This window comes from Sturnira hondurensis, unplaced genomic scaffold (assembly GCF_014824575.4).
Source record: "Sturnira hondurensis isolate 20B ecotype Veracruz unplaced genomic scaffold, ASM1482457v3 Scaffold0004136, whole genome shotgun sequence".
Classification (NCBI taxonomy): Eukaryota; Metazoa; Chordata; class Mammalia; order Chiroptera; family Phyllostomidae; genus Sturnira; species Sturnira hondurensis.
In genome coordinates, this window is record NW_028076767.1 from 42,186,234 (window position 1) to 42,258,322 (window position 72,089).

A 72,089-nucleotide genomic window follows, 5' to 3' on the forward strand; every position below is an offset into this window, starting at 1 on the left:
AGGCCCCACTCTGGGTGTCATGAGGACAATAGATTTTGGTCAACTCCATTTTGCTCCATTGCAGACTGTTTACTTGTGCAAATACCAGTAGTCAGTGGTCATAGCAAAGCAACCAGGGAAAAGGAACAGAAGGGGGGGAAGGCATGTTAACACATCAGATGTCTCTTGAAGCCATTGACAACATGGGTCAGAGAACTGACATTGTCATTTAAGATATCTGCAGGCACTTCTGTGGTTCAAGCAGCTCACCTTCTTAAAATAAACAAGCCTTGTCAGTTGTGCCAGTTAAGGTTTTCTCAGCACTTCTTGATTTAGCCACCTTATGTGTTTTTAAGGCAACCTCCCTCCCACCCCCACCCCACCATTTCTCACGTCATCTTATCACAGTTGCTCTCTGTGAGACGCAAATAGCGCACTAATGTTTCCCTTTGTTAGGGAGAGTTGTCAATCTCTTCAGAAAGGGAACAACTGCAGACAGCTTGCTTTTGATCATCTTCCTGACACTTGCTTGAGCCCCAGCTGATCCATCGCAAAAAGCCTGGCTCCCTGGAGAGGTGCATGCATGCCCACAGTCAGTCCGTGTGGATGGCACTCGGTGTCCTTCAAGAAAATATGGAATGTGGATGAACTATGGCGTATTCTGTTCTAGTAAGTAGCCTCATTTCCCCCTAAACCTTGTCTGTCTCCACAGGCTGACAGCACCAACACAGCACACAGCATGTGCCCTCTGACAGGCAAGTCTGAAAGCTGTCCTCTCTGTGCAGTTTTCCGCTTATCCACGCACTCCATCGTTTCCGACGACAACCGAGGGGGAGCACAAATGGGAAGATTCAAAATGCCGCGCACTGGGCTCACAAGCACCTCGTTGGAACTGGGAATCCTGGGTTTGGTGTGACATTGCTGCAAAGCTACATCAGCAACCACAACCCGCCCCGCCCCCCGCCACTGGGGGTCTTCTCATAGGCAACCGCCATTGCTCCCCAAATGTGGACCAATCCAGAGAACTTGTAGGAGAAAATAAGAAGTATGAGGCCAGAAAAACATAGCACAGTCATCTCTCCAAACGAATTTTGTGTACACCAGCCTCAGGCAAGTCCAAAACTTTGCCTTGAAACTTCTTTTTTCCCCATCCAATGACATAGGAGAAAGGAGTTGGGGGAGCCGGATGGAGAAGGAGGAAGCACAGGGGCTTGGGCCCAAGAATGAAAAAATAGCAGGTGGCCTGAAAGCCAAGATAAGACCTGGTGGCCAGAAGATGTTGAAACCATGTTCCACATGCACAGCTGATCAAGGTCTGGCCACTGTATGACCTTGCTGGGGGTGGAGGTGATGAGCAACACCTCCACCTCGACCCCACAGAGAAGGCCTGGAGGTAGTCGGCAAGCATCGCTACAGAAGAAGGATGCGACACCACCTTGAAATGGAAAAATTTCCCTCCCCAAACTCTTCAGAAGCCCCACTTTTTGCAAGAACACTTTGTCTGCAGCTTGTGAAAGCGGCCAGGCAGAGCCAGCCCCAAGCCCATTCAAAGGACCTGCCTTTCCTCTGTGCTGCCTCCCTTGTGCCCAAACATGAACTTCATAAAATCTGTCTGGAAGTTTCTCTGGCGTTTCCCCTCAGTTTCTGTCTTGAGGAACCCAAGAACCCTCATACCGGTAACAAGAAGAGGTTTTATATGTTGTGTGTCCTAGGTAGGCAGGCCAATCGTTGGCTGTGGATTGTCCCACTCCTTCTTTTCTGGGAATAGAAATGGGTAAAAACGACCGCCAACCAATTGTGACTGTCCCCAGCCTGGCTAGGATCTGTGTCTAGAATTTTAACTGGACCCATGAGATACTTAGATTCAATGAATAGGCTTTTAAATAGAAAAATCTGTAGCAAACCTAGGTGTCCATTGACAGAAAATTATTTTTAAAATTATAGAAATTTGTACTGTGGAAACTTCTGCTGCTATTCAAGAATGAAGCAGGTGTCTGCGTTCTGCCACAGAGTAGTCGTATAGAGGGTAGTGTGGAGTGAAAGTTTAAGTTAAGAAAAACATTCATATTATTATTCAATGCATATTATTCAATTCAATTCATATTATTATTGCTAAGTTTAAGTTAAGAAAAACATTCATATTATTATTCAGTGAAATGGCTTTCGGTGCTCTAGTAGGGATAATGCAATCCCATCTTTTATTTCTAAAGCATGACACAAACATCAGCTATTAACAATGATTAGCCCTGGCTGGGGTTGCTCAGTGGCTTGAGTGCTGGCCTGCAAACCAAAGGGTTGGTTCAATTCCCAGTCAGGGCACATGCCTGGGTTATGGGCCAGGTTCCCGGTAGGGGGCATGTGACAGGCAACCATATATTGGTGTTTCTCTCCCTTTCTCCCCTCCTTCCCATCTCTCTAAAAATAATTAAAATCTTTTAAAACTGATTTTAAAAATAATGATTAACCCTGAGGTAAGGAGACCATAGGAAGCAAACTTTTACTTTTTAATTTTTACTTGAAAAGATGTTTGTTTGAAATTTTTTAAAAGAAATTTATTTGCCGCCCTGGCTGGTGTAGCTCAGTGGATTGAGCGCGGGCCTGCGAACCATACGATCACGGTTCGACTCCCAGTCAGGGCACATGCCTGGGTTGCAGGCCAGTTCCCAACAAGGGTCACACGAGAGGCAACCATACATTGATATTTCTCTCCTTCTCTCCTTCCTTTCCCCTCTAAAGATAAATAAATAAAATCCTTAAAAAAAAAAGAAATTTATTTACTTGCTCTTTCCTTTATGCCAGTAAGAAATATCTTCTTTCTTTCACACACATCATTTCCAGGCCAGGAGGGGTTTTAGGAAAGAAACTTAATGTGCCTCATCTGCTTTGGAGAAGACGGTGTCTTTTTTTTTTCTGGACACACACTCACAAAAATTTTTAAAATTCTTAAAAAAAAATCCACGTGTAACAACCTCCCAGGCAGATTTTGCTCTCCTTGGCTGAGAAAGCTAAGATTTTGGTGTGCTCTGCCAAGGCGGGTGGATTGAACTGAACTTGCTTCAACGGAAGAGAAACCGGTTCTCTCGGGCCTCCCGCTTGGGCTTCCTGCAAAGACCTAGGGGGCCCCCTGACAAAGAGCTAATAACCCCTGTGGCTTCCAGACTGAAAAGGATTCTGTGGAGTTGTAAACAAACATCCTAATAAAAACCCCTTTTACTTTAAATACATACCTCTAAGAATAATTTTTACTTGTCTCTTTGACTGAATAAGAAAGATATCTTTAAAAAATAAATTAAATAACTGACCAGGAAAATGAAACGCTGATTTGAAAATTCAGCAGCCATGCCAGCCCACAGCACTGGAGTTTCAAACAAGAGAATGTAACTCCTACTAAAATCGTGCAGTATTGCGCAAAAAGCCTGGGGTGGGGGCTGAGAACAAGGGACAGTGATAGTCATGGATGAGAAGGGACAGAAATGCACGGTGCGCATTCATGAAGGTGCTTTCCAGTCGAGTGGAAGGGGTGGCATTACTACAATTTGCAAGTGTCAGAGGATTTGAGCCAGCTCAGGATTTTTGTTTGTTTGTTTGTTTGTTTGTTTTGCCCCTGTGAATTGAAAGAATAGAATAAATCTGTGAAGAGACGAAATGAAACCTGATGAAAAGTTTTAAATGACTTTTAAAGCCTCATGACATGGTGCGTGGACCCAAACATACTTTCTGTCTCCTGCTCCAAGGCCGGGCTGCACGGGGGACGGCCAGCAGAACGGTGACAGTGCCACCCACCCTGTCCTGCAGCCTGTGGCGGGAGAGCAGTGCCTGCTAGACACGGAGCAATGCAAAAAAAATAGATGGACAACACAAAAATGCAGTTAAGAATACTCACCTTAATAACAATTAAATTAGGATTATAAAATTTGGGGAGTGGATTTGCTCAGAGATGTTGCCCTAATGGCATTTCTTAAATACAATCACGAGGGAACAGTGCTACATCCCCATCACAGGAGGTAGTTTACGAACTTGCCACCTGTGATAGTGGCCTGCAGCCATCACAAATGATGACGCAGTTTTATACCTACTGACATTAAAATACTGTATAAAGTAATAATTATATAATGACACACTTGTGTGTAATACAAGTGTGAGGTTTTATTGATGTTATATAAAGTGATATTATATAAATATTTGTTATATAAATATTACACTAAAATTCACATTTTATTATATCATGTAAAGTGGGATTCGATTGCAATATTCTATGAAGAGTTCAATCCATTTCGGCAAAAATGTATGACATACATAAAACACAATGTGAAAGGTATAATACAGAGAAAACAAAGTATGGAACTCTGATACGTATATTTCGTGTGTCAGGGGAGAGACCTCCGGGAGGGCAGTGACCAGAGGGGACACGCCGGTTTGCTGTGGTATGAGAAACTTTTGACCAAGGGGGTGGTGACATGAATATATCGTATCTTTAAAATGTTTTAAAATCCTTACCTGTGTCCTTATGACCTGTGCACCTTTCTATATGTATTTTATACTTCAACATTAAAAAAGAGCATAGGACCAAGATAGGAATGATACTCTACTTAGAAAATGTGGTTGATTTGTATTTTGCTTAGTCTTTCTCTATTAGGTGTTTTATATCAATGACATCTGGAAAAAACCTATAAAGTGGTTACTTAGAAAACAAATAAAGCTGTAAAGACTAGGATCGTAGTGATTTTTCAGAATCAAGATTTTCTCGATTTGTGGGAGATATATATTATCCAAATCATGTTTTCCACGCATTGTACAAACTTCCTCCAATCCCAACTAAATCAACTGTTTTTCCTTCATGGTGGAAGGCGTAGGGAACATGGAGACCTAATCCTCCTGCCTCATTAGGAAAATATCCAACCAAAAGAGGTCGTAAACCAGAGCAGTGTCCAGCCCGGGAGGGAAGTGAATGAGAGCGGAGATGAAGGAAACCCTGTCTCAGCTTCCTGCAGCTCCGGCCTCCAAGTTGAAGGGCTCCGTTGAGGTATGTTGCTGTGTACGTGCCAGGTTATGTTTATTTCATGTTCTGAATGATTCCTTTTTAACCTACCAAGTATTTATAGCCCATAGAAACTCAGAGATGAAAGTTTTTCCAACGTGCAAAAGCCACAAATGACAAAATCTTGTTAGAGTGGCCGAAGCCAGGAGGGCTCTCAAGCTCATGTGTGTGTCTGTCCGTCTGAAGCCCCGTTCATTACGACTGAGCTTTTCTGGGCTGGTCCTCAGTGGAGAATGGGTGACCCTAGGAAACCATTGCAACCACTGTGTTGTGAGCTGAAGGAGAGCCATTGAACACAACAAAAAGAATGCTTCAAGGACACATTGCAACACAATCAGAACCATGCCACGGGCTCTGATGGCTAGGAGGTGACAGCAGGAGTGACACAATTAGGGACAGGAGTGGTTCAATTTAGGGGGGAAAACCAATAGAAGTGTGCTGTTTGTGGGACAAAGAGGCTGAGTTCTAACGTACCCCCAATAAGCAGCGTCGACAAAGAGCTGACCACGAGCATGTAGCTCTCTGCAGATGGCTCTTTCAGCCGCACTCAGACCTGGCACTCTGAAAAAGAGTTCAGGGGCAGCAGGCTTGCAGGCAAGGGAGAGTGGAGCTGCGTGAGAATGTGCGTGTGCCCTCGCGTGCCACAGACAGTCTGGGCCAAACAAAGCCACACCTGGCAGGACTGGTGAGTCTCCAGCCTGCTTCTGCTCTCCTCCTGCTTCTTCCCATCCTCCCCTCCCAGAACTCCCTGGTTTATGCATTTGGAAGTGATGAGCCAGTTTAGAATCCCCACATCCCATTTGTTCAGCCATTTTGGTTACAAATCTCAGTCAGCCCATCAGTGAATGCTTTTTCCTTAGACAAAAATTTGTAGAAAATAAAACCTTTATCATCTTCTGGTAGGACAGGTTGGAAAAAGCTGCACCTTACCAAGCATGGATACTAATGATGTAAATGGTACCCTCAATGACAGTGACTAAATATCACGAATAACTAGGGGGACAATATCAATGAAAAAGACAAGCGGAAGCCCTGCCTGGGTAGCTCAGTTGGTTAGAGCACCATCGCCATACTCCCAGGTGGCAGGTTGGATGCCCAGTCAGGACACATACCAAAATCAACCAATGAATGCATAAATAAGTGGAACAACAAATCTCTCTCTATCTCCCCCATCCTTCCTCTCCCTTTCTCCATTAAAAAAAAAAAGACAAATGGAATAAAATATGAGTGTAACCAAATTGTTCCCCTGGAATACCAGGCCCAGGCTAATCTTATAAATGTGTCCACAACCCACCTGCTCCAAATGAATCTGCCCAGCGTTTCCTGTTCTGTGGGGAAGGGGTGACGTGGAAACTCTTTAGCACTTGATCCTAGCACACGGCTCCTGAGTTTGGGGTGGCAAAGAGCCAACTCTACATACTCTAAACATCGATATCTTTGACTTCGGCGGGGGGCTCCGGGTGCAGTTTTTTAACTTCTCTTGCAATTCTACTGGAAAAATTTCCCTCTTCAAATATGCATGCAGTTTACAATAACACTAGAGAAATGCACATGCATCTTTTAGATAAGTTAATCCCTGTAAGTCCTATCAATTTCAGGACGCAGACTTTCTATACTAGTAGGCGAGGAGTAGTCTCCCTGAGGAAAAAGACGGACTTCAAATTTACCACTTGGTCGGCATTCAAAGAACAGGATATGGGACTCGAGGCTTCGCAGTGCGGTCGCGCAGTTTGTGTTCAGAACTAATAAAGCACAAAGTGGAGGCTGACCTGCCATATTCGGAGGTGCTGCTAGGTGTAGACAGAGCAGATGAATGTTCACTCTGGGACATTGTTCATCCTGAATCAGGCCTAGTATCTGCTCTTCTGGTCTCTTCTGCATCGTAACTCGGGTATAATGGCAGTGCCCTGCCTTCACTTTGTCCATCCGAGGGCCCTAAAGTCCATCTAGCGGAGGACGAGCCCTGGGCGTCTTCACATTGCCACACAGCAATAAGCTCACCAGCTGCCCTGGGCGATGGTAATGATATTCCCCATGCACCGCATTTCCAGGATCTGCACGACATGTCCAGGCCTGCACAGATGTTGCTACTTGGTCCCTCACAACTCAGAGAGACAGACTGACCCAGTTTCAAATTCAGGTCTGTCTGTCCCCGAGGTCACATTCTTTTACACGGTGACTGTGGGGCCACTGCTTCCCTTCAGGCCCTTTGAGCTCCATCAGTTTTCACCGGCTCTAAGCGCTCTCCCACCCAGGAATGCAGCTTCCTGTGCATCAAATGCTCCCCTGCCCTCCCCCACCTTCCTCTCATCACTTCCATCCTCTTTCCTACCCTTTGATTTTCAGCTTCGATATCACTTCTCCAAATTAGTTCGGTTTCTCCCTCCCAGGCACTTACCCCAGATGCTGGGTGTTAGTTTGCATCTGTATTTACTCACCGTCTACACCACTGCTCTCACACTGGACCCTGGGGCCTGGAAGGTGCCTGGCACACACTAAGGCTTATTAACATCTGATGAATGAATGAATGAATGAATGGCCAAGGAAGACTTAAGCAAGGCAGACCCTGAAAACAACACTGCAGCTTCAATTGAGTCCTCTTCAGATTGCTTCTAGTTTAGCCACATGTGATTTTAATTGTGAAGAAAACTCAATTATCATTTATTCCTTTCTTCAAAAACCGTTTTCTGAGCATGGAGCAGTGCTTCGATCAGCCTCCCTGGGGAACTCCTGCCTCCCTTCTGCTCTGGCCTCCGCAGCAAAGCGCTCTGCTCGCCAGCCTCGCCACTGCAGCACCAGCCTCTCCAGAGAGGGCTCTTGACCTTCCCCGGATGATGAAATTCCAGTCTCACATCCCACAGGGTAGCCATCTTTCCTGGGCTCTCCTGGTAAAATGCAAGGCTGCTCACGATTTTTACCGTTCATGTGACTCAGTCCCACCACCACGTACAATATTACTCATTAGTTCCGTGTACAATGATCATATTATAGTGGTATAATACACTGTGACAACCTTGATACTTTAGTCTGACAAGCCAACAAACCTGACAATCTCATTTTAAGGCATCTGCAATTTAAAGAAAAACGTACACTCTAATGTCTTCGCACCCTCCCCACAAGAGGAGGGGTCGAACCCACTTGGAGTACAACGTTCTGAGGTGCTGTCAGAATTCTTAAAGTTAAACAAAAATCCTCCTGCTGTTACAAGTGAGGAGACAATAGCAGCCACTACCTGAATAGATAGCTGTCACTTCAGACGACAGGTTGCCTGCTATTCAGACACGTTGCTTTCTGAGGGGACGCTGCGCTGAGGCTTGGCGGGGGTTTCTGCGGGTGACCGGACTCCAGCGCTGGTGGGTGGGAGGCCCTCACCTCCTCGCCCAGCCGGCCAGCTGTGGTTCTGCCTGGGAAACAAAGGCTCCCTTGTGCCCTGACGGTGTAGCCCTGTTGTGGGGTGAGGCTGTTATCCCCCATCAATACTAATGCAGAAAACTGTAGTATGAAGCGGTGTTGAATCATATCTTGTCAAGGTTTAATGTTACCACTTAACTCCATGAATGTATTTTTTAAAAACTCTGCCTGCCCTCAGATCAGTATATTCTGACTTTTTACATACAGGCTCTCAATCAAAATTAATTATAATAGCCTAGCTCCATGCTATAAATAGAAGAGTGAAAAATCTAGCCTTCAGCAGAGGAAGAAACCAACCCCCCCAGGAGCTTGGAAAAACTATCGGCTGAGCTTGCGTTAGAGCAGGCACCGAGCTCAGCGGCTGGCGTTCAAATGTGAGCAGAACCCGCACCTCCGTGGTCAGAGTGGAGCCCCCAGACTGGAAGGGCGGTGTGTGTCTGGAATCATTCCCCAGCCTTAATAAGAAGCTCTGTCCTTCCCCGGCATCGGATTAGTGTTCCTCTGTGACCCCAGCACGCAGGCAACTCCAAGGTGCTATGATGCTCACCTTTGGGGAAAAGAATGCTTGCTCTAATCTTGATCCTGTTCCAAGAATGCCACCCTGGTCGCCTGTCCTTGGTCTTGTTTCCTAGTTTGCTTTTGTGGTCTGGGTACACTGATCCTTCCCTGCCTGGGTGAGAGAGCTGTGCGGGGCCTGTGGGGCTCCCTCCCTCGCCGCCTCATCTGGGTAGCAGGCTTTCTCAACCCCCAGTCCTTCTTCACAGGTAGGAAGCACATCACAACTCATTAGTAATTTACTGCTACAGTAATTTTTATAATTACTGCCAGGAGGCCTCATTAAATTTGATCTAATGAATAAATATTGTATTTTTCAACGTGATTACCAGAACAGCTTAAGCTGAGTGCCATAAACAATTATTTTCCTCACTACTCAGGATGTTGGTGACTATTGATTTTTATTTCAGAAAGAATTTTACTGTAGTAATACCAATAAAAATGACTTCAGGAATAGACAGTATAGCCCATGTCAATTCACAAGCAGCATACAGCCCCAGAAAGCAGACGAAGGGGAAGGCTGGATGTCAGAGGGAGAGATAAATCGGTCTGGAATAAAGGTCTGCTGAGTGTTTGGGGACAAGAGAGGCGAGGTAGGGACAGGCTGGTGCTGTTCTCACTTGCCATGAGCCTCGGTCAAGCTTGTGACTCTGGACATGGTGGGAGCAAGCTCCAGGGCAGAACAATAATACTGGCAGTGATTTTTCTTTTTTTTTCTTTCTTTCTTTCTTTTTTTTTTTGCATTTTGTGAAATAGAGTCACTAAATTCTGCTCAGTTAGAAATGTCCAAAGTAAAACACGGAAATTGGACTAACAGAAGAGACTCGCACCAAACCTGAGTTATTCGCTTGTGCTTCTTTGCATCCCCTAACTTGTGCTTTCCTGTTTCTCTTTTTTTTTTCCAGCTTCTAATGTCGGGTAACAGACTTTCACCTCTTAACTAGTGAGGTGGGTATTTCCCTACATCTTCTTAGCACTTAGCACTCCAACCTCTTCATACCTGAGCTCCTGTGAAATGTGAAGGGATTCTCTGTGATTTTTTTTCTCTTCTTTTACCAAAGCAGTACTTTGCTGCCCCAGGTGACCCTGACTCCCCCCACCCCCCCGCCCCACCCACCCATCTCTTCCCAGACCTCTCTTCCACCCCAGAGCAGTCACCCTCATGCCTGGCTGCGTATTAGCATCACGCAGGAACTTTTAAGACTGGCAGATGCCTAGGCCCCGCCCCTCGGATTCTGATTTGAGTGATCTAGGGTGGGGCCTGTAGCAACCATTCTTTTTCTGACTCACCCGGTGACTCCAAAGTGAGACCAAGGTTTAATCCTACTGCCTGGAAGGTAAGTAAGTGAAATCAGGAGGTAGATAAGATGGAAGCCAGAGCTCCAGGCCCAAGACAAACTGGAATTGGCCCGAGGGTGGTTGTTACAGGCTGAATTGTCCTCTCAAAATTCATGTTGCCGTCCTAACCCCCCTGTACCTCAAAATAGGATTGTGTTTGGAAACAGGCCTTTGAGGAAGTAAGTGAGGTAAAATGAGGCCATAGGACTGGGCTCTAATCCAATATGACTGGTGTCCTCAGGAGAAGAGGAGATTAAGGCACAGAGAGGCACAAAAGGAAGACCCCGTGAAGACGCAGTGAAAAGGTGGCCATCTGCAAGCCAAGAAGCTCAACTCTTCCAATGCCTTGATGTCAGACTTCTGGTCCGGAATTGTGAGGAAATACATTTCTATCATGCAAACCACCCAGTCTGTGGTACCTTGCTGTGGCAGCCCCAGCAAACAAAATATCAGTCTTCACAGACTGTGGAACCTGGTGGCTAAAAGCAGACATTCTGGAGGCAGGCAGAGCTGGGTTCAAACCTAGTCTACCACTTACCAGTGTATGGGGTTGGGCAAAAGTATGTTTACAGTTGATCTGGCTGGGTGGCTCAGCTTGTTGCAGGGTTGTCCTGTATGCCAAAATGTTGTGGGTTCCAACCCTAGTCAGAGCACACACCGAGGTTACAGGTTTGACCTGCTGGGGCATGTACAGGAGGCAACTGATCGGTATTTTTCTCACATCGATTTTTCTCTCTGTCCCTCTCTCTTAAATCAATAAATGTGTCCTAAGGTGAGGATAAAAAAAAGTACGTTTGCAGTTGTGAGTACATGGAATACAGAGTTAATAAAGCTATTGTAATAATCAAAACCTGCATATCTTTTTCTTTTTTAATTTTGCTTAAGACTATATTTATTTCTTTTTAGAGCCAGAGGAAGGGAGGAAGAGAGAGAGGGAAAGAAACATCAACGTGTGGTTGCCTTTCGCACACTCCCTACTAGAGACCTGGCCTGCAACCCAGGCATGTGCCCTGACTGGGAATCAAACTGCCATTCCTTGGGTTTGCAGGCCAGCACTCAATCCACTGAGCCACACCAGCCAGGGCTGCATGTCTTTTTCCATACATACAACAGTAAACCTAGCTTTGCCCATCCCTGTATATGCCTTGATATTCTGGTGATCTACACTATGTATCGAATTACCTCAAAACTCAGTAGCATGAAACAACTCTCTATCACACTCGTGGGTTCTGTGGGTCAGGAATTTGGACAGGGCGTAACGGGGACAATCTGCCTCTGTTCTAAAATGTCTAGGGCCTCAGCTGGGAAACCGGAAGGATGACTGGCTCTACGGCTGGAATCTAGAATCACCAGGCAGCTTGTTTTCACGTTTGGTGATTGATACAAGCAACTGGCCAGGACCTAAGTTGGCACTATTAGCCAAAAAACCTACATGTGGCCTCTGCATGGAGCCTGGGCTTCCTCACAACGTGGGGTTGGATTCCACGGGTGAGAATCCACAGGGAGAGACACCAAGAAGCTGTTCTACCTTTTAAAACTCAGCCTTGTGAACCATGCAGCAGCCATATTGCCGCAGCGTTCTATTGGTGGAGGCAGGCACAGAGGCTTCCAGGCTCCAGGAGGAAGGAAATAGACTCCCAGGCCAGGGGAAGTGGCAGCGCTCTGGAAAAGTGAGGGGGACCAGAATATTGTTGTGGCCCTGCTTTGGGAAATGCTATCTGCCACACTCGGACAAGTTTCTGAACCTCTTTGGACCTCTGTTTCCTCATCCTTAAATTAGAATAATGTTAACTGACTCCTTTAGTCTTTATAAGGATTCACACGGCAACTTTAGAGCAGAGTGCCCACCACATAGTTAAGTGCTCAGGAAATTCAGGTTGCTCTTAATACCTGGGGCCGATGTGCTTATTCTGGTCAGGCTTTGAGGAACGATGAGAAAGACAGGGGAAAGGATGAGGGGAAAGGATCAGAGGGTCAAAAGATAGTGTCTAAAATTAATAAATCAGGAAGTACCAGGAAAGAAATATTCAGAATACAGAGACCACTCCTCAAGAGCTATAAAAACTTGAGTTAAAAGTTGTTGTCCCCTGGAGAGTCCTAGGGCTGGGGTCCTAAGGTTCTAGAAAAGTGGGGGAAGGGGAGACATTTGTGCTTTCAATNTAAGTTGGCACTATTAGCCAAAAAACCTACATGTGGCCTCTGCATGGAGCCTGGGCTTCCTCACAACGTGGGGTTGGATTCCACAGGTGAGAATCCACAGGGATAGACACCAAGAAGCTGTTCTACCTTTTAAAACTCAGCCTTGTGAACCATGCAGCAGCCATATTGCCGCAGCGTTCTATTGGTGGAGGCAGGCACAGAGGCTTCCAGGCTCCAGGAGGAAGGAAATAGACTCCCAGGCCAGGGGAAGTGGCAGCGCTCTGGAAAAGTGAGGGGGACCAGAATATTGTTGTGGCCCTGCTTTGGGAAATGCTATCTGCCACACTCGGACAAGTTTCTGAACCTCTTTGGACCTCTGTTTCCTCATCCTTAAATTAGAATAATGTTAACTGACTCCTTTAGTCTTTATAAGGATTCACATGGCAACTTTAGAGCAGAGTACCCACCACATAGTTAAGTGCTCAGGAAATTCAGGTTCCTCTTAATACTTGGGGCCGATGTGCTTATTCTGGTCAGGCTTTGAGGAACGATGAGAAAGACAGGGGAAAGGATGAGGGGAAAGGATCAGAGGGTCAAAAGATAGTGTCTAGAATTAATAAATCAGGAAGTACCAGGAAAGAAATATTCAGAATACAGAGACCACTCCTCAAGAGCTATAAAAACTTGAGTTAAAAGTTGTTGTCCCCTGCAGAGTCCTAGGGCTGGGGTCCTAAGGTTCTAGAAAAGTGGGGGAAGGCAAGACATTTGTGCTTTTGATTAGGAATCCTTCAGAACTATTTGATTGTTTTAATCAAATGCATGTGATACTTTAACTTCAAAAAAGAAAAAGAAGGACCCATAAAAAAGACATGTCAAAGGGGGCTGTCTCAAATAAATGTAAAGAAATTACTATCATTTCCTATTTTTGTAGTACATTTAAACTGATGTTTTCTAACAGTCACTATAATTTAGATGTAAATAAAAAGGTTAAAAATTACATAGAAAGTATGATCTTAGTAATATTAATAATACTCAGGTTCAGCACTGATGAGTAACCCAATTCTTTTTTTTTTTTTTTTTTTTGAGTAACCCAATTCTTAACTGTGGTTACCTGTGAGTAGAAGGGTTATGGGTGATTTTAATTATGAAATTCATTTTTTCATAATAAGTAATCAAAAGATATTTTATAACGATCAAAATATATCAAATAAAATATGTAAGATAAATTTTACAATAATGAATATAAGCTTATTTCTCATCTCAGTCGGTACTTTTTTATTATTTACTTTTTGCTTATTTTTATTTTTTAAATTAAATTCAGTCAGCATCTTCAAATGAAGCATTATCTATGTTTAATTTAAGAGCAGGAACTTCTTGTTTAATAAGGAAGTGTTGAAATGCTCACATCAAGATGAGTAAGACTAAGGAAGGTGATAATATCTTTTAGCATTTGGAAAGGCTGAGAATCAGAAAGTGACCGTTAACCCAAAGAATTACAAAAAGTTCTCAAGGATTCACTGGTACAAAAACAGTTTCCTTAAAAACAATAGTAACTTCAACATACAAAATTGAGTTTTATTTCTATATATAAGCAATAAACAGTCTGAAATAAAAATTAAGAAAACCTAATGAACAAAAATAAACTAATGAACAAAACAGAACCACAGACGTGGAAACCTGGAGCAGACTGACAGTGACCGGGGCAGAGGGGGGTAATGGGGGAAAGCAGGAGCAGCAGTTGGTCAAAGAGCATGCATGACTGACCGTGGACATGGACAACAGGGTGGGAATTGAGTGTGGCAGGGGGGTGGATACGTGGAGGAGAGCCAAGAGCGAAAAACTGGGACAACTGTAATAGAATAACAACTTAAAAATCTTTTTAAAAAAAGAATTTCAGTTACAATATCATCAAAAATTGGGAGGTGGGTGGGGATAAATTTAACCAGGGAGATGTAAGACTTGTACACTAGAAACTACAAAATATTGTTAAAAGAAATGAAAGACCTAAATAAATGGAAAGACATCCTGTATTCATGGATTGGAAGACATAATGTTGTTAATATGTCAATACTTCCCAAACTGAACTACAGATTCACTGTAATCCTTATCAAAATTCCAACTTCCACTTTTGCAGAAATGGATGAGCTGATCCTAAAATTCACATGGAACTGCAAAGTACGCTGAATAGTCAAAAGAATCTTTGAAAAGAAGAAAGTCAGAAAGATCACATTTCCCAGTTTCATAACTTATTATAAAACTGTGGTAATCAAAACAGTAAGGACCTGGCATCAGAATAGACATAAACATCAACAGAATAGAACTGAGAGTCCATAAACAAACCCATACTTTATGGTTAGTTGATTTTCTTTTTTAAAAAGATTTTATTTACTTATTTTTAGAGAGGGAAAAGAAGGGTGAAAGAGAGGGAGAGAAACATTTATGTGAGAGACAAACATTGGTTGCCTCTTTCCCATCCCCAACTGTAGAACCAAACCCACAACCCAGGCACGTACCCTGAGTGGGTATTGAACCGGGGAGCTTTCAGTCTGTAGGACAATGCCCAACCCACTGAGCCACACCAGCCGAGGCTAATTGATTTTCAACAAGGGTGCCAAGATCATTCAATTCAATGGTAAAAAAGAGAGTATTTTCAACAAATGGTGCTGGGATAATTAAATATTCATTTGCAAAAGAATGAGGTTGGATCCTTACTTACGCTATATACAAATTAATAATTGACCTAAATGTAATAGTTATAACTATAAAACTCGTAAAAGAAAAACATAGGAATAAGTCTTTATGATGTTGGAGTCATCAATGGATTCTTGGATGTAACACCAAAAGCAAATGCAACAACAATAAAAACATTGATAAATTGGGCTCTATTAAAATAAACTTTTGTGCATCAAAGAAGACAAGCAAATGAAAAGACAGTCTGGGAGTTACTCAAACAATTAAAAAGTTATTATATGACCCAGCAATTCCACCTAAGTATATCTCGAACAGAATTGAAATGAGGTGTTCAAACAAAAACTTGTAAACAAATGTTCATAGCAGCACTATTCACAACAGCCAAAGGTGAAAACCACCAAAATATGTATCAACTGGTGATGGATAAATTGTGGTACATCCATAAAAGAACATTATTTGGTCATAAAAAGGAATGAAGTACTGGTATCTACTACAAGGAGGAATCTTGAAAACATTACACTAAGTGGAAGAAACCAGATACAAAAAGCCACATATTCTATGTTTCCAAATATCCAGAATAGGCAAATCCTTAGAGACTGAAATCCATAGGGGAGAGAGAAAAAGGGAAGTTGGTGTTTAATGAGTATCTGCCTTCTTTGGGGGGTCATGAAAATCTTCTGGAGCCACATAGTAGTAGAGGTAGCAAAACTTGGTGAATGTACTTGAAGCCACAGAATTGTACATATGGTGAATTTTGTTATATGAATTTTACTTCGATTTTTTAAGTTAAGAAACAAAACATCAAATTACTGAACAGTAGGCAAAGACCTAGCAAGCTTGACATGGATTATTTCCAAAACCCAGTCCTTTGCTAAAGCAAACTAAGTTGCAGTGGAAACTCTCCCTCACCAGAAGCAGCTTTCCAGCTCTTGAGCCCCACGCCTTGCTTTGCTGAGATCAATTAATAGAGTTCTTGGTGTCTGCCCTAATCATCACGCAGACAGATAAAATAAGTTAATATCCTTTACTCCCTCCCCAAAACTGAAAAATAAGATAAATGGAATCTATCTCCATAATTTTCCTTAGTCGTTTATTTCAGTAGCATCTGTTTATCATGATTTACAAGAATTTGGCTGGCAACAAGAGTTGCAGGAAGCATTTGCATAAGGAGATTTTATTTACATATTTTCCTCCTTAAGCACTGTGGATACTCAAAATGATCATGTCTTGGAAATTCAGGCTAGTGCTACTGATGATTATTACTTTTTTAAAAGCCATACTGGATCGTCTCCAAGAAGTGAAAAACATTTACAGCTATTCAATTTAGAAGACAAACTTGAGAATCAGTCTATTAAAGAATGTGTAATCAAATAAAAATAAGAGAAAACTGAAATACTGGGTCCCGCTGATACTGGGTCCACGCTACTAAGCGTGTGAGAAAGAGATTTCGACTTCCTTGGCACCAGCTTCCAGAATAGTCTGTCCTTGAGCGATTGTGGAGAGAAAACTGCTTTCCACACTATCTCTTCCTCTAAAATTTTAAACCTTAGTTCCATATTAATATATGTAAGTATAATTTATTATTCTTTTATAGTCATATCAACTATGTCTCTCCCACATACTATATGTAATATAGTTAAGTAAAAAAAAGGCATAATAGATCAAATTACATAGTATGTATGATGCTGCCATTTATGAAAAGGAAAGAGGAGGGTACAAATATATACACACATTTTCTTATAGTTTTTGAAAATCAAAGTAAAAGTCAAAATTTAAATGTTCACGTAAGGATGGGGAGAAGGATCAGGGTGGATGGACAGAAATACCATCTAGACTTCTCTAAAAAAACCTTATTCGTAAGCTTCACTTTGGAAATATGTAACTGTTTTACATCATTATAAAGCAAAAGTGAATTCTAACTTTAAAAAAAAGCAGTCTTTAAAATCAAATGCAAAATAAAACAAATGAAACTAACAATGTATCAAGTTAGTAACTCAACCATAATAAAAAGGAACTGTTTGAAATGATTTTAGAAACGGTAATTTATACCAAAGGACTTACACTAAGAACAAAAACAAACAAATTCTAAACTATTTTCTGTAATAATATTAATATTTTAATAATGATATTGGTATTATTGTGAAGCCATCTACATGCATATATGGTAATGTTAATATTTAGATATAAACATGAATATATAGTTGCTTATATATAAGCATATTTATATAAGTGTGTATATATAGAGGGGTCTAGCACTAATAACATCCATTTTTTATTTAAAAATCTCATTACAAAATCATAAGCATGTAATTCTGTAACATAATATTGCACTCAAGCACATCATATGACATTTTTGGTGAAATGTTCAAATTAAAACTATAAATTACTATACCCACATTAATAGCCTACCAACCACACTCAAGCAGGCGTTACTTCTGCTGGACCTGTAGTATAGAATACACAGAGGTAATATACGTGAAAAAAATATGTTTTGAAAACAAAACACTTTGGAGAAATGGTTGATTCTAGCTTGGGGCAGAAAATGCATACGCTGAGCCTGGAACATTTTGTCTTAGCAGAAACAAAGGAAACTATCAAAGACCCCTGGGGACATATCAGAAGGATGCAAGAGGCTACATGAAGAGCCTCCCATTTGGCCAAAATTGGGTCTCAGTAATAATAACAACTGGGACTTCTGGCCAAGATAGAGGTGTAGGTAGATACACTTTGCTTCCTCACACACAGAAGGACAACAACAAATTAAAAAAAAAAAAATAACCAGAACTGCCAGAAAATTGAACTGCATGGAATTATGACAACCAAGAATATTAAAGAAGAAACATTCATCCAGACCAGTAGGAGGGATGGAGACAGGCAGCAGGGGTGCAGAGGACACACGGTAAGGCAAAGACTGGAGGACTGAGGCAGGCAAGGCGGTGGCTGGCAGAGCAGGTGGTCCCACATTCGTGTGCGGATACACTGGGAGGAACAACCAGGGAGCGAGACAGACAGTGCAACCCAGGATTCCAGCGTGGGGAAATAAAGCCTCAAAACTTCTGGCCCATGAAAGCTTGTGGGGTTGTGGCAAAGGAAGAGACTCCCAGCCTTACTGGAGAGTTTCTTGGAGAGACCCACAAGGTCCTAAAATGTATACAAACCTACCCACCCAGAAATCAGCACCAGAAGGGACCAATTTGCTTGTGGGTAATGGGGAAAGTGACTGAAAGCTGGCTGAGCTGAACAAGTGGCATTATTCCCTCTCGATCCCTTCTGACAGCACAATGCAGCAACTTGGTTTGCCTCGCCCTGGAGAACACCTAAGGCTCCGCCCCTTTACTATGTAACAGGCATGCCAAGACAAAGAAATATGGCCCAAATGAAAGAATAGATCAAAGCTCCAGAAAAAATACAACTAAACGATGAAGAAATAGCCAACCTATCAGACGCACAGTTCAAAACACTGGTAATCAGGATGCTCACAAAAATGGTGGAATGTAGTCACAAAATAGAGGAAAAAGTGAAGTCTATGAAAAGTGAAATAAAGGAAAATGTACAGGGAACCAACAGTGAGTGATGGGAAGGAAACCAGGACTTAAATCAATGGTTTGGAGCAGAAGGAAGAAATAAACATTCAACCAGAACCAAATGAAAAAGCAAGAATTCAAAAAAATGAAAAGAGGCTGAGGAACCTCCAGGACAACTTTAAACATTCCAACATTTGAATCTTAGGGGTGCCAGAAGGAGAAGAAGAGCAAAAAAACTTATTTGAACAGATAATGAAGAAAAACTTCCCTAATCTGGCAAATGAAATAGACTTTCAGGAGTCCAGGAAGCTCAGAGTCCCAAAGAAGTTGGAACCAAAGAAGCACACACCAAGGCACATCATAATTACATTACCCAAGATGAAAGATAAGGAAAATATCTTAAAAGCAGCAGGAGAAAAGGAGAGAGTTACGTACAAAGGAGTTCCCATCAGACTTTCAGCTGATCTCTCAAAAGAAACCTTACAGACAAGAAGGGGCTGGAAAGAAGTATTCCAAGTCCTGAAAGGCAAGGACCTACAAGGAAGATTGCTCTATCCAGCAAAGTTTTCATTTAGAATGGAAGGGCAGATAAAGCGCTTCCCAGATAAGGTCAAGTTAAAGGAGTTCATCATCACCAAACCCTTATTATATGTTAAAGAGATTTATCTAAGAAAAAGACGATAAAAATATGAACAGTAAAATGACAACAAACTCACAACTATCAACAACCAAACCTAAAAAAACAAAAACAAAAAACAAAATGAACTAAGCAAACAACTAGAACAGGAACAGATTCACAGAAATGGAGATCACATGGAGGGTTATCAGAGTAGGGAGAATGGGGGGAACAGTACAGGGAATAAGAAGCATAAACGATAGATACAAAATAGGAGGAGGTTAAGAATAGTATGGGAAATGGAGAAGCCAAAGAACTTGCATGTACGACCCATGGACATGAACTAAGTTCAGGGAATGATGGTGGCAGAGGGGATACAGGGCAGGGGGGAATAAAGGGGAGAAAAAATGGACAACTGTAATAGCATAATCAATAAAATATATTTAAAAAAATAAATTAAAATATTCTGAATCTATAAAAAAAGAAATTGCTACACAATATTCTCAAGCATGAATACACATCAGTTTATCTATTCATCTCCAGTTGATGAACATTTTATCTCACAAATTTCATTATTGCAAATAGGTTGCAGTGAATATTCTTGCATATACTTCATTGAGCACACAAGCAAGGATTGTTGGGTAGAGACAACATAAGAAATTAAAGATTCATAGAGTATATATATTTACATTTATTGGAGTCTGTCCACTTGATCTGTAGGGGGAAGTTGGACTCACTAACAGCCACTGACATTACCATACACTCACAAGCAGCCTGTTGAAACCATTGTCTTGACATTGTCAAATGTTGCATAAAGAATTTCTGCTGCATTTCTCAAGTTCCTTAGTGATGCTAAACATTTTATAGTCATTGACATTTTTGTTTTCTTAAGGACATCTTCATGTCCTTTTAAGTTGTTAAGATTTTACTCACCTTTTTGATACTCCTTGTACTAGAGTAGTATTTCTACTACTCTTTGTAGAAAGAGATAGTAATTCTATTACAAATGTTGTAAATGTATCCTCCCAATGTCTCACTTGTCTTTTAGGTTATCTTTTATTATACCAAAGTGTTTTATTTTGATGGAATAAAATGATCAATTTTTAAGTGAAAAAAAAAAACAACTGCAATGGACTGAAACAAATCAAATATTTGAAAAATCCAAGAGTTAATATGATGCTTTAGGGAAAAAAGCTTGATAGGCACCATTAAGGGATAGTACAAAATGGATTTTTTTTTAATTCTAAAAACTAGGGGGGAAATGAGTCCTTAATACATCTTTTCTGTACAAGTTCTATTTAGGATAATTAAATAGTTGATATGGGGAGGTTTCTAGCTGATTAAGAAAGAGGGAAAGAATTTCCAGGAAATGTTCACCAATGACCACTAGAAATACAAACGGGGAGAAGAGAACAGTAGGAGTCTTCTGATGTCCACACAGCACTATGGATAGAGGGCTGTTGCTGCATCTGAATCAGATCGAGCTTCCAGATCTAAAATGACACCATGGAGGTGCAGTTCATAAAATGTGGGAAACTGTACTGGTTTTTCAACAAATAAACTGCAGGGGGCGGGGGGCGAGGAGAAAAAAGTGAAAACCAATCAATTAAAAGAGAATTTAATGGAAGGAAGGAAGGAAGGCAGGCAGGCCATCAGTAAATGAATGGATCATAAAACTGTGGTACATCTACACAATGGAATACTACACAGCAGAAAGAAAGAAGGAGCTCCTACCCTTCATGACAGCTTGGATGGATATGGGAAGCATTATGCTAAGGGAAATAAGCCAGGGGGTAAGGGACAAATACCATATGATCTCACCTATAAGTGGAACCTAATCAACAAAACAAGCAAACAAGCAAAATACACAGAGACATTGAAATAAAGAGCAAACTGACAGTAAACAGAAAGGAGCAGGGAGAGGAATAATAGGGGAAGGGCCACCAAGAAATACATATAAAGGACACATGGACGAAGCTAAAGGGGGGTAGTTTCACGGCAGGGATGGGTGAGGCAGGGGGACATGGTGGGGTGAAAATGGAGACAACTGTACTTGAACAACAATCAAAATAGAAAAGGAAGGAAGGAAAGAAGAAAAATTGAGACTCCTGAATTCAAATAAAGCAACTATATGAATAGAGAGTGAGGAAGAGAGTAGGATNAAGAAAGAAGGAGCTCCTACCCTTCATGACAGCTTGGATGGATATGGGAAGCATTATGCTAAGGGAAATAAGCCAGGGGGTAAGGGACAAATACCATATGATCTCACCTATAAGTGGAACCTAATCAACAAAACAAGCAAACAAGCAAAATACACAGAGACATTGAAATAAAGAGCAAACTGACAGTAAACAGAAAGGAGCAGGGAGAGGAATAATAGGGGAAGGGCCACCAAGAAATACATATAAAGGACACATGGACAAAGCTAAAGGGGGGTAGTTTCATGGCAGGGATGGGTGAGGCAGGGGGGACATGGTGGGGTGAAAATGGAGACAACTGTACTTGAACAACAATCAAAATAAAAAAGGAAGGAAGGAAAGAAGGAAGAAAAATTGAGACTCCTGAATTCAAATAAAGCAACTATATGAATAGAGAGTGAGGAAGAGAGTAGGATAGTGAAAATTTGAATAATGACTAAATATTTAATATTAGGGAGCTTTTATTAATATCAGTAGGTACGATAATGATATTTGATCATGGTTTTTGAAAGAGTCATCATTTTTTAGAAATGCTGAAATGGTATGAATGTCATGTCTGGGATTTTCTTCAAAATAACATGGTATGTCGGGGAGTAAAGGAGTGTGGATGAAACAAGACAGACCACGAGTTGGTCACTGCAGAAGTTAGTAATTGGCACATGGCTGGGGTGGGAGGTGAGGACATGGGGAGGCTTCTCTCTCTAAAAAAATCCTCCTGAGGTCACTTTCCATTGGGTGGCAGCATCAGGCTGGAGTTGTGAGGGTCAGGGGCACCATGGGGGCCACTGGCAACGCTGAGCAGCCATGGGCACCCAGCTGGGCAGAGATCGAGGGTTCCTGAGATCTAGGAGCCCTTGGAACATAATATAAAGCACTGGCAGGTGCAGCAACGGGACCACTTTTCACGGATGGCAACGAGTTTCATAGGTCCTGCCATTCCCATGGACCTCTCCCGAACTGTGCCGCAGCCTACCATCGAGGACATCCAGACTGCCCCCAACAAGTACCTGAGGTTCTTCCAGAAGGCAGCACTGGATGAGCAAGATAACCCTGGGGAAGATGCGGACGCTGAGGCGCTAATCCAGGAAGCCTGTTGGAGCTGCCTAGAGCGGTCTCACCTACTTTTCCAGATGGAGAAAAACTTATACCCAGATTGACCCACAAGCTTCCAGGGATAAAGTGACTGGCAGGCAGAAGAGGAACACGCCCACCCAAGAAGCCAATGCCCAAAATGAAAAAGGGACAGCCTCCTGGACATATCATGTCAAATGGCAGGGCAGCCACTGGCATGGTGTGGGAACCAAAATCCTGGAAACCAATCCACCACGAAGACCCCAAGTGGGATCTGGCTCAGCTGAGTGAATCTACCACCTTTGCGCTGGGATCCCCCCTTGGAGAATCTACATCAAGCACCCATACCTCTTCAGCTACGCAGCTGATCCCCAGGACAAGACTGGCTGGCCAGGCAGCATCACAGGCCGGCAACGGGGGAAGATGGGCTACCTCCTCATTGAGGAGGACATCTTGGACCTTGCTGCCAGCAATGACTTCAGAGGATGCCTGGACCTGAAGTTAGAGGAGCTGAAATCCTCCTTCCTACCCAGCTGGATGGTTGAGAAAATGCAAAAGCACATGGAGACACAACGGAGAGAGAATGAGCATCGTGCTGTTGAAGCCGGGTCCCCTGGCTACACTTAGCAGCCATCCCTCAAGATCCTCTCACCCACACGGCAGAGGCCACCTACAACTGCTCCTGGGTGGGTGAGTGGCATTAAGCTGTGCTTCACTAGTTTGTAGCGACTCACTGAAGAGCACTGTCAGAATGCCATGTAGTTCTATACTGGTAAAGTTATTAGAGTAAGAAGTAATTAAACAGTTTGTAACAAAAGTTGTTTTTTTTTTAAATCTTCTATACACTAAATTTTTGTCACAAAGTTTTCCCCCAACAAATGGATAATGCTTGGAACTACTACATGTAAAATTATTTTGTGTAGCTCATTTTTAGCTCAATAATATAAATGAGAATAGAGGTATTCCTTTATAGTTAGTATGATGAGCTAAGTTGTATTTTCCTGTTGAAAAAAACATTAGAAATACATTTTTAAGGAACTGACCATGGCAGCTTCATAGCAGGCTAGGCATCAGATCACAAAGACAGGCTTACACCTCACGAATCAGTGTCTTCAGTGTTGGGATCTACCATCATCTCTCCTCCACCGTGTTAGTTCTCTACCCAAGTCCCAGGAACTTTCCTACCCAGGACAATCAACTTATGTTTTGCTAAGTATTCAACAAGCATTTGTTGAGTATCCACTATATAAGAAAGAGTATTTGGATCAAAGACAGTCTTGCTTTCAATACTGTCATGGTCAAATGAGGAAAAAAAGCTAAAATAAACTATGAGAGGCAGATATGTGTCATGATCAAGGTATGCAGCCAGATCTATCAGAATACCTTAGAAGAAGGCCCTGGCTGGGTAGATCAGTTGGTTAGAGCATCATCCCAATACGTCAAGGCTGCAGGTTCAATCCTCAGTCAGGGCACATAAAAGAAGCAACCAATGAATGCATAAATAAGTGGAACAACAAATTGAAGTTTCTCTCTCTCAAAATCAATAGATTAAAAAAAGAAATCCTCAGAAGAGTGTTTGGCTCTATATGTCTCTTCTCAGGCTAGGAGACGGGCTCTTGAGTCTTCAGAAATTACTTAACCTCATTGAGTCACCTCATCTCTAAAATCCCTGCTATGAAAGACTAACACGCACTGTGCCTGGTGTGTAGGTGCCCAACTAACTGGATTCCCTTCTTTGTCAAATATTTATAGTGTTGGATTGAGCACTGTGGCAATCATGCATTATCAGCAGGTACTTTCATCTGACAATGAACTTTCAACAAATCCAAGTCACAGGATTACATAAAACAATGTTTCTTATTTGGCCAGCTATGCCATTTGTAATCTTACAGGATGAGCCCACCTACAGTGAGACATGCCTCCCGTTTTGGCTTCTAGTTAAGTAGCTTCCCCTCCTCTCCCTCCAGCCAAGTTCACCTAGAACTCTGGGCAGCTTAGGTCTACAGACCAGGCTCACATTCTGCAAAATCCCAGCCTCTTTACCTTCCTCCATCCCTATAATTAAGAGTTACTGCACTTTCTAGAAATCTACTTTAACCCAAGATTTAGGCACAACAATACTAATTACAGCATTACTCATAAAAGCATGAGACTGTTAATAATCCAGGTACTCCAACATTGGAAATTTTAAGTATGAACCATCCACATAAACAAATACCATATAGCCATTTAAAGGGTTTTGACATTCTTCATGCTAAAGAAGTTGAACATTGTGCCCTGGCTGGTGTAGCTCAGTGGATTGAGTGCAGGCCTGAGAACCAAAGGGTCGTGCTGGTTCAATTCCCCAGTCAGGGCACATGCCTGGGTTGTGGGCCAGGACCTCAGTTGGGGGCATGTGAGGGGCAACTACACAATAAAGTTTCTCTCCCTTTCTCCTTCCCTACCCCTCTCTCTAAAAAATAAAATCTTTTCAAAAAGAATTTGTACATTGTACATATAAATGTAAAATAGAATGCGGGGGAGGTTGATAAAACACAAATGTTAGGGACTTTTAGCCTTAAATGGTGTCTCCTTTGTTTTTCGCTTTTTCCGTCAGACAAGTCTTACATCATCCCCATGCCATCATGGATAAAAGTCCTTCGCCTGGGACACGTCCATTTATCTGCAACCAACCCATTCCTTACACATCCCCAAGCAAAGATCCTCGGCGGCCCACTGTCACTCCAAGGTTTAGACCCTCCTCCATTCACTCATAGCAACACTACCTTGGAAGATCTTGCCCTCCTCTTAGCCTCCCCTCTCTGTCCCCAATTTTGTCGTTAATCTGAGGAGTCTCCAACCCAATTTCCTGCCCCAGTTAAAAAGCCTGAGGAGTTTGCAACATCTATGCTGATTATCCAATACCCTGGTTTCCTACTAGCCCAGCCGCAGCCCCTCCTGACCACACAGCCCTTGGCCCCCTCCCAGCCCGGCCCGTCTCCTTGCTCAACAGGGTTTCTACAGAAGCTCCCCACCAAGCTTGCTCCACACCCGCGCTGCCCATATTCTCACTCCGAGCCTGATTCACTCCCTCCTCTGGGTTCCTGATGGGTATGGCAGACAAGCTCTGGTTAGTTTAAAAAAACAAAAACCTAATAAAACCATAACATACCAGTTTAGAACTCTGCCACTCAATATAACATCTGACAGTTACCTTCTCCAGATTTATTTCGTCTTTGAGACATTATCCCAGAAATGTGTGGTTAACATTAATAGAACAGCTGCTGTCATTTTCCTCTCAAAATGTAACTCGCCAGCCCAGCTGCAAGGGACCCAGCTCCTCCTGCATTCCTCTGGTCTGCGAGTAACCCAGCTTTCTACCTGACCTGGAGCCATCAGGAGCTCCTTTGTTCCAAAAACAAAACACACTGGACAGGGCCAAGTGTGGTGACTGGTGGGGGAGCTAAATGGTAATGGGGGAAAAATACAATAAAGATTACAAAATTTAAAAACAAAAACACAAACCCTTCTTACAGCACCCTCTACCGCCTTTTCTCCTCTTCATGAAATTACTGAAGTCCATTGTAGTTTCTATTTTATTTCTCAACCCCATAATAATGGCAATAAAAGTAGACAGTGTATTAACCTCAGAGAATCCAAGTGGAGACAAGCACAAAGGCAATTAATTGTTGGTCGTTTGGAGCGTGACTGCCATGGCGTGAACTTCTCACATCTAACTGCCAGAACTTTTGAGCTCTCAACTCCAAGCTCAAGGTCAGTGTGTGGAGCTGTGCAGTGGGGCATGTGGAGGAAAGCAAGGGGCTCCCACGGCCAACGCTGGGACTGAGGAACCGAGCTGCAGTTTCCTCCTCAGCTGGGAGTCATCGCAAAATCCGTGGGCCCATCAATGCTAGAAGATGCTTGGTAACGAGAAAACCCCAATTACTTCTCCTCTCATCATGTTTACTCAGGTTGTTTGTAGGTTTATGTCAGTTCCACCACTAGACTGTAAGAGTGGAGGCCCTGAGAGTCAACTGTTACTAATCAGTATTTCTAATAAAAACCACTATTACTTTCAACAGCAAAATATGGTACCTCCACAATGTTCCAAACCACCACCAATTCTGAATAGTCCTACAGATTTAAGCTTCCCAATTATATACCTAAAATTTTTGGTTAAGATTCCAATTTATGGAGATACCCATTTCTTTTAGAGCTGTATAGAACATGAAACTTCAAATGACTGTGTATTGGGTAAGCAGGGTTTCTCCTGTAACTCTAGAGCAGGCCATACTGCGTGTCACATTTTTTTACAACCCTCCAAAAGTGTACAAAAGGAACACCACACTTAGTTCATGTGCCACATGCAAGAGGCTGCAGTTTGCCCACCCTGTTCTAAAGAACTGGGTTAAGAGCTTTCAGACCATGCCTTGGTATTCTGTCCTGGAATCAGCTTCAAAGCACCGTGTGCCTTTAATAAATATTTGAATGGTTGATAAAAGCAAACCAGGTATGGTGAAATTGCCATTAGTTCTACGGTAGGCAAATGCTAAAGGAAACACTGCAAAACCTCATGGGAACATACTATTTCCCATCCGGTGACCTGGCTGTCTCAGTTGATTTTCTGATCACTGCCACTAGTCATATAGCCAAGCTCCGCCCTGTTCAAAAGAGCTGGTCTTTGACCTTCTTTTGGTCTTTGGAAACTTAACACAGAAGGAAGACTCTAGAAGAGGCAGAAAGGGTCTGCTGTTTAAATACGAGAAAAATCAGAATCGAGTACAGTAAGATGGAGCGTTCAAGACTTAAAAGGAGACAATCTAGAACAAAAGGTTTTATTATCAAAATAAAAACTTTGTATAAAAGCATTACAGATCGAAAGCTCTATTTACATTTATTGATCCAAGGTCCAATCCTGCATCAAACACTGATTAGGATGAGCAACAAGCTGCACATGCAAAGTCAAATGGACAAACACCTAAGACTCCACCTCTACCGTTAGCCACTTCATGATCAATGCAAAGAGTGGGGGAGGGGGGAACAACACACGCAATCTGCCCAGAAACCTAAAGTGGCACAGACGTCAGGTTAACAAACTGGAAAGTCACCCATCTCCAAAAAGGCACTTATTGTTCTAAAAGTGCTTACAACCTGAACTCCAACTCCTGCCTAGCCTATTTCTTCAAGAACGCAAAAACTGCAAATTGTAGGTTGATGTTGGCATCAATTTTCCATGCAAAATGATCAAGAATTTGTTTTTAATGCCTTACATTTATGAACAGAAATGAACTTGGCAAACTACCGTTACACCGAAGTTTTATACCATGAATTCAGACCCGCCTATTTCTGAAGCCTCGCCATCCCCACTCCCTCGGATGTCTCTTCTCTGCTGACTGCCAAGTACAGCGCTGCCCACATCCTGCGGGTTGTGACGGTGGGAGCCCAATGCACCACCCAACCATGTGGTGGGGAAAACCAGCAACTAAATCTCTGCGGCAACAACTTGTGCAATAAACACAAGACATGGAATATTCTTACGACAGGTATCCGAATCCGCACGCCCCGTTTTCCAACAATGACCTCATCTTTCTACATGGCTTTAAGACCTTTCCACCTTGAGTCTGTGAAAAATGTCAAGTAGTGTGACAACTGTGCCTGCTGTTTTTGCAGAGACCAGTTAGAGGGCTGGTCTCAATAGATGTATTAAGTTAAGGCCACTACTGTGTCTCTAAGTGCTTGCTTTTATAGGTGAATTCCAGGGCTATTTCAACACCAATTAAATCAAACATGCTTTCATGAGACTGTCATTTAAAAAGAATTCAGAAACTAGGTGGAGAAGAGAGACCCCCCCCTTGTAAAATGAGGGACATAGGTTGGGATGAGGGGCAGGGAGAAGCAAAGGAGATGGCAAGAGGGCAAAGCGAAGCTAGCAGTAGACCTCTGGGATGCTTGGAAACGCGTCTAATGAGATTAACTTGATTTGAGTTTCCTATAAAGCAGACCGATCATCAGCATTCTTAACTCAGGTTTCCACCACAGGACAAAACTGGAAACTTTAACAAGGAAGACTGGCGTGGTGGCAGGCAGGCAGCAGATCTCCCACGTATCAAGCTTGCATCTCAAACTCGTGCTTCAAGCTGAAAAAAGAAAAAGGAATGTGTCAGGCTAGCATTTTCAAACTAAGAAGTCTCTTTTGAAAGCCTAATTCATTCTTTAAAAAATATTTTTATTGCCCTGGTCAGGTAGCTCAGTTGGTTGGAGCGTCGTCCCAATACACTGAGGTTGCAGGTTGGATCCCCAGTGGAGGCACGTACAAGAATCAATCAGTAAGTGCATAAATAAGGGGAACAAGCAACTGATGCTTCTCTCTTTCTCTCTCAAAAAAAGTTTTTACTGAGTTATAACACATTTTAAAATAACACATTAAGTGTACAACTTGAATTTTTATACACCGCCCCCCCCACACACACACACACAGGCCACCACCACCCACATGAGAAGGTAAAATGTTTCCAGCAAAAGACTCTCCATGTACCGACCCCTTTCCAGTCAAAACCTGCACCTCCACCCACAGACGACCACTACTCTGGCTTCTACCACCCTTTTAATAAGACACATAAATGAACATGAGACATGAGTGTGGAAAAGAGAAAACCCAGCGTTACCTTTTCAGGTAAGCATGCACGTTCCCAAAGCCATGGTACTTGGCCAAGTACACAAGGACCCCGGTCGCACACCGCCCATCTCGCTGACGGCAGAAACTGCAGTTGCAGATTCTCCGACAAGGCGGGCAGTGCCAGTTCTAAAGGGGAATGTGAAAAGGCACAATTAAGTCAAAGCTGCTGCCTCCCTCTCCCTCTCCCTCACCTGCTCCTGCTTCAGCTCTAAGATGGGTATCATCAATTGCTTTTAAATCTTTACTTTTTTAATTAAAAAAAATCTTAACATGGTTAATGTCCATTAGTTATGCCCAACATTCCCCTAGGAAATGAAATCCAACACAGAAAGTCTCACGGCAATTATCAGACTGAACAATGAATCCGATTCCCCTGAACGGTGTAAGGTACCAAACACTGTGGAAGGGGTTCGCACCTCCCAGCACCAATATTATGAATTCACCTGCTTTTCAGGGAATGAAAGCGCCACGTCACTAAGGGCTCACCCCTTTTGCAGATGGCATCTTTCTGGCCCCATCGGCTGGTGCCTGACCTTCAAGCCTATAGAACCACCCCTTCAAGGCACCTACTGGATCCAGCAGAGCATCCTTGACCTCTTCTCCGTAACGGTTTCGAAGGCAGGGACCGCAGAACTGGCCTCGGACGCCCCAGCACTCTGGGTTCCTGCAGTTCGTTTTGGTATCAATGGTTTTCTGGCGGCACTGATGACAAGTAGATCCCTACAAATAAAAAACACCAGGGCTTTTGTAAAGACAAATGGCGTTTTTTTATGGATACAGTCTGGCATGTTTAATCTTATTTCATATCTTACACACACATGTACAAGCTAGGCCATAAAAAAGTATCACAGGCATGGTGGTTTCATCTGATTGGCAGACTCAGTATTACCAAAACCACCTTTCTTCCAGTAAAGATCTTACCATGCAAAAACCCTGGCCCCAGGTCCTTTATCTTCAGCACACCACCATGTCCCCAGCACCCATCTACGCAGACCCGCAACACAGACACACAGTAAACATACGCTGCATGAGTCCATTTCTAAATTAAGAGGAAAGACTTGACGGAAGACCTGTTTAGATCGTCAGCAAATCTCTAAGGACAGAAGCCATCCTTCCTCCGTCACAGACCCTCATTCACATCATCAGACACAAGGCAGAGGCTTTTACCAGTGAGCGGCTATATATCTTCTCTCGAGAATTGTTGCAGATGTTGTCCAGCTCCTCCTCTGTGATTTCCTCCACCGGGCGAATTACGTGAGGCAGGGTCATGGACCCGGGGCGGCGACCCCTGCGCACGTCATCTTCCTGAAAAAGCAAAGCGAGGAACAGTGTTCTCACTGCCCCTCTCTGCTATGATTCTCACATGCCTGCTGTGTGACTCCTTCAGAGAACTCAACCTGGAAATCATTCTTACGGAGAGGAGGCAAGTCCAAAGTTTACAAGACATTAACATGGAAATGATTCCTCCAACTATGACAAACCAATGAAAAAGAAAACTGACTTCCTTGCCCCTTAACAAAATCCATCAAATATTCCAGACATTCACAACTTGGAGGCACAAGAGAATCACATAGAGGAGAAAACTTAAAAACGTAGTGAGTGTGGTAAAATCTTTAGACATGGTCCTGGCTGGTGTAGCTCAGTGGATTGAGTGCGGGCCTGCGAACCACGCGATCGCAGTTCAATTCCCAGTCAGGGCACATGCCTGGGTTACAGGCCAGTTCCCAGGCAGGGGACTCACGAGAGGCAACCATACATTGATATTTCTCTCCTTCACTCCTTCCCTTCCCATCTAAAGACAAATAAATAAAATCTTTTAAAAAATAAAAAATAAATCTTTAGACAGAGTTCTAATCTTACTCGAGATGAGAAATTCTTTAGCGGAGAAAAAACTTACAAATGTAGTGTGTGTATCAAAGCTTATACCGGATTTGCAAGGCTTACTGAGCACCAGAGCACTGAACAGAAGCGTCACACACCTCCTTTATATGACAATGCTTTTATTCAAAGCTCAAGCTTCGGGGCTCATCAAAGAATTCAAGCAGAAAGAAACCTTACACGTATGATGGAGACAAAACTGACGCAAGTGCTCAGGCCTCCTCAACAAACAAAGACTATCGTGGAGTGAGACCATGTATTATTAGGTTGGCAAAAAAGTCCATATGGGTTTTTTCCTAAAATAAAAGACACGTTTTCGTTTTCACCAATAACTACTGATTTGGATGTTTTGAGTATATTGGCTATCTCCCATGTGCTATAATGTTGATTATTCTCAATTAATGTCTCAGTTTGGCCCCTATCAACTTCAGCTGGTCCACCCGACTGTGGAGCATCGTCCAGCAAGAAATCTCCAGCATGAAACTTCAGAACCCACTTTTGACATGCTCAATCAGTCACAGCACCTTCTCCATACATGGCACGAATCTTTTTTTGTGTTTCAGTGTGGTTTCATCTTTCTTGAAATAATAAACCATAATATACCAAAAATGTTGCTTATTTTCTTCCATCTTCACTATTAAAATGGCTACACAAAAACTCACCAATTTTGGTAAGGAATTTTAATGCACAGTGGTAGGACAACTGTCACCATACAAACGAACAAATTGTTTCGAATGAAGTTAAAGACAACTGAGCACTACTAGAGCCAGCCACCTTACAGAAAAAAACAAACAAACTTTTTGGCCGACCCAATACAACTCATGTATGTGGCAAAGCCTGTTTGAGGGCTCCTACCTCACTTGGTATCAGAATATACATCTTTGACAGAGAATATACTCAAATGGCAAGACTGGTCCAAAGTTTATGCCTCGTGGAACGTAACAGAATTCTTACTCAAGAGAAACCTTACAAAGGTATTGAGTGTGACCAGCTTCATCAAAAACGTACAACTTTGTGGTCACAACAGAATTCAGGGAAGATGGAAACCATACAAATGTGTCAAGACCTTTAGCAATGACCTGGATATATATGCCGAAGAAGTCCTACTGGAGAGAAACACTACAAAGGTAATTGAGATGGTAAGTTTAATTATTCTCTCAATGAACAACACAAGAAAATTCATACTAGGGGGCACCATGCCTATTATTTTTAACCAACATCAGATGTTAAATTCCACAGAGAGTTAAAGTTAAAATTATTTAAAACTCAGGAGAATGCTGTGTGTCGAAGGAATAAGGAAAACTGTGTGGAAAGGTCTCATTATCTTCAGTTTATAAAATGTTTTTGTTTTTACTCAAGTCATTTGAGGTTTCTTGAAAAGGCTACATTGTTCTTGATGACATTAAAACAAAACAAAACAAAAAACAACAACCATCAAGCCCTGGCCACTGTGACTCAGTCAGCTGGAGCATCATCTCGTAGCCAAAGGGTTGTGGGTTCGATCCCCAGTCTGGGCACTCAGGCAACCAATTGGTGTTTTCTCTCTCACACTGATGTCCCTGTCCTTCCCTTCCTCGCTCTAAAACAGCAGTGAAAAGATGTCTTTGGGTGAGGATAAAAACCACTTTTTAAAAGTCATCAAATAAGTTGCTGTGACATTAACAATTCTGAATGGGCTGAGAAGAATGTTTAAAGTGAATCATTTGGAGTTGAGGCTGTGTGCATACTTGTGTTGTGTACGTGACACTGAGCCTTCAGAAGATGAAAAACGGAAGAGCCAGCACAAATGTGCAGAACTCACGTTCATGTAGCCGTCCGTGATTTTCCTCTTTCTCACCAACATGTATTTGTCCTCCTCCTCTTCCTCCTCCTCCTCCTCTGTGGGCAGAGTGCTAATGGACCCAAGGATCCGGGACCTTGACCTGGTAAGAGGACGCCCTCTCCGATCAGGGTTTCTCCTAAGAGTAACACCTTGGAATGTACGCCTTCGGGGCGTCTTCGACCGCTAAACAAAACACACATTACAGAACCCATTTATGCCAGAATGAAGCAAAGTGGCGCCTTCTCCTTACATATGTACGTATGTTTTTAAGTAAAAGCAGGGCTCCATTTGTAATCTTCTCTGTGCTTTCTATAATGTATAGAAAACGAGCCCCCCAGTTTTGAGACGAAACCCAGTTCGTCTCAAACTGAGAAGTAATTTACTCATTAATCTACATAATAAAGGTATAAGAACAAATCTCGCTTTCCATGATAACCTTGTCCTACAACACCTTAAGCCCTGGCACACACTCACTGTTTCTACATTGCACACGAGAGAAATGTATGCATGGCTTTCCTTCTTCCATTCCTTGCTCACTTCTTCCCTTTCATCTCCTCAAGGAGGGATGGGGAAAGAAGGTCTTGGCTTTTGTACCACAGCAGACACATCAAACTCCCTGAGTTGCATCAGCTTAGTTCCTCAGAATATAATCACACACATGTATTAGGCTATGATGTGGTTAAAAAATCTTTTTTCTTCTCAGATTTTAAAAACATCTATTATTATGCATCTACCATGAAAAAGCAATGTGCTAATGCTGGGAATACAGAAAAAAATATTTTCCTATCTTTGTTCCTTGCCCTTAAGAGGTTCAGTCTAGTTAGAAAGAAATAACCAATCAAAAAAGGGGGTTGAGACTGTGTGACCATGGCTCAGGGAGGCCACACCTTCCCCAGGACACAAGAAGCTCACAAATGTCCACCCGAAGGTTTCCTCTACTTCCTGTGTCTACAAGATCACACGAAATAAGGAGACTGGATTTTCTCAAATATCATAACAAATCTTCTTTACACCTGCCCCAAATATTACTAATGGACGAGGAAGGATTTGCACTTACGGAACTGGGGCCTGGGAAGGAATGCCGTCCAGGGAACGAGCCCGGAAAACTTTCTAATTCCGACATTAGTTTTGCAAGCTAAAGAAGAAAGGAAGGGAAGCAGAAATTATTGGTTTAGAGTAACTGCTGAAAATGAGCAACTTCTGGAATTGCTATAGTACATCTCAAAGAGGTTCCGCTTTCCCCGACACATGTACCAAGACTTTAACAGATTTTTTAAAAAAAAGAAAAGTCAGCTTAGGGAAAGAAACACACTTTAAAGCACACCTTGTAGAGACTTTGTAGCTACACAGAAAACAATTCTTGACACCAAGAAGCAGCAAGAGGCTTAGAGAAAAGCTGGGAAGAGTTCATTCTAACACGTTCCAAGTAAGATACCTACCATTGCTTTGTTTTGCTTTATATTTAAGGCCCTTTTCTCCAAAAAATTCATGCCACTTTCATCTTCTGAATCCGAATTGGGATCAGTCACAGATTTCTCTGCAGGTTCAGGGGCTGCTGCGCTTTTGTTGCTTGCTCCCCTGGTCCTTCGAGCCGGAAACGACATGGCCACCCGGAGAGGTCCAGACCGCCTGCACTGACTGCGGGTCCTACAGCCTGCAGGGTCTGACTGTGACCTCTAGTCAATCAGAACAATTGAGTCGTTAAGGACTTGTTTGTGGATAGAGCTACACCAGCAATGACTACAAAATCCCCTTTGAACAAAAGAGGTTTGCATCAAATACATTTTAATTGACCACTTTAACTGTAAATTTTAATTGATAGCTCTGGGTAACAAAATCAGGAATTACACATACATACAATGATCTGAGTGTAATTTAATTCAGGCAGCCTATCTGGGACACCCTGTTAAAAGCCTCTTCATAGCCCCTAGGCCAATGGTTCCGAGCCATTTTTTTAAAATGTGAAAATTTCAACTCTCTTTTTAATTTAAAAATAGGTCTTTACGTATTTTAAAAGAATTCCTATAAGAACATTCTTCCATAAACATGGTTTCAGTGCTTATGGCAATATTAAACTATATTAAAGATGCCTTGCCCTGGCCGGTGTGGCTCAGTAGATTGAGCACTGGCCTGAGAACCAAAAGGTACTTGGTTCACTTCCCAGTCAGGGCACGTGCCTGGGTTGCGGGCCAGGTCCCCAGTAGGGGGAGTGCCAGAGGCAACCAACCACACATGATGCTTCTCTTCCTCTCTAAAAATAGATTAAATTAAAAAAATTTTTAAAGACGCCTCAAGGCTTTAATCTACTCTTTTAAAAAACTTCAGTGAGATATACATAATGTAAAATTTGCCATTTGAACCATTTTTAAGTGTACAGTTCACTGGCATCAAATACATTCATATTGTGCAACCATCATCTCCAGAATGTTTTCACTTTCTCTGACTGAAACTGTCCAAGAAAATGAAAACCCATTAAAAAACTCCCATTCCCTGGCTGGCATAGCTCAGTGGACTGAGCACGGGCCTGCAAACCAGACGATCGCGGTTCGATTCCCAGTCAGGGCACATGACTGGGTTGCAAACCGGTTCCTTGCAGGCTAACTACCAGCAGGGGATGCACAAAAGGCAACCATACATTGATGTTTCTCTCCCTCTCTCCTTCCCCTCTAAAAATAAATAAATAAATAAAATCTTAAAAAAAAAAAAAACCTCCCATTCCGCCCTGGCTGGTGTAGCTGTGGATTGAGCTCGGGCCTGCGAACCAGAGGATCGAAGTTTGATTCCCAGTCAGGGCACACGACTGGGTTGCAGGCTGGTTCCCTGCAGGCCAACTCCCAGCAGGGGACGCACAAAAGGCAACCATACATTGATGTTTCTCTCTCTCTCTCTCTCTCCTTCCCCTCTAAAGATAAATAAATAAATAAAATCTTTAAAAAAAAACAACAAAAAAACCCCTCCCATTCCCTGTCCCTGCAGCCCCAGCAAACCACCACTATACTTTGTCTCTCTGGATCTGACTACTCTAGATACCTCTCTCACAGACTTTTTAGAAGACTAAAAGTTTTTTAAAGTTAATATTTAAAAGTAATATAGATTTCCATCATTACATATGTACTAGGATTAGCCATTAGGGAAATGCAAATATGAATCACAAAATACCACTTCATACCCACATACATTGCTGGCTGGAGTGTAAAATGGTGCAGCCATTTTGGAAAACAGTCTGTCAGATCCTCAGGTTAAACAGTTACTCTATGACCTAGCAAATCCGCTTCTAGGTATATATGCAAAAGTAAATGTTCAGCCCTGGCTGGTGTGGCTCAGTGGATTGAGCACAGGCTGCGAACCAAAGGGTTGCTTGTTCTATTCCCAGTCAGGGCACATGCCTGGGTTGTGGGCCAGGTCCCCAGTAGGGGGCGTGTGAGAGGCAACCATACATTGATATTTCTCTCCCTCTCTTTCTCCCTCCCTTCCCTTTTCTCTAAAAATAAATAAATAAAACCTAAAAAACTTTTAAACAAAATTTATGTTCAAACAAAAACTTGTACATGAGTATATACAGTGGCCTTACCCATAATGGCCCAAAGGTACAAACAGCCCAAACACTCATCGACTGATGAATGGGTAAGTAAAATGTAGTCTACTAACACAAAGTAATATTATTCAGCAATGAAAAGGCAAGAAGTACTGGCACATGCCACGAAATGTAAGAACCTAAGTAAAACACGCCAGTGAAGAAGGACCACATACTGCACGGCACGTTCAAGCACACGTCTACAATGACAGAAAACATTCCAGTGGCTGCCAGGGGCTGAATGTGTTGAGAAAGGGTGCAGAATAACTGGTTTCACTTCGGGGAAATAAAAATACCCTAAAGTAGATTGTGGTGATGGTTGAAAAAAAATACGAAACAAGAAAAAATATCCCCCCATAAAGTCCCAGAGAGGCAAGACCCATTTTTAAATTCAAAAATTTCTAAAATCCCCAGAAGCTTTTACTATTCTTCATATACTTTAAGTGTACGTGAATTGAGAGACCACAAAATAACAAAAATTTTTATGAGTTCTGAAGACTTTTAATTGATTGGCATTTTATTGATTACAACAATTAGCATCTACAAAGAACTGAAACAATGCCCAGAAATGATTCAGGCTGTACACAATGTTTGGGTCACATCCAGATTTTCAGGCCGGCCCTTGAAATAGCTCCAACATGCACTGATTTTGACCAACATTACGTATCACGGGAAATATTATTACATTACCATGAAGTTAGATAGTGATAAACACATTCCCTGGCCAGGCAGTCTCACTTGTAACAGTGTTGCTGAAGTGTGGTCCCAGACAGTCAGACCGCATTGAGCCTAGGAGCATGCACCTGACTGCAAATCAACACATTGCTTCCTTTGTCAAGAAAGTCTTGCTAACCATAAAACATCTGCAGAACTAAATAGTATGTTCAGGGAAAGTGTGAGACTGAGGTGGTGCAGCGGCAGCAGCAGTGGCCTGAGCTGGAGAGGTTACAAAGATAGAGCAGTGTGCACAGAAATAGCAAGACCCAGGAGCAACAGTGGAAGCAGGAAGAGCCCTAATTGTTATTATCTGCAGTCAAGTCCTGCACATGCATTATCATGAGTTTTCCAAATGCACAGGTCCACGTGGGAACATTTACCAAAGGCCTGGTCTATGCCAGCAGTGGACTGGGACTTAAATGCAAAATAACTCATCTGGAGGACACGTTGCTTCTTCTGAATTTCTGTAATGGAAACCTGGAGGATGGCCAATTTTATCTTACCAGTTTCCAAGATTTTCAGAGCCTATGAAATGTTCAGGCTTTACAAGTAAGACTACTTTAGTAAAAATTGCTTTAAGACATAAATACTCTTTAATCTTAAAAAGATCCACAAAATCTCTGGCATGACTAAAATGAAAATTACAAGAAAAAAGAGCTTTTTTAAAGCAAGTATGTCATGCCTCAAAATGTACTTTACTTCTTGATATTGGTGAAATTTTCAAACTCACCATTCCATCTTCTATCTCACTCTCTGAGAAACCGCAAAATGATTCATCATCAGAGTCGGCGTGAAAAATATTGGCCAGTTCGTTAGTGACATCTGGCCTTGGTTTCTGTAAAAATCCACAATGGTCTAATACATCTTGCACCTCACTTTCTGAAAAGCCGCAGAAAGATTCGTTATCAGAGTCCTCATAAAAAACATTTGCCAGTTCTTCACTGATATCTGACCTGAATTTAGGTTTCTGTAAAATAAATAAATAAATGTGGTTGTGCATTTCCCCCCTTTCCAAGAACCAATTTTTCATAAACCGTGCAGAGCAAATCACGTTCACAAGTGCACTACAAGAGAATAGCTTTTGTTACAAAGAAAAATGGTTCAGAGGTTTACAAATGATTTCTGAGTTGTTATGGCAAATCATCAAGCATGTTAGGTTAGGCGACATTTCAAAAGGATAGAATAAGTAGCTAATCTACCTCCAACAATTACTACCTAGAACCACAGCAAAAAGTGAAATGAAATTACAGTGCATACTGTATTTTCATAACGGCTGTATAGAAATGTAGGCAAAAAGCAAGCAGTTTTAATCACGCACAAAGCATTTGGGGCATTTTGAGCGCTGCAGACTCAATTCTGTTTATTCTCAGGCAGCACTTACCGTGTTTGCAAAATTATCAGAAGCGAAGCTGTCACAACTGTCATCAGAGGATGACAAGGTTTCCATGGAAATCAACTTCACATAGCTGAATTTCTTGAAGTTCTTTACTCTGCGACCCTTTTGCTGCAAATGGAAATGGCAATGCTATTAAATGGATGCTCACTATAATATCTAACTAAGGACACCAGTTTTTAGTTTACTAAGTTCAAACTGCACAGATATGTCCATTTCTTATGCCCTACATAGAAGAGGGGGAATTTGCAACTGCTACAATTTTTTTTCAAAACTAGGTACAATCCTAAAAAGGGATCCCTTTGAAGGAAACTGTAATATTTATTAATTTATTCAAACATCTGTAAACCTACCCCCTGTACCCACCTGAAAAGCCCCCAAGCTCTTAGCATTATACTGAGCTCCCAGTATAATGGAGTTTAATGCTGAACTCCTCAAATCTGGCCTTTAAAAAACAATTAGACTGTACTTCTAAAGTACAAAACGGTGGAATGATTTCTCTCTCTCAGCCAAAATCAAGTTAATGAGGTTTTTTTAATGTAAGCTTTAGGCTATGTACTGGGATGCTAAGCTCCCAAAGGACAAAAACAGGACAGTACCTCTACTTCAAGATGGCAGGCTTTATAAATAGGCCTTGTTCCATTCAAGGCTGGGGCAGCAGTGATTTCAGTACAAGTCTTTATAGTTCATATATATCAACCCAGTGAACCAATGTACAAGGAGCCAAGTTAAAGGTCAACAGCACTACAAACCCAGGTAGAATGCCTGATTCTACACCAGCACTGCATTAGCCTGGTCTGACTTTCAGCTCTTACGCAGTCCCCTTGCTATACAAGTCTTAAGATTTTAGAAATACTTTCATGGGGCACAAATTACTTGTAGATATGAAAATACTTCTTTCATACGTAAACACTTTACAGCCTGGCACTGCTCATCAGAAAATGCAACTGATATCCATCTCATGCAAAAAAGATAGCAGGTTCTGGCATTTAAAATGTAGTGAGATTTCTTCATGTTTTATTAGTTCCTATATTTTTATTTTCTTAAACATGGCCATGGAATAGGAGTCTTTACAGTGAGAACTTTGAAGGGCAACCACTACTATGGGTCCCATCAAATAACACCAAGCTGTGAGGGTCTGATGAACACAACATTCTTGATCTTCCTTCTACACCTAACATTATGCATTTCACTGCTGTCGCTCACAAATAAAATTATTTCCATGATGATGGTACCCAATCGCCACCCTATGCTAAGTAGACTCCATTTTTCAATCATCTTAGAAAGTTTATGACCTTTGTCCTTTCTTCAGAAAGGCAAGAAAACTTGATAAAAGGTAGAGCTATACTAACTGTTAAAAGGGATCTTCTCACACCCTGGCTGGTGTGGCTCAGTGGATTGAGCACCGCCTGTGAACTGAAATGTCGCCAGTTCAATTCCCTGTCAGGGCACATGCATGGGGCCAGGTCACTCTCTCCCTCCATCCCTTCTCTCTCCAAAAATAATAGATAAGGTCTTTTAAAAATAAATAAATAAATAATAGAAAGGGGTCTCAGAAACCCTCCCATTTTCCAAATGAGGAAATTAAAGGCTCCAGGAAGATGAAATAGATTATCCAAGATCATAGGGCTGGAAGAACTCAAACCTGCAATCTCTTAAAGGGAAGTGTTTTTGTATTACTGCAAGAAGTATCACCACTTACTCATCAATCTACCTGCAGAGGCCCAGGACAGATCAAGGACGGCATTCTGCTGGAAGCTGTCAGGGAAATTCACATATGCTCTGCTTTTAACATGTCAGCACATGCCAAGAGTTAAGTTAGCAGCCCTGGCTGGTGTAACTCAGTGGATTCAGCGCAGGCCTGCAAACCACACGATCTCGGTTGGATTCCCAGTCAGGGCACATGCCTGGATTGCATGCCAGTTCCCGGCAGGGGACTCATGAGAGGCAACCATACATTGGTATTTCTCTCCCTCTCTCCTTCCCTTCCCTTCTAAGGATAAATAAATAAAATCTTAAAAAAAAGTTACCAGGCAAGTGTTATATTTGGAGGAAAAGTCATAGAACAAAAAAGCAAAGAGTCATGGCTGAGATAAATTTGGCAGGCAGGTAGTAACTAATAGCGCTTCATAGGTGTTTTTGGTGCCAGGCATTAATAGCATACTTTCACATTATGACTGACTCCTTGCAAAAAAGATGTAACACGATTCCCATCTAAGGTTCAGAGAGGTGTAATGGATAACCGAAGTCACACGATGGCCTAAATTTGAAACTAGGCACGTCAGATTCCAAACTCAGGCACGCACGGCTTCTTCATCCAGAAAGCCAAAGCCTAGTTCCAGCGATTTCTGAAACCACGCCCCCAACACGCTCTCCCCAGCCCCCCCCCCCACTTGGGAGCCTCGCCCTAGATATTTATTTTAGGCATGTCAAGCTCTTCCTTTTCACCCAACCCCCACCATCTAACCCCTCAGGGGGCAGACCCTACGTTCCGGTTTCCGTTAAGAGCAAAAAAGAAACGTTCCATTCAGGCAACATCCTGCATTTTGAGAATGTGGTTGGGGGCTGGGGAAGGGAATGGGAAAAAAGCGAAATGGCTGGAAACAGTTCGGACCGCCAAATCCTTCAACTGCACTTAATCACCTCCGACCACTAGAAACACCTCCGCCTACTTGCTCAACCAAAGTGTTTGCGGGACCTTTAAACTTCAAACCCATCAACTTGAGCGCTTAGAAGCGGCATGGCTGAGGCAAAAGCAGATGGGGGAGCTCGCTAAGGTCCCCACAGTGCGCGAGGGTAGAGCCGCCCACCCTCCTTTAGCTAAAGGTTGTAAAGGGTTGGTGATGCTGTAAACTTCCAGGGAGCTCTCTATGTTCCACGATCGGGTCCGCCGACACTGAGGAGCCCGTGGACACATTGGGGAGGCTGACCAGCCAGGGCTGCTGTCCCCGCGCGTGCACCTCCAGCACACGTGGCCTTGGTTTCCCCAGCGCTGCCAACTATCCTGTAAACCGCTCAAATCTTCAAACCACTGGCGCACGCCCCCAGACCCTGAATTATGCCAAGTGCACAAAATCCGAAGCTTGCCTAAACGCGCGCCGTCCAGGCCGGCCACCAGTTGATAAACCCTTAAATCCTAGGTGTTGGAGGGAGTCGACCCGCGCCCAGCACCCACCATGCCCGCCCCTCGGGTTTGCCCGCCAAACCCTCACCGGCACGCGGCGAGTATCCATGCTGGCAGCAGGGGCCCAGGCCCGAACTTGTGGAGGGGAGACCAGAGCAGCCGCGCGCGTCGCGAACCCACGGAGCAGCACTCGGACCCGCTGGGCTTGCAGACCCTGGCCCCGAAAGGCGGGGCTCCGACCAGCTTTCCCGCGGTGTGGCGCAGGTCCTGCAAGCTGTGGTAATGGCCCTCCTAGGCGCGCGACCCGCTCAACCTCGGACATAAAACCAACCCCCAAAATATTCTGAACTCAAATGATTGCCTTGGAATTCCCTAAAATCAGGCAGAAAAGGTGGCGTTTTTAGAACTCCAGAAGTTCTCCTTTGTTACGTTACTGCACGGTCCTGAACGAACGGCGCGAAAGTGGTTCGTATTGCCCGGGGGTTAACAAGCTGATTTGCATGAATTCTGGGGCTTGGAGAAGAAAAGTGAAAATGAGGGTAATGGAAAGTACCGCGAGGGTCCTCTGGGTCTCTGTATTTAGCATTTTCATTGCGGCCTGCAGTTTACATTATTAAAGATAAATTTCAAAAAATCAAGCCTGAACTCCACCTTTTATTAGCTCAGCCACTGCCTATGGGTGTAGCACTTATTATCTGGTAGCCACGCCATTATCTAAAGCAACAAAATGTGTTCAATCCCGATCTTTCTTACAACAAAGTACAGGAAGCCGCGTTGTTTTAACTCCCTGAGGTTGATTCAATTAGAAACCTGGAGCTGTGGTTAAGACATATCTATGGGACAATTACCTCTTTAGAGGTAATCTGTTGTGGGTAGAAGTTTAAGAATTAATGTGCTTTGGAGATCCTCCCCCCGCCCGTCGGAATTTAGGATTAGGATTACTCAATTCGGAATGAACCCGAGCTATTTTTCAGTGCTCTTTCACTCAAATCTGACATTACAACGAAATAAAGTGTGAAACAAATGTTTGTAAAGGGCAGGGAAAAGTTTCTAGAAGGACAAGTAAAATAAATTGGGTTGTTTTAAACGACTCTAATTATAACCTTACATTTAAAACAGGTACTTGAAATGAATACACTTCATTTTCCCCTTCAAAACTTTTCTCTGGAATAATTCCTTTGCAATAAAAGAGTACGCGGGAACACATAGTGTTTCTTTTCCGATGCGATTAATACAAAAACCTGTGAACGAGTGATAATACACGAGAATAATGGATTGGGAGAATTGGAAAGAGCTTGCTTGCCAGGTCTTTCGCCCTTTCTGGAAACACCTGCCCAGTGTCCCCGTGCCACAGTGCAAGGGACAAAGAACTCATGGTCTCTAAGGTAGGCGCCGGGAGAGGCTGTTGGTCTGGTGAAACTTCCTGGCAGTAACAGGGGCCTCCAATATTTATTGAACCAAATAAGCAACTATCTGAACGAACTAACATTGTTAGTGCTGTGTCCTTGGGGATACAACCTTGTGCAATATATGAGAATTTGAAATTGTGAAATGCATAAAATGGAAGAAGATGAAGTTGCTCTGTTTATGAAAGGTTCTGACAGGAAAATTCTTAGCCCTCCAGAGGCACTAGAAAATAATTTGGTTTACATACTTTTTAAAGGATCAGATCTGACAGTCTTTTTAGTAATCAGGCAAATGCAAATTAAAACTAGGAGATAGTTTCACTCAGACTGGCAAAATTTTAAAAGCCAGGTGTTGGCTAAGGATATGAAGAAATTCTGAGAAAGATGTTAGTAAAGTGCAGTTCAATAGTGATTAGTAAAACCCCCAAAAACATTTCCAGGTTTTTAAAAATATATTTTATTTACTTATTTTCAGAGAGAGAGGGGAGGGGAGAAAGAGAGGTAGAGAAACATTGATGTGTGAAGGAAACATCAGTTGGTTGCCTCTCACTGCCCCTAACTGGGGACCTGGCCCACAACCAAGGCATGCACCCTGACAGCGAATGGAACGAGGGGCCTTCTGGTCCACAGACCTGTGCTCAATCCACTGAGTCCCACCAGCCAGGGCTAAAACAAAGTTTTTCATACTTCAGGCTCTAGCGTGAAGTATGTTGCACCTAGCATATTTTTTCTCCTATCTTCCTTTTTCAAATAAAATTAAAAATAAGAGTAGTGTGAGTATTGTTTCCCAAAACAATTGTGTCAGTTGCATGTTCCTGTGTATACAGTATAAAAACTGTATTTCAGGTTGTGCTTCACCATCAACAGAGTTTTCAATGTACTGTCCTGGAGAATGTGCATAATGAGTCTTGTACTGATGTTCTCTCAATCAGTCAAGGATTGCCAAGTGGCAATTGCATGAGTCACTGTTCTGAGTACCAGGACACTAAAGCCAGGGAGTTTTACATGCTAGTAGAGAAGCACAAGTAAACAATTAAGATAAATTCAGGTGTGAAACCTTCTGAAAAGAAACATAAAAGCTGCATAAGGGCACAGGAAATGAAGGAAGTACCAATTTAGATAAGCAAAACAGGAAAGACTTTTCTGAGGAATGTCTGGGTCAGGAACCTGAACAAAGCAGAAGAAGATGAAGAACGTGCTGGCTTCAGCGCGAACAACGAGCTCACAGTCTCTGTGGTAGTGATCCGAAGAAGCCCCGTATGCTGGACCAGAAAGAGCGAGGGAAAGAGAAGGAGAGGGGACAGATGATGTGGGGTCTTCATGGCCATGGGAAGACTTTTAGATTCTATCCCAGGTGGGATGGGAAGGAGTCTGATGAAGGGAAGTCCCAATCTGACGCCATCAGCAGTGTGAACTATAAAGTGAAGGGGAGCAAAAGTGGAAGCTGGAGACACTTAGGAGGCCCTGGAGGAGAAAATGATGGTTTGGCCTGGGGTCCATGTGGAATAAGGAAAAGTGGTCAGATTTAGGATATATTATTTTGAAGGTAGAACTAATCAGACCTAAGGGATGGATGGTTCGTTCACACTAGCATTGTGTATCAGGAAAATATTGCAAACAATCTAAATGCCCTCAGATGGGAAATGGATACATGACCAGTGGTATATTCATGCAATGGAATTTGAGCAGTAGTTCAAATGAATGGCATGGCTTACTTGCATCAGTGTAGATAAATATCTTTTTTGAAAGTTCTTAGTTTATTAATCCTTTCATGAAAAATCCACACTGAAGAGCCTTTACTTCTTTGGCCAGCACCACCCCTGTCCTTTGCAGCCACCCCCCCCACCCCGACTTTCTTCATTTCTTTCCTGTGTTCTTTTCACTGTTTTCTTGAGATCTCCATCTCAGACAGGCCATGCTGCGTACGTCTGTGTTTGGGTTCATTTTCTTTGCATAACCCAAAGAATTGTGCCAAAGCCAGTTGTCAAAATGCTACCATCAAAATGGGTCCTGAATCCAAATACAAAGATGACATCTTGTACGTTTTGGCTAGTTTTCCCCAAATTTCTGTCTTAGGTACTGTTGCCTTTCCAGGATAAAGGCTGTTGATCACCGTTTGTTTCTGCTGAGGTCATGTGTTGGTCATGAACGTCCTGGATCAGGTAGTTACTGTGTCATTCATGAAGCCAGCCGATCCTTAAGCAGCCAGGAGGGTGGGACAGAGGGGAGCAGGAAGAAGGTATAGATTAATCTCAACAATGTCAAATGAAAAATTGAAAATGTGTCTGCAAGGTATACCCTTAGGCAACTTTAAAAAATACAATACATACATAAGTTGTGAAATTATAAAAACATGGACAAGCACTGTAGGGTAGAGGTACACTGAGGAGGGGAAGATGGAGGAAAGGGGAAAGCAATGTCTTCAACTCTATTATTGATGTTTTCTTTAAAAATAAGTGGTATGAAGTAATATGGCAAAGTATTAAATGGGTTAAATGTGAGGGGTCTTTTATATTTTTACTTTCCATGGGGTTTTGTGTGTGTGTGTATCTGTAACATGTTATAATAAAACATTTTAAATTTTGAAAGATTTGTTCTGTCAATCAAGACTATATATCTGTAGTGTTAAATGTGTAATCCCTTCATAGGTCCTATAAATGGGCATACACATTTGTCCTGCAATTTTAGGTACCTCATAAAGGTTTTAAGTCATTATGTTAATCATAGGATGGTAAATGTGTTCATTTGAATGAAAGATACAGAATGAATAAGAATGGAAATTCAGTGTGTGGGGAAGGATGGGGGCCCAGGCCACAGGTAATAGGGCATTTCGTAAGCACATACCTGACACTCACTGACATTTGAGAGGAGGACTGTCAAAACAGCAGTACTCAGCAAATACTATCAACTAGAATGACTGAGATGGAGTTTGAAATCTGGAAAACATTTTAAAATATCAGTCGGCTGTTCAAGAGCTTGAATTCCTCAGAATGGTATGAACTTTAAGGTTCGTTGTGTTGTCCTGTAGCTTTTACTCACCTTACACAAAGAATTCCATTTCCTTACAATGTTAAGTTTGAAACTTGGCCCTGAGATTCTGAGAACTCAGCACTTACATAAAGATGTGAACTGAGGTTGAACTTGGACTGAAGATGATTGGTTGTATAACAAAGAATGAAACTAGTAAGATGTATCCTTTTTGGTGCTATTTCAAAGCAAAGTTAATGTCCCAGAAGATGTGAGCTCTAAGCCCCACACACCCCTCCAGTCAGACAACGTCCCATGTAATGTGAGCCCAGGCAGCTCCATAACCCTCCATAGACCTTACGTACACACTGGAGACAAAGGGCTGGAAGGAGTTTCCATTGTTTATGGATACAGATAGATTGCAGTCTGTCAGGTCGCAAATCTCTATTTTAAATAAACCCCTAATTATAGATTTACCTCCCCCGTGCTGGCTTTTCAGGGTGCACAAAGGCAAGAAACCTAAAAGGCCTTAAGTTACCCAGCCGCTCTGTGGGAGGGCGCAGCCCCTCACCACCCGGGGTTCAGCCTGGTGTAGAAATCCAGCCTCTCCAAACTACATCGGTATGTTCCCTTTGAACCATGTGTCCAGAGTCTTTTAAGTCGTTCAGTTTGCTGACATCTGATACTTGATTAGAGAAAGATGTATGGAAATGTGAACTCAGATGTAGCCATTTTGAACAAGAGAAAATATTTGTGTTTTTTCCTGGATCAGTAATGTTCATTGTGAAATATTTAACTGCTAGTATTAAAACGGCATTAACACTGGATGAAATAAAATTGAGTTTTAGTTACTGAATCAGTTCCAACTTTATGGAAGCTAAATTATAACTATAACCTAACTCGGCCTCCATTTCACTACCCAAAATTCCCCTCTAACTTCTTCCATAACATTTTTTAGAAATTTGCACCTGGCAAGATTTTTTATTGGGGTGCAGATATCTCTTTGAGACAGTGACTTCATTTCCTTTGGATATATGTACCCAGAAGTGGGGTTGCTGGGTCATATGGTAGTTCTGTTTTTAATTTTTTGAGAAAATTTCCCAGGTTTTTCATAGTGGCTGCACCAATTTATATTCCTGCCAAGAGTATACAAGTCTTCCCTTTCTCCACACCCTCACCAACACTTGTTGGCTCTCGTGTTTTTTCTCTTGTTTTTTTTAATGATAGCTATGTAACAATAACTTTAAAAAATACAAGTGAGGGTATTTTTTAAAAAATACCCTCAAGGAGGGTAAAAGGAAGGATGCAAGGAGGTAAATAAAAAAAAGACTAGAAAGATACATGACAAAATCTTAGCAGAGATTTCTTCTGGGATGAGGGAATGTTTCTTTTCTTTTTCCCTTTCTGTTCTTTCCAAATGATCTAAATTACCACAAATGATTTTGAGACACAGGAAGGAAATACAAAAGAGCGGTCCCTGTCCTTAAAATAACAAACACAAACAACACAATGGGAGAGAGGCTGAGGTGAGACAGGGTGACTTGAAGAGGATGAAGAATTAGGGGAAGCAGCTGAGTAAAGGAGCGAGTTAGGAGGACTGGGTCGCGGAAAGCGAGGGCCTGCTGCTGGGGCAGCCGGCTGCAAGGTGCTTCCCAGCCGAACTGGAGGCTGCCCTGAGCGGGCTCTGCACCACCATCCTGCAGGCATCTGGAAAGATTTTTGTTTGTTTTTACTCAAGAGCTTTGTGTTTGTTTTTAATTTGATCATGTTTCCCTTTAGAAACAACTGTGGTATAACCAACCCCCCCTTAAAAAAAGGTGTGAAAAATATCTATTCATCGAACAGGTACATTATTCTAAACTGTCCTAGTTGTGAATTTCCCAGGTCACTGATTTCTTCATCAGATCTGTTCCCTTTAAGCAGCTCTTTGGGAAGATAATTGTTGCAGAAAAAGAAAGTTTAATATTAGCTGAGAGGAGATTTACAGATTGTCTGTAGATTGGTTAATTTCTGGAGCGAACAAAACTCAAGATGTTCGTGGAGGCCCGAGAGAGGAGCTTGACCTGCCCTTGACCTGTAGTGTTCAAAACCAGTCTACCAGCAGTCTTCAAAAAATTGAACAGGATTACCATGTGATCTATCAGTTCTACTGGTCAAATGGCTGGATTTCAGCCTTTCCTTTATTTCCTCTCTCTGGGACTCTCCAAAGGTAACTGTGAATAGCAATAGTTCATCCTAATCTAATTGTTTTATAAGCAGCTTTCCATCGTCTTCAAATATAAAGCATACAGACGGCTTTACCAGTCATTCTGGAATTCCATGTATCCCAACCTACAGAATTCATTAAACAAAAGAAACTGACAGAAACCAGGAAGCGTACCTTTCCTTAGGCTTTCAGAAGAACAGTTGGTACCACACCCAGAACACCCACAGTGGGTTGAATGGTGCTGCTCCCCCAAAATATTTATGTCCTTGTCCTAATTCCCAAACTCTGTAAATGTTACCTTCTTTGGAAAAAGGGTATTTGCAGAGGTTATTAAGGATCTTGAGATGAGACCATCCCATATTACTGAGTTGCCCTAAACCAGTGACAAGTGTCCTTATAAGGGACACAGAGAAGTTTACGTGAGGCGGAGGTTGCAGTGAGCAGCCACAAGCCGAGGAATGAAGAGGCCACCAGAGGCTGGAAGAGGCCAGGAAGAGACTGTGTCCTTGAGTGTTCGGAGGGAGCACAGTCCTGCCGATAACTATTGCAGACTTCTGGTCTCCAGAGCTGTGGGAGAATACATTTCTGGGGTTTTTTAAGCAGCCTAGTTTGTGGTAATGTTTCACAGCAGCCACAGGAAACCAGTACAACACCATTGGCTTCAAATACAGAAAAGAGGAGTCCAGACAGAGCCAGCTCGCCCAGGTTCTTATCTAGAGATGGGATTGCCATGACGACTCCGGAGACAACCTAGACTAGATCTTTCAGACCTTTACTCTGAAAGGGAATAGCTAGAATAACTAGGCTTTGCCAATTTCTAACTAGTACTCGTGACTTGCCAAACCAGTGCTATGGACTGAATGTCTGTGTCCACCCCCCCAAATTTCTATGTTAATGTCTAATCCCTAAGGAGAGGGTGTTAGGAAGTGGAGCCCCTGGAGGTGATCAGGTCATGGGGGTGGAGCCTCCATGAATGGGATCAGTGCCCTTAAAATAGGAGACAACAGAGAGAGCTTGTTTCTTCTCCCTCTGCTCTCTACGCAGGAGGATACAAGGGAAGGACAGTCATCTGCACAGCAGAAAGCAGGCTCTCACCAGACACCAGGTCTACCGGCACCTTGATAGTGGACTTACTAGCCTCCAGAAATGTGAGAAATAAATGCTTGTTGTTCATGCCACCCAGACTACAGTATATTTATTATAGCAGCGTGAACAACTGCTGTAACTGTAAAAACTGAACAGCCAGCTTTACTGTTTCTGATTTTTCCAAGTTTTGGATAATTCTCCTTAATACTGTCTTACTGGTCATTTGGTCTCTTGTGCTTCCTCATAACACTGACTCACAGCAAACTTTGATGTGTCATGGACTCAGAGCATCCTTTTGCCTTTGATCTTACCATTGACCAGCATTGTCTCTTAGTATTAACAAGAGATTAACTAAACCAAAAGAAAGAAAATGATTGGCATAGTAAGTTCATCTTGCATATGTGTGTACGGGGCCACTAAGGTTTTGTGGATCTGCAGACCCTATGTCAGTGTGTCCAGTTCGTGGTGGCTGGGAGCAGGGGACATTATCATGTAGTGCCAATGTGGCGCTTAAGCAGCGGGGACTGGGTATTCGGATGCTGTCTGGTGCAGAATAAAGGGAAAGAGTTTGGGTTCTCCCCAAGTTCTAATGTATCTCTGACTTCCCCCACATGTTTCATGACTTCAGGCATGTCAATTTCTCCTTATCTCAGCTTTATTCTCTAATCTATATAACGGAGATAGTCATCCAAGTCTACCTCACAGGGCTGCTATGTTGGCATATAGTAAGTGCTCAATGCATCTGAGCTATTATTAGGGTTCTAATCTGCCATTTAAGCTATTTAACTTTTTTCCTTATTTTCCTTTTTTTGTTTCTGTTTTGTTTTTCTGCCTTCCTGTGGGTTACTTGAACTTTTTTAAGTTCAATTCTGATTTATTTATGATATTTTCAGTGTATCTCTTTATTAGTGTCTGCTCTGGGTATTACATTATCATAGGTAACCTATCAAAATCCGCTGGTGTTTTCCACCAGTTTCAGCTAATATTACGGAGCCCGATGAGCACAGAACTTTCCCCATTCTGCTGTTCCAAAGGTATCTTAAGCCAACCTGATTCGGACATCACGTTTCTAATCATAAGCTCACACTTCTATTCCCAATTATATATTTTTAAAAGCTCCTAAAATTATATCCAGCCACTGTATCTAGAGAAGATATTATGGGGCAATGTTAAAGGCGCTTCTGAGTCCTAGGGTTTGCAACCTGCTATCCACACCATCTCTGGTCTGTTACAATTCTCTTCCACCATTCTATAGCCTATGGGATAAGTGGCACCTTTAACCACCATCAACATTGCTGATACAATATTTATTAAATATTTATAATTAATACACTTATTAAAATATATGAAAATACTAAAATATTTAAGTATATATGCCTCTATTAAATGAATGACGAAACTTAAAAAATAAATTTCTGTTTTTAAAAATATTTTATTGATTATACCATTACAGTTGTTCTATTCCCCCCCTTCATTCCCCTCCACCCTGCACACCCACTCCTCCACCATTCCTCCCCTTTAGTTTATGACCACATGTCTCAAGTTCTTTAGATTCTATATTTCCCCTACTATTCTTTCCCTCCCCCCTATCTATTTTTTTACCTACCATCTATGCTACTTATTTTCTGTATCTTCTCCCCCCTTCTCCTCCTCCCACTCCACTGTTGCTAACCCTCCATGTGATCTCCATTTCTATGGGTCCGCTCCTGATCTAGCTGTCCTCTTGGTTTGCTTTTGTTTTAGGTGTGGTTGTTAATAACTGTGAGTTTGCTGTCCTTTCACTGTTCATATTTTTCATCTTCTTTTTCTTAGATAAGTCCCTTTAACATTTCATATAATAAGGGCTTAGTGATGATGAACTCCTTGAATTTGATCTTATCTGAGAAGCACTTTATCTGCCCTTCCATTCTAAATGAAAGCTTTGCTGCATAGAGCAGTCTTGGATGTAGGTCTTTGGATTTTTATGACTTGGAATACTTCCTTCCAGCTCCTTCTTGCCTGTAAGGTCTCTTTTGAGAAATCAGCTGACAGCCTGATGGGAACTCCTTTGTAGGTGACTGTCCCCTTATCTCTTGCTGCTTCTAGGATTCTCTCCTTCATTTTCATCTTGGCTAATGTAATGATGATGTGCCTTGGTGTGTTCCTTCTTCGGTCCAACTTCTTTGGCACTCTCTGAGCTTCCTGGATTTCCTGGAAGTCTATTTCCTTTGCCAGACTGGGGAAGTTCTCCTTTATTATTTGTTCAAATAAGTTTTCCACTCGTGGCTGTTTCTTTTCCCCTTCTGGTACCCCTATAATTTGGATGTTGGAACATGTAAAGATGTCCTGGAGGTTCCTAAACCTCTCCTCATTTTTTTGAATTCTTGTAACTTCACTTTTTTCTGTTAGATCATTTCTTCCTTCCTTCTGATCCACCCCCTTGATTTGAGTCCCAGTTTCCTTTCCATCACTATTGGTTTCCTGTGCATTTCCCTTCATTTCAATTAGTTTAGCCTTCATATGTTCCTCTAATTTGTGGCTAAAATCAACCAGTTCTGTGAGCATCCTGATCACCAGTGTCTTGAATTGTGCATCTGAGAGGTTCGCTATTTCTTTTTCACTTAGAGTTATTGGCTCTGGGGCTTTGAGTTCTTCTGGAGCCATATTTTGGACTGTTCGTGCCTGTTACGTATGAGGAGCAGAGCTCCAGGTGTTCACCAGGGCGGGGCAACTCAGTCCCTGGGTTGTGAAGCTGTATGTGGGGGTGGGGTCAGAGGAAAGCAATGGCGGCGGCTGGCCCGCACGGTCTGTCCCACTGCTCGCAAATGTGCAACCGTGGTCAGCCCGCTGCTGCTGAGTTCGCCGCTGGGTCCACGAGGTCCATCCCACTGCTCACTCTGCTGGTTTATCTACACACGAATGTGTAACCGCAGCCAGCCTGTCACCCCGCGCCCTCACTGGGTCCGCCCCACACAGGGCTGCCTGGGCGCCTGGGTCGGGGGATCTTTCTTACCTGTCCCCCGGGGGATCTTTCTTACCTGTCCCCGCTCCACTGCTGGCTCCGCCCCTCTTACTGTCCTGGTAGAACGGTTTGTTGTTGTCGGACTTCTGTATAGTTCAATTTTCTGTTCTTTGACCGCGTCTTTGTTCTCCGAACCTTTGTTGTATTCAAACTTGGTTGTGGGAGAAGGCACAGTGTTTCCACCTATGCCTCCATCTTGGCGGAAGTCTTAAAAAATAAATTTCTGAGAATCAAGTTAGTTATAGAATGAGCTCGGCTTACCATGAGCCTTGCTCCAAGAAGCACAGATCCCGCATTGTCATGCCTTCGGTTAACACGCGTTGGCGTGGCCCTGGGTGCTCTCTGCAGAAAAGGCAGGTACACTGAGGTGAGATCTTGGCTATCTGTTGTTATCACCCCCACAACTACATGATTTCAACTAAACACCAGTGTTGGACTTTTTTATTTCTAGCTTCTTTTGTTAGAGTCATGGTTTTTAGTTTTCCTCATAGTTTTCAAATATATATCTCCAAATATTTATAGCATTATGAATGTAGTCATTTGGCTTGTTTTTGAGGACGCAAATTAGATTCTCATCCTTTTAACAACAGTGCTCCAAATCTTTTTTAAGCCTACCATTTTACACTCCTCTCCCACTGGTTATATTCTTGCTCTCTCTGACCTCCTAAATACCTCTTACATCCAGTTTTATGCTCGCCCCTCCCTCTGAACCTACCTGAACGATATTAACTTAGACCCTCATCGTTTCGTGGCTGGAATAGCTTCCAAGCTGTTTCCCCGGAGCCTTCCCTTCCTGTATATCATTCATCTGCTGCCAGAGTGATTTTTCTAAAACACAAATCTTATTATATTGTTCCTTCGCTCAAAACCCTATTGCCTTCAGGTTACAACCCAAACGCCTTACTTAGGCCTTTTAAATTACAGCCCAAGAGGTTCCCATATCTCCTTTGTTTCCAGGAAATCATCCCTGGTGCACCTGCCCGAGGCTCTTTCCTGCTCCCCTGCCCCGTGCTTGGTGGTCCTGATCGGCAGAGCACCTTGCATCTCCACTCACAACGACACCTCCTCATCCCCACAGTCACTAACGCAGTTTTTTGGTGATACTTGTAGCTGCAGATGCTGGTCTTGCTGAGGAAGGCAGAGCCTCACTCCCCCACCCCTGTTTTCACAATTCTTTCATTAAATCACAAAGGGAATAGCCCATTCTGAGTGACAACTAAGGAGAGACCAGTTTCACCAGGCCCGCTGGGAGACCGTCGGAGTGGAATCATTGTGTCCCTCTCCAGAACAGCCCTCTGGGCCCCCAGCTTCACTGGCTTCACTGGTGTCCTCAGACATGCCTGACCTAGCCTGAGTGTCCTGTCAGAGCCATGGCTTTCCCACTAGGTGATACTCACCAAGGGATATGGATGCCAGACCTCCCAAGGCTGGATCTGTGCCCCGGGGCCAGATGACAATTCTGGATTGCTTTTCATTTGTTTCTGACAGCTCATGAAGTGAGTACATGTTTGTGGCTGTGGAGATCACATGCCCTGATAGTGAAAAAGTATTGTTATTTTGGTTTATTAAGTGTAACTATTAAACACTGTTACAGCAAAAAGGAGCCGTGAATGATGATGACTGTGTGGACTATTAATAATTCTATTGCATTTCCAACAGCAATTTCTTCTCTCCGGAAATCTGGGTGAGGGTGGGGTGGGAATGTGGTTCTCCTCTTCACCTTCACCATCTTTCACCTGACCTGTGAGTTCTTGTGGAACTCAGAAATTGAGTGGGCTGGGTTTTTTTATTGTTGTTGTTGTTATTGTAGTAAAATATACATAAAATTTACCACTTCAGCCAATTTTAAGTGTACAATTCAGTATCACTAATACACTCGCAGTGTAGTGCAACCACCACCATTGTCCGTTTCCAGAACTTTTTCATCATCCCAAACAGAAGCTCTGTCCTCACTAAACAAAAACTGCCCGTGGCCTCTTCCCCTGCCTCTGCCCCCCACACTCCACCCTCACAACCTCTACCAATGAAATCGAACGTGTGGGTTCAAAACTCCTCACAAGACATATGCGGGCTCACACAGTTTCCCTGGAGATTCCACTGAACATTTCAAGAATTAAGACAAAGTTAATTGTGCTTGTTAAGACAGTTTGGGAGAAGATATTTACAGGCTGTGTATCTGATTTTTAAAAAACAGTATCTAAAATACATAAATAAATCTCAAAACTCAACATTAAAAAAGCAAATGATCTACCTTGAATGTGTACCAAACACACGAAGAGACATTTTACAGAAAAAGGCAGATATATGACATTTTTTTAAAAGCATATAAGAAAGATGTTTGATGTCGGCAGCTGTTAGGGAAATGCAAACGAAACCCACAATGAGATGAGCGCTGTCCACCTTCCAGAATGGGCACAGCGGGAACGAGCGGTGTCGCCCACGGAAGGGCGGGGAGGGGGGAGAAGAGCCGCAGCCCACGCACGATGCCGGTGGGGATACGAAACCATAGAGCTCCTCTGGGGGAACGAAGCAGGCGAATGCCCAGCGGCTCAGCAGTTGTGCTCCCTGGGCATTTAGTCCAGAGAAATAAAGAGGAATGTTTATACAAAAACGTCGACATGAATTTTTACAGGTGCTTAATTCAGAGTAGTGACACACTGGGGAAAAACTCAGGTTTTTAAATGTATTTATTTTGTATTATTTCTAACTTTTATGAAATGTAGATAACATCAGATGTCCTTTAACGGTAGAATGATTAAAACACCTGTGGTATACCCATACTTGGGAATGCTACTCAGCAACAAAAAGGCACAAACTACAGATACATACAACAACCTGGATGAACTACGCTGAGTTATAAAAGGAAATCCTAAAAGGTTACATGCTGTATGACTCCATTTGTTTTTGAAATGAGAAAATTATAGAAATGGAGAACAGATTAGCGGTGGTCAGAGGTTAAGGAGGGGAGGAGGGCAGAAGGGAAATCAGTGTGGCCATAAAAAGGCGTCGTGAGGAATCATTGTGAGGATGGAAATGTTTTGTATCTTGATGTATCAGTGTCAGTAACCTGAGACGTCATACTAAAGTTTTGCAAGAAGTTAACCTTGGGAGCAACTTGGTAAAGGGACATGGGATTTTTATTTTTTATTTTACAACTGCATGTGAATCTATATTTATCTCACAAATCAAAATTTTCATTAAAAATAAAGCTGTTGAGCATAAAAATACTGAAGTTATCTCTAAAATAACACTTAAAATAAAGCTAACACTTGTTCCTAAAGCAAGCCAGTTAAATTTTTTTTGCAAAGACATAGAGACAAATCAAATCAAATAGCCTAAGAATAAAAGCACTTGTGAGGTTCCGCTCCAGTATGGTGTAGAGGCTCCTATAGGACCAACACTCAGACACAATATAAAAAATCAGTTGCTGAAGGTACTACAGAGCAACCAAAGCCAGCAGAACCACAGAGTTGAAAAGAGGAAATGGCTCTGTGTGAGTTTCCCGTTTTCATGACTTTTCACCTGAGGGTAATCCTTAGTTGGCATCACACAGGTTGGCTAAAACTCGTGCAGAAAACTGCAGTGTTACTGGTTTAAAGAACCAGAGTTTGAAGTGATCATAGCAGCTGGAAACCAAGGGGAAAATCTCAGCAGGAAGAGAATCATAGAGGGTTAGCCTCAAAGTCTGCACATGCCTTCTGCCCAAATCTTTGCCTGATTCCTCAGCTGCGTGTGGGTCAGACAGATCCAAGAAGTTCATCTATGGCTAAAAGAACTAAGCAGAGATTTCAGCTGCTGCCAACTGCAGGAGAATCTGAGTATGCAGTTCAAAGCAGGCCTAGTTAACTTTCTGTTAAAACAATCAAGACTCTTTGAAAGAATAAAACAAAATCCAGTGTCCCTATGATGATTATACTATCTGAAATAAAGTCCAAAGTCACTAGAGATAGGGGAAACAAAAGAAAACACGAGTCATAGGCAAGCAATGCAGACAGACAGACATCAAGATTCCCCAGATGCTGAAGTTAGCAAACAAAGAATGTAAAACAGCTACTATAACTATGCTCAATAACATAAATGATAGTATCTTGAAATTAACAAATAAGAGATCATAAAGAAATCAAAAGTATAAAAAGCAAATGTAAATACTAGAGCTGAAAAATAAATAATTTCAACACAATATTTAATGGATAGGCTGAACAGAGACTAGAGATGATGTAAGAATAAGTAAACATAAAGATAGATGATTAGAAATTATCCAGTCTGAAAAACAGAGATGAAATATAACTGGGAAAAAGAAAGGATAAGATTAGAACAAGGACTTAGTGACCTATCAGACTATAAAAAAATTTTAACCTTTGAGTAATTGGAGTACTAGAAGGAGCACGGGGAGAAAATGGAGCATAAAAAACATCAGAAGGAATAATAGCTGGGAATTTCCCAAATTAATAAATTTAAGAAGGATTTCCAGCCAAGATGGAAGCATAGGTAGACACACCGTGCCTTCTCACACAACCAAAATAAGGACAACAACAATTTAGAAATGAAATAACAACCTGAACGAACAAAAACTTGAACTGTATGGAAGTCCGACAACCAAGGAGATAAAATAAACAACAATTTAGAAATGAAATAACAACCTGAACGAACAAAAACTTGAACTGTATGGAAGTCCGACAACCAAGGAGATAAAATAGACACAGTCATCCAGACCGGTAGGCGGGGCGGAGTCGGGCTGCCTGGAGGGGAGAGGTCATGGCACAAAAAGTCTTGGTGCTGGGAGTGCAAGGCATCCTGGGTGCGAAAGACGGCAGTGGGTGGACCCTGGGTTCAGGGTGGTAATAGGCAGACCCAGTGAGGCAGCGATTGTGAAGCGAGGCACTACGTGCAGGGCAGCTGACTGACTGGGTGGTCCCACATTCGCACACAGATAAACCAGGCAAAACTGGGGAGCAAGACAGACCGAACAACCCTGGGTTCCAGAGACAGGAAATAAAGCCTCAAAACACCAACTGACAACACCTGTGGGGGTTCAGGTTCCGGGAGAGACTCCCAGCCTCAAAGGAGAGTTTGTTGGAGAGACCCACAGGGTCCTAGAATGTACACAAGCCCACCCACCTGGGATTCAGCACCAGAAGGGCCCAATTTGCTTGGGGGAAGCAGCAGAAGTGACTGAAATCTGGCAGAGAGCAGAGCAAGTGGCATTGTTCCCTCTTGGACCCCTCCCCCACTAACAGCCTCACAACCCATCAACTGGGTTGCCCCACCCTGGTGAACAGGTAAGGCTCCACCCCTCACTATGTAACAGGTGCGATAAGACAAAAAAATTGGCCCAAACGGAAAAATAGATCAAAGTTCCAGAGCAACTACAACTCAGCGACAAAGAGACAGCTAACCTATCAGACACACAGTTCAAAATACTGGTGATCGGGATGCTCACAGAACAGGTTGATTTTGGTCACAAATTAGATGAAAAAATGAAGGCTACACAAAGTGAAATGAAGCAAAATGCACAGGTGATGGAAAGAAAACTGGGACTCAAATCAATGGAGTGGACCAGAGGGAAGAAAGAAACAACCAAACAGAAAATAATGAAGAAACAAGAATTCAAAAAAATTAGGAGAGGCTTAGGAACTTCCAGAACATCTTCAAATGTTCCAACATCTGAATTATAGGGGTACCAGAAGGGAAGAGGAACAGCAACAAGTAGAAAACTTATCTGAACAAATAATAAATAATAAAGGAAAACTTCCCCAATATGGCAAAGGAAGTAGACTTCCAGGAAATCCAAGAAGCTCAGAGAGTCCCAAAGAAGTTGGACCCAACAAGGAACACATCAAGGCACATCATCATTACATTAGCCAAATTTAAAATAGAGGAGAGAATGCTAGAAGCAGCAAGAGATAAGGGGACAGTCACCTACAAAGGAGTTCCCATCAGGCTGTCAGCTGATTTCTCAAAAGAGACCTTACAGGCAAGAAGGAGCTGGAAGGAAGTATTCCAAGTCATGAAATGCAAGGACCTACATCCAAGATTGCTCTATCCAGCAAAGCTTTCATTTAGAATGGAAGGGCAGATAAAACGCTTGTCAGATAAGGTCAAATTCAAGGAGTTCATCATCACTAAGCCTTTATTATATGGGATGTTAAAGGGAGTTATCTAAGAAAAAGAAGATAAAAAATATGAACAGTGAAAGGACAGCAAACTCACAGTTATTAACCACACCTAAAACAAAAGCAAACTAAGAGGACAGCTAGATCAGGAGCAAAGCCACAGAAATGGAGATCACATGGAGGGTTAGCAACAGGGGGGTGGGAGGAGGAGAAGGGGGGACAAGATACAGAGAATGAGAAGCATAGATGGTAGGTAGAAAATAGACAGTGGGGAGGGCAAGAATAGTGTGGGAAATGTAGAAGCTAGAGAACTTATGACACATGGACATGAACTAAGGGGGGGAATGTGCATGGGAGAGGGTGGGCAGGGTGGAAGGGGAATGAAGGGGGAAAATGTGACAACTGTAATAGCATAATCAATAAAATATATTTAAAAAAGCAAGTACATAAAATTGGCCTATCTTCCAAAATGTCAGCATCATGAAAGACTAAGTAAGACTGAGGAACTGTTCCAGAATGAAGGCAATTAAAGAGGTATGATGATGCAAAAGAAATAAATAAATTCAAGAAGCTCAGCAAACCCCACATAAGATAAATACAAAAAAAACCACATCTGTGATATCCTTGGTAAGTTTTCTGAAAACCAAAGATAACAAGAAAAATTTAAAAACAAAATTTTAAAATACATTGTATATAGAAGAATACAGTGCAAACGACCATTAACTTCTCTTTAAAAGTTTTATTATTGAAGTATTCCAAAATCTGGGTTTTAGTGTAAGTCAATTTTCGCATACGACCAGCCATAAAAGATAGTAAGAACACATGTTCATGAAACCAAGCCCTGAACAGCATTATCAGGAATTTATTTCTTCAGTCCCATCTTTCAAAATAGATCAAAGAACAAGTTACTCCACAGTGGACTGACTAAAACCTAGCTACTTGAGAAAATAAAATGTTGCCTTCATTATATAAATAAGTATTTGCACCATGTTGTCACACCAACCCTTGAAAGGCCTGGGTAGAAAGGACCGGTAGCAGAGCCTGCAAACTGGACAGCTGATTAATTGGATTATCACCCCGACAGGCCCTTCTTCTAATCTATCGTCAAGCTGTCTCCCTGGGGGTTTATTTTCTTTATGTTCTTTGGATAATAAAAGTGTTACTATTCAGGTGATATTGACCTGATCCAGGACTAGAGTCAGATGACTTAAAAGAAAAAATTTATAACTCTCCTCAGGATCAAGATCAATGTAGAAAAAAAGAAAGGTATTCTTTTATACAGACATACCTGAAATTGAAGTTTCATCAGGCACATTCAAACAAATGAACTTACAGTGGTGTTTTAAAGCTACCTCCACAATGGTTGGAACTAGAAAGCAAAAGTGCAATAAAAAAAAAAAAACATAAATCAGAAGTGGAATTGAACAGGTTATATTGATTCTTAGAAAATTTGACAATCTATAAGGATAAAAACATCTCAGGGAATCAAAGACAGAAGAACCCCTTAGAATGGCTGTATTCTCAACAACGTTTACATTAAAGTTGTAAAACCTGATGCTAACAATGGCCGTGGACTGGAGGCCATAAGCCTTTGAATTCTCTAATCTTCGTTTCCTTCTCTGCCCAGCTCTAGACTGCTGTTCACCACTGCCTCCCGGTCAGAGGAAGTCTGTTACTGAAGAGCATTTTTCTGACTTCAGTCATCCTGTCACTGTTGTTTCATGTTTTGCCCCAACTGTATAACCCTTGTATTATTATTCCCCATTAGATTTCTTTATACCGAAAAGAATGTTTCATGTTTACCTAGTCTTTACATTATATTCTTCACATTTAACTTCTTTTTACTCATATAAAACTTAAAATTATAGCTATAACTGGAAAAGCAATATAACTAGCCATCAACAAAATGACAGATGGATAAAATATATAAAACATGAAAAGGCCCCACATAGCGAGAACGATCCTGAGAAAGAAGAACAAAGTTGGAGGAATCACGCTAGCTAATGTCAAACTATACTACAAGGCTATAGTAATCAAAACAGCATGGTGCTAGCATAAAAACAGGCACATAGATCAATGGAACAGTAGAGAGAGCCCAGAAATAAACTCACACCTTTATAGTCAATTAATATTTGGCAGAGGAAGCAAGCACATACAATGGGCTAAAGATAGTTTATTCAATAGATGGTGTTGGGAGAATTGGACAGATACGTGCAGAAAAATGAATCTAGACCACTTTCTTACACCACACAAAAGAATAAAATCAAAATGGATCAGAGACTTAAATATTACAAACCCAAACCATAAAAATCCTAGAAGAAAACATAGGCAGAAAAATCTCAGACATTGCTTGCAGAAATTTTTTTATTGGATATATCTCCCTGAGCAAGGGAAACAAAAGAAACAATAAACAAATGAGACTACATCAAACTAAAAAGGTTTTGCACAGCAAACAAAATCATCAACAAAATAAAAGAATAACTCACAGAATGGGAGAACATATTCACTAATACATCTGGATAAGGGGTTAATATCCAAAATGTTTTTTAAAAAGATTTTATTTATTTATTTATTTATTTATCTTTAGAGGGGAAGGAGAGAGGGAGAGAAACATCAATGTATGGTTGCCTTTTGTGCGTCCCCTGCTGGTAGATAGCCTGCAAGGAACCGGCCTGCAACCCAGGCATGTGCCCTGACTGGGAATCGAACCGTGATCGTCTGGTTCGCAGGCCTGTGCTCAATCCACAAAATTTATAAAGTACTTACAAAACTCAACACCAAAAAAGCCCAAACAACCCAATTAAAAAATGGGCAAAGGACCCGAATAGACACTTCTGCAAAGAGGACATATAGATGACCAATAGAGATATAAAACGATGCTCAACACCACTAATCATCAGAGAAATACAAATTAAAGCCACAATGAGATATCATCTCACACCTGTCAGAATGGCCATCATCAATAAATCAACAAACAACAAGTACTGGCAAGGATGTGGAGAAAGAGGAACCCTTTTGCGCTGTTGGTGGGAATGCAGACTGGTGCAGTCACTGTGGAAAGCAGCATGGAGATACCTCAATAAATTAAAAGTGCATCTTCCTTTTGACCCAGCAACCCTGCTTCTGTGATTATGTTGTACTCCTGAAGCTAATATAATATTGTATGTCAACTGTAATTGGAAAATAAATTAAATGTTAAAGATTTATTTATTTATTAATTAAAGACAGGGGAAGGGGGAGAAAGAAGAAAAGAAACATCAATATGCAATTGCCTCTCTCATGCCTCCCACCGGGGACCTGGCCTTCAACCCAGATGTCTGCTCTGACTGGGAATTGAACCTGGGACAATTTGGTTCACAGGCTGGCACTCAATCCACTGAGCCACACTACCCAGGACATAATTTAATTTCTTTTATAAAAGGCAGATAATTTCACAGCCTGAGTGAGAGTAAATGACACCCAGGAGCAGGGCATTTGTTTATACACCCTCCCCAGGCAAGCCAGGCTGACCTAGAATCTAATTGGCAAAGGCTCTCCAGTCTTTGCAGTGGGCCCCATAGACTTCATGGCCCTGCACCCAGTGTCTCACCTTGACCCTCTACTCCTTGTACTTAGTTAGTGGAGGTTAACTCTTCTAGGAAAGTAGACCAGAAATAGCGGCCAATGAGAAATAATATATACTCTTTGTTTTAAATGGTTTATTTGCATTTTGAGAACTTCCTTCTTAGGACATACTGGTGTCAAAGAGATTTTGCCTCACAAAAGAACACGCTCTGAAAGGACAGTTTCTTTCTTACTTTTTTAGACTTTGTAACTGCCCAGAAACATTGTTTCTTTAATCTGCTCCCCCCGCTTTTTTGTTGTTTTTCTTTGACTCAAACTGTCCTTACCCATTGCCCTGATTCACCCACCTCCCTCTCCCTTGCCCAATTGGTAAGTCCTCAGCACAGTGAGGCTCACGACGACGGTATCTACTAGTCTTAGAAACAAGGTCCTGGATCTACTGACTACAGAGACACAGTTTTCTATCAAACTAAATATAATAATTTAGCCTCAGTTGTGTTTTAGTTCCAGATCCGGGAAGGCAGAAGGATCCCACCAAACAAACCCTGGCAAAGTCAGAAAGGACAAGCCCGTGGCTGACATCAGGACCAGAAGCAATGGTCAGTTACCCCCTACCCTGGCACAAGCTAATCAGTACAGACCACAGGCCCAACTCTCTTAGTCTCTGTGATTAATGATGTTTCCCCTGTACGGCCCATCTCCTGGAAACCACTGGGGAGCCAGGGCTTTGAGCATCAGCTCACCCATGACTCTGGGCATGGTGCCATCTCCTTAAAGTCCTTATTTTCTTGGCTGCAAACTCTTGTCCATGTCTTACTGGGCTTTAATGCACACGGGCGAATGGACCCCTTCAGTCCAGTAACAAGTTCATTAGTGTGGACAGAAAGGGGTTTCGGGGAAAGTAACCTCACAGGGTGAACTGATGAAAAACTCCTAACTGGGGAGGCCGTGGTGGGTAGTCATGCCCAGGCATATACCATTCTAGTGAAAGGTTTGTCTTTGCCTTAAGCAAGCCCTGTCCGTTGTTTCTGTGCAAATGTTAGCTCACCCTTGAAACAAGCTGTACCTGTCCTCGGTGCACACCATCGTACTAACCATCCAGTCCTCCAGGCCTCCCCTTGCCTTCTCCTACCTCCATATAATCTTCCTTATGTTCTCTCCTTAATTTCTACTGCCTAAAAGAAACTGCAAAACTGTTATTCTTCAGGGCATTTGAGGTTTTGCTCCCCAGCATATGGAGCCAGTTTGGCTCAAACAAACATAGGAAAATTCTCTACAGGTTTGGTAGCTTCTTCCCACTACGTTTAGTGTTTCTTTTCTGAGCCCTCGTCAGGAAGCCGGTGTCATCCCCTCCACTGATCTCGCCCCGCCCATTAAGATCCTTGAGAATGGGGACTTTGTGTTCCTGATGCCCAGCACAGGAATGGCGAGGGAGTTTCTTTTGTCTTTTCCTTTCTTTTTTCTTTTTTTTAAAAATAATGTATTTGATGTTGTTTGATGTGATGAAAGCCACAGAGTGGAGTTTGAATGCTGTTAAAGACAAGGCCTTCTTCTTTTATTTTAATCCTCACCTGAGGACATGCTGACTGATTTTAGAGAGAGGGGAAGGGAGGGAGAGAGAGAGAGAGAACATCAATGTGAAAGAGAAACATCAATTGGTTGTTTCTTGTATGCTCCCCAACCCGGGGACCGAACCCACAACCTAAGCATGCGCCCTGACTCGGAACTAAGCTGAGACCCTTCAGTGTACAGGACAAGGCTCCAACTGAGCCACAGCAGCCAAGGCAAGAGTTTCATTTTTTGAGTTTAAACTCTGATGAACAGGTAGTGGTTGCCTGGAGCACTGAGAATGCCAGTGACCCTGGGGTAAGAGAGGAGAACCTGAGCCACCCGACTCTGGCTTTCTAGGAATTAATAAAGTAATGAATTAATGGTCACAACAGTGCATTCTCCCGTGAGTCTTCATCCTGGCTGACAGCCATCTCGGTTTCTTGTGTTCTAAAAACAACCCTGTAGACCTTCGCCTTTTCAGGGACAAAGAACTCTTATGACCCTTCCATCCCTACAGGAATGACTCAACACAGCTTTCAGTGTCTGTAAGTCCTGTTGAGCCCGGCCCCCATCACCACGGCCTGACCAACTCCAGAGTCTCCACGTGACACCCATCAGCTTTCCACACCTCACCTACAGCAGAGGAGATGCTGTATGAGTTTTCTTAGCTCTCATTTCAGGTCACCAGTCTCCAACTTGGATGCAAAAGCCTCATGTCTCCACAGTGGGGCTGCCCCACCCACACCGCACTCCCCTGGGAACTGAACACTGCTGTAAGATCACACCGATGAAGACCAGTGTCCTTCTAAGTTCGTGATGTCTAATTTAAGGCGGGTTCTCAACGCCACTAATCGATACTTCATAGGGTTTCAGGTCAGTTCCTTCTTTGAATCCCGTGGAGACTTACGAAAACCATTCTTCCTTCCTCTACTCTTACCTTCTTTTTTGCTGAGGATCCTACCTCCTACTTAAGTAGGAAGTAAGGATGCAATGTCTTGCCTGTTTTCCACCTAACAAACACCTCTGCAGTTTCATCTATTCTTAACTTGCCTCCTTATCTCCTGTTGTTCAAGACAATGTCCATCTATAGTTTAAATCAATGTCCTCTGAGTGTGGCCCATAGTTTTAGCTCGGGCCTTGGAACTCATTAAAAATGCAAATTTGCATAGGTTTCCACACCACCACCTCCCCTTCTCCTGAAGCTTTCACTCCAGGGATGGGCCCAGCAGGCAGCCGTCACCACCTTCCTAGGCTGCTCAGAGGCAAATCAAGTGTGAGAATCTCTGGTGCAGACTTCGTGTTCTGAGGATTTGCTTGTTCTTTCATCAGTCTTTCCCTCCTTTTCACATAATGTTTTCTCTTCTGAATATCTATCCTAAAGACATAATCTAAACTAAAGACATGGTTTCATATATAAAGATGTTTATTACAGTATTATTTATAACTGAGAAAAATTAGAAGCAAACCCAATGTCCATGATGGTGAGAAATTACTAAGACAGGTCAATGGCATATAAGCATTAGTTAAAAATAATGTTCAAGGTTTTTTTTTATTTTTTTATTTTATTTATTTATCTTTAGAGGGGAAGGGAAAGACAGGAAAGAAATATCAATGTATGGTTACCTCTTGGGTCCCCTGCTGGGAACTAGCCTGCAACCCAGGCATGTGCCCTGACTGGGAATCAAACCGCAATTGTCTAGTTCTCAGGCCCATGCTCAATCCACTGAGCTACACCAGCCAGGGCTCAAGTTTTTAATTATACAGGGAAATTATGCCATAATATTAAATTTTAAAAAAATTAAAGGAGATATGAACATATATACAAAGGCTAGTTGAAAAGATTTTATTTATATATTTATTTTAATGTTTTTTTTTTAAACAAGACTTTATTTATTTATTTTTAGAGAGAGCGGAAGGGAGGGGAAAAGAGAGGGAGAGAAGCATTGATGAGAGAGAAATGTTGATCAGTTGCCTCTCGCATACGCCCAGCCGAGGTATATTTCAAACCTGCCTGGGAGTCAAACCCTGTGGCCTTTTACTTTGCAGAAGTATGCCCAAACCAGCCGAGCCACGCAGGTTAGGGCTAAAGGTTGGCTTTGATACAAGTAATTAGCTAGGATATTTTGCCATGTAGAATGCACACCTTTTTGCCTGAATTTCAGAGGAAAAAAATGAAGATGTGTATTATACATGGATAGTACTAATTCCACATCCACATAAAAGTTTTTAATTCTTTTATTTATGCTTATGCATTAAAAGTATAACTTTAGAAAGCTATAACCTTCTTCATATGCAATACCCTAGAATACAAAAATTGATTTAGTTTCTAAATATAAACTTAAAAAACTGAATTAAAAAATTAAAACAAAAGATTTTTTTCCTGAAAGTTTGGGTCAAACACGTAGGTGCACATTACCCACAGCAAAATGTAGGTGTGTTTCCTCCGCAAACCCCACCCAACTCACAGTAACAGGGGTTTCCTTTGTCTTCGTTTTTGTTTGCTTTTAAAGGAGAAAACCACAAGATCAAGAGATTAGGAGAGAAAACAAATGCAAAAACAGTTTAGAAGCTGAAAAAGAGAGTGGAATGTTAACCAAAAGGAGAAAATGGGTCCCTTAGCTATGGGTCAGTGAGAATAACACAGAAGCAGGCCCGTTTACAGGTACGGGGTGGGGCAGGAACTTTGCTTTCAGGGTTTGTTCAGCTGGTCTGATGATCAGAGACACAAGGCAGAGTAGCAAGGGCGAACGAGCAAGTATAACTACATGCACACATATGGGGACCCTGCATGCACGAGGGAGTCAGGGAGCCATGTGCACACGAGGTTCTGAGACAGAAAGAGAAAATGTGTTATATGGAAGTGACATGCTGAGCTAGCGATGAGGTGAAGGCTGAGCAGCTCCAGAAGGAAGTGCAGGGAGAGCATGTGTTCAGTCATCAGTGGTTTGCCCTGCCATATAGTTAGGTTATCTCTAATAATCTCTTAAAGGCAAGGCCCCTAATTAAAATTCTTCCAGGTAGTTAAAGGGGGGAGGGGCACAGAGGTTTGTTTTGAGCTCACAGGGTCTTGGTTGCCTTTAGTTAAAAAAAAAGCCACACACAACAAAGGTGCATCTTGGGGTGATATGTACTCAACCCCTACACAGGGCAGAATTCCCAAAAGATTGAGGAGCTGACAACATGGTATTTCTTTCCGAAGAGGGTACGAGTGAGCTACAAACAGGAAGAGTGATTGAAACTCAGGAGCAGCTGGAGCCCAGCCCATCACCGGAGAAGGGAGGGGTTCGGTGTGCTGTGGGTAACACGGAGGGCCACTGAAGTGAGGAAGTCCACACCGACAACCGGTGATGAATGACCATTCACATGGGGGATATCAAAGGTGCGGGCCTCCAGCTTCCACCTCTATTTGACTCCCAGAGCTCTGGCCGCCAGGCATGAGGGCCAAAAGGGAACGTGTTTTCAGGGTACTAGTCAAAAAGGTACAAGAGATAAATAAGGTCTGGCCAGGGAATCCCCCCCGCCAAAAAAACAGGGCAGCTAAATCATCTCTACCAGTGCTTTTCAAGTTACGGTGACAAAGTATTACTGTGTCATGAAACTGATTGAATTAGGTTGTGTTCATAAAATAGAAAGGAGAATGTGAGAATGTATGCCACATAATGAAGTATTGCTCAAGTATTGTGAAACCTTTAAGACACACATTCACATACAAAGGGTTATTATGTAAAGTGGATTTCTTAATGTTTACTTGGCCAGAACTGCTCTGTGGTGAGATCACAGTTGATAAGCTACACTCATGGGTTTGGAGTTTCCCATCCACTTTCCTTCCTCACTGTAAAAGCTGACATCAGAGGAAAGCGCGTCACATGGAGACAGAGACAGAAAAGCAACTGAGAGAGAGAGATTAACTTGGTGAAAATAGAGACTGTAGGGAAAATATACATTAAAAAATGACTTTAATATCCTCAGAGAGATGAGAAGGTATTAAACAAGAACAGAGTGCTTGCTATAAAGAAGAAATGAATATTCAGATAAAACAAAAGGAAAACTTTTAAAAATAATAAATTCCATGAAAACCTCAATTATATGTGTTGGAAGATAGATTTCAGGTAACTTTACTTACTACCTTTGTATCCCTTTCTGTCACCAAGTCTATGCAACTCAAATGAAAGATTTGTTAAATGACTGCCTCACTGAACCAATGACTGTAACACAGAGAGGTTAAGTAGTTTGCCTGAGGTCACACAGGCGAATTTGCAGGTATTATAAACCAGGTCACTGGGTTACCATACCACAATAGCATACAAATAGCTAAATATTTAAGTGTATTGTTTTATAGAAGGACATGTTTTGTTTGCCTTTTGACATGTGGCAAGAAAGAGGAGGCTGCCTGGTCTGACATCTGAACCCTGGTGCTTTGGTCTGAATTCACGGTCACGTCAGTCAGGTTAACAGTGTCAGCTCCTCTGTGTCTATGACTTTCGGAATTACTGGATGCTCAAAAGATATTATCAACGACCAATTATCAGGGGATCAGGACGGAGCTATTGTGTAGTGAGAAAAGATCAACCCATAGAAACAGACCATCTTAACACTTTATTACATAGTCTGTGTTAAAAGCCAGTGTTAAATCGCCTGCCCTGGAATCTACAGAAGCAGCAGTCGGTCTGCTGGGGGGGCTGAAGACCATAGGCCCTGTGGTCTTCAGCTCCCCCCCCTCCTTCTGCTGCGCTCCCGCTGGGGCTGACAGTGGGCCTGTTCTGTTTGGCCGTACCAGATGTTTACACATGGTTAAATATAGTCTCCACAGACTGCAGTTAACTTTAGACACCCCAAACTCCTCCTGCATATCCCCCAACTTGTCACAGCCAACAGCACAATTCTCAGAGCTCTGGAAGTTTACTAGAATAAAAAATTAGACAAAAATGCTTCCACATCTCATATAGCCCATCACCAAATATTTCAGCTGATTTCTACCCCAACCCCTGCCACACTGCCCCTGGGGAGCATGAGTTTTTCTTTCAATTTATTGATATAAAATGTCAGGAGGTCTTTCTGGCTCAAGTTTGTCCTCTCAATTACCAAATATAGCAACTTGTCTTTTCTAGCTCAGGGTAATAATAATAATAATTAGGTTATAGGGCATTTCACTATGGAAATAAAAATTCAAATGAGAATCTTTGAAGCACATCCTCAGTATCTTTGGGAGTTGACTTTGCAGAAAACACAGGCTTAAAAGGCAAAGGTCTGATCCTCAGCTGTACCATTTATACCTGGAAACAGACTCTGCCCGGGCGCTGGCGCACAGAGGTCCTTGCTGTGAGGGGCTGCACACAGGGCGGAGGGAGGAGCAAAGCCTGTCTGAGAAACCGGGGCCCTTCAGTCGCTCAGCAAGTGTCCAGCTAATGGTAGGGAGCAGTTTTGATGTGTCCACTTGTGGGGCATGCTTCTGCTGGCCTTCCTCGAGTACTTCCACAGACCTGGGGACATCTACTGGGGGAGGCTGGAATAAAGGGAGTAAGACCAGGGATTGAACAAATAAAAAAGAGACTCAGCATTCAAGCACATCTGAGATGACTGAACTGGACTGGTGGCAGAGTCAGCCAGTTATTACCGTAGTTTCTTGGACACCCCCAAACTAAGTTTCTCTGCAGGAGAGAATAATGTTCTGTCACTCAACTTCCAGTAATATCTGTATGCTGTGTTCTCTTTGCTCTGACAATTGTACACACATTTAATGCTTTTCTGACAATGGCTATCATCTGAAACAGAATAATGTCTGCAGGCCGTTCTCTATTCTGATGGACTGATGGAGCGGCAAATGCTTGTGAAGCATATAGTGAACGGACTACTTACTATATGCTGGGTTCTCACCATTCTAAGCACTTTACCTTATTAGATGGGATACATAGTATACCGGCCGTGGAAACTGAAGCACAGTGGGGTTAAGTACCTTGCCACATAGTTTTTAATGGTGGGCTGCAGTTTGAGCCGAGGCGATCTGCTCTGAGAGACCGATGGCTTTTTAGCCTTAAGAGTTTCAGAGGCACAGACTTAGAATCTTCTTTTGAAAAGATTCAGAGGTCTTGAGAAATCTGAAAGTCAACACTATTCGAGAAGTATTTTATCAACTTAATTATTTACAGAGGAAGCAGCTCTTGAAGAATACAGGTGGTTAATAAATTGGAAGCATAAGCAGGACAAACACTAAATTATCTAGGGCTTAGCAGTAACATTTATGATTTGGTAGTTGTTTTAACAGCTGCTAAATCACTCTAAGCAGCTGAACTAAATACAGATTTTAGATATCTGTTTCTGTGTGTATGTAAAACAGTAGTATCTGAAGAGGTGCGTGCATCTTCATCATTTCGACACCAAAGGAATGCAGCTGGTTCCTGTTCATTGGCAAGGCTGGCCCTGGAGAGGAGGCCCTTCCTTTCAAAGATGCTCACACTTAGGAGGTGGTGGAAAGGGCCCTTTTAACTGCAGAGAGGAATTACAAGAATGGCTACCATGTGTTCAATGCTGGCTCTTGCCAGGCACTTGGTTTGAAATTTTACACTCATCTCTAATATTCATAAATCTCCCGTGAAGTCAGGATCTCTGTGTTACCATAGGTAGTGAGCTAATCATTAATAATTAGTGGGAGCCAATGGAATTAAACATTGAGCTTAATATACTGGAGAGCATAAGCCTGTTTGCTTCTCGAGGAAGCTACAGCTTCACACCCCAGATGATCACAGCATCACTCTGCCAAGGGGATTAACTAACACTCCTTCACCGCCTCTGGTACGGCCTTTGGAGGTTGGGGTGGGGGTGGGGGGGCGGGCGGTGTTGCTGTCTGACCACAGAGGCCTGTCAGTCTGACCAGGGGATGAACCTATCAAAAAACCCGCAAAAGCTTGGAAAGGTCATTGGTTACTTTGAAAAGCACCTGGTCTGTCCCAAACCCAAGCCCGTATAATCTCAGGGGAACAAATAAACTCTCTCTTCCTGTCTCTCCCCGCCCTCTTGCGCATCCACTCTATAGCACAGTCACCCCGCCGTGTGCCTGATCTCTCTCGCCCGGCAGCACGGGACCCTGACCCTGTGCCTCCAGCAGCTCTGGGGCCCACGGCAGGTGGTGTGGGCTCCGAAGGCCTAAGCTTTAATATGAAGCAGAAACTCTGGACCTTAGCTTTTGCTTTGGCCTTGCTGAGGACACAGTTGGACTTTTTCCATGGCAGGACAGACAGATAATAGGTCATTGGAAACCAAGGTGGTGTCTTCTATTTCCACTGAAGTAAACCGTCTTGCCACGCCACACCTCCCATGTGTGGGTTCTTGAAATACTTTCTTTGCCTTCCTGTGGAAGAACCCAATTTCCACCAACAACACTTGTACCCGTGTTTTAGATGGGGAATGTGTGTTTAACATGGCACAGCTCCTAAGTGATGGATGAAAATTTGGGGATATCTCAATCCCAAAGGTGAAACTGTCAGCTCACATCCGATAGAACAAGAGCTCCGAGAACTTTTCAGTGGCGCGGTGTCTATTTGTGCTAAGGGTTGTCGGCTGCCCCTTGAACACGCCTGGCTGGCAGTAGGGGGCAGCCAGCACACTGGGCACGTCAGGAATCGCCGGTGTGTCGTTCGTTCCTTCAGAGCCAAGTGCGAGCCGCACAGAACCCACCCGGCGGAGGAGATGGAAAGCTCTCTCTGGTAGATTTATCTAAAGGTCTCAGACTATAATATTTAATGAGTACACCCTCGTTGACTGTTCCGCGGGACGGAACAATTTACCTTCAAATTTCGAAGTAATAAGCAGCAGAAAAGACAAAGCGCCTGGATTCCACCACCCAGAGATAAAGTTAGTATTTCATTGCATTTTTTCCAGATTTTGTTTTCAACACACACAGTGTTTTTGGTTGTTTGTTTTAACTGTAGTTTTTAATGTCATAATATCGGATTGGGATCTTGGGGATCTACTAAAAATCTACAGAACTGTATTTAATTGACCAAGCCACCATAGTATTTACTGTTCAGGAAACGACAAACTCTCGTACAACCAAGACCCTGATGTGCAACCTTTCAGAAATAGGCAGGGCCTGGAGACAACAGGTGTATTTATTTGGGGCAGGGGAGGGCGAGGGGGGAGGAGCAGGGAGAAGTCGACCACATGACAAAATTTTAAGAAATTAAAAAATTAATTCTCTGCTAATACAGTATCTTAAGACTATATAAAAACAGGAGGAAGAAAAGGCCTGCGAGAATGACTTGAACAAAAAGGATGAACAGACAGACCGAGAGGAGTGTGTGGGTGCCCTCCCCCCACGGGTGCCGCCCCCCTCCCCCGCGAGAGCTGCACCGCTTCTGTCGAAGGCCTGGCCCTACGAGTCTGAGTTGTAAGATCGACTAAAGCACTAACAGCAACAGTGATAAAGGGCTCCAACATGTGATGTAGGGAGTCCATGGCAGGCTCCAGGTCTAACCC

General features: G+C 42.5%; 1 protein-coding gene, 1 long non-coding RNA gene and 1 pseudogene across 3 annotated transcripts; 2 read left to right on the plus strand and 1 right to left on the minus strand.

Annotated features, from left to right (window-relative positions):
• Positions 1-22,264: 22,264 nt before the first annotated feature.
• Positions 22,265-23,187, plus strand: LOC118985156 (deoxynucleotidyltransferase terminal-interacting protein 1-like; annotated as a pseudogene).
• Positions 23,188-27,360: 4,173 nt separating this feature from the next.
• Positions 27,361-41,994, minus strand: CDCA7 (cell division cycle associated 7). Of its 2 annotated transcripts, XM_037044435.1 has the most exons (10): positions 41,812-41,994; positions 38,588-38,710; positions 37,937-38,173; positions 34,355-34,591; positions 33,973-34,050; positions 32,895-33,098; positions 30,383-30,520; positions 29,786-29,935; positions 29,205-29,341; positions 27,361-28,676 (listed from the first exon to the last, which is right to left on the minus strand). In XM_037044435.1, exons 1-10 carry the CDS (start codon positions 41,830-41,832, stop codon positions 28,646-28,648), a joined length of 1,356 nt encoding a protein of 451 aa, XP_036900330.1. In that variant the 5' UTR covers positions 41,833-41,994; the 3' UTR covers positions 27,361-28,645. The 2 variants fall into 2 exon arrangements, with proteins under 2 accessions (XP_036900330.1, XP_036900331.1); XM_037044436.1 differs by lacking the exon at positions 37,937-38,173 and having other exon boundaries at positions 41,812-41,982.
• Positions 33,173-46,829, plus strand: LOC118985698 (uncharacterized). Its single transcript, XR_005066174.1, has 3 exons — positions 33,173-33,252; positions 36,741-36,745; positions 46,819-46,829. It is a non-coding gene; the product is annotated as an uncharacterized LOC118985698 (long non-coding RNA).
• The last annotated feature ends 25,260 nt before the right edge of the window (positions 46,830-72,089 follow it).

Bases quoted from the DNA above. Each gene is read 5' to 3' on its own strand.
- CDCA7 (XM_037044435.1), bottom strand. From the start codon at position 41,832: ATGGATACTCGCCGCGTGCCG. The intron at 34,592-37,936 runs GTGAGTTTGAAA...CTGATTGACTAG, and splicing joins GTGAGATAGAAGATGGAATG to AGGTCACAGTCAGACCCTGC. The intron at 30,521-32,894 runs GTGAGTTCTGCA...TTGCTTTTTCAG, and splicing joins TCACGGACGGCTACATGAAC to GAAGATGACGTGCGCAGGGG.